This window comes from Glycine soja, chromosome 17 (assembly GCF_004193775.1).
Source record: "Glycine soja cultivar W05 chromosome 17, ASM419377v2, whole genome shotgun sequence".
NCBI lineage: Eukaryota > Viridiplantae > Streptophyta > Magnoliopsida > Fabales > Fabaceae > Glycine > Glycine soja.
This window is the reverse complement of record NC_041018.1, coordinates 1151590-1204167: the sequence shown is the minus strand read 5'-3', so window position 1 is coordinate 1204167 and position 52578 is coordinate 1151590. Positions and strand designations below refer to the sequence as shown.

The following is a 52578-nucleotide window of genomic DNA, read 5'->3' as shown; positions in this document are numbered from 1 at the left end:
AAAAAATGCAATTTTACACAAACCTTGTATGGCTGTTTATGAAATGTTTTAGAGAAGTACAAATTCATCTTATAATCTTCATTTTTTTCTCAAAACCTTATTTAATCTACAAAGGTGAAAAGAAAGTAAAAGAGATAAATCATGCAAAGAATTAGGGTGTGATATGAACTGATCTTGTCCTTTTCAATCTTGCTCGACTTTCAATACTTCAAATCAAAATGTTTCTAATCGTCTTTTTAATATTTTTCTTATTAATATCCAATTCTTAGCCTAGTGACTACCAAAAGAAATCTTAACCTATAGTGTTAAGTGAAAATAAGTCTGAGTTAATATTTAGATTACAAAGTGACTTGACACGTATGTATATATATATGTATAATATTTTATTTAAATTGACTAGTAATATTTAATTTGCGTTTTTATTCTATCATGGAATAGGACAAACTTTAATTTTAAGTTTTTTGTTCACCATTTTTTTAAACAATTTTTTTTTTCATTTATTCCTTTGCTATTTACCTCGTCGTTTGTTCTCCATTTCTTCACTAACATGTTGTAATTTGTAGTTTAACTTGTTTTTGATACCTCTCCCATAAGACACCGGACACATCATGTGAGATGTTTTGTGGTGATAATTTTGTTGTCATGCTTTGAAATTGGGGATGCAAGCCTCTCTTAAAAGTCAGCAATAATTGCATTGAAGTTCTGTTTGTTTCTCATATTATACTCATCTTCCTTAAACGCCTCGTGCTTTGGTATTTTTAATAGCATTATGTGTAGTTCGTATATAAAAAAAGAAGGGAGATATGTGCGTGTGTTTGTGTGTGTGTTTTTTTTTAGAATATCATTGTGTAAGAATAATATATAAAAATTTCATTTGGTCGCCTTAGTGACAATATTTCGGTGTATATATATATATATATATATATATATATATATATAATTATGAGGATGAAAATAAAAAAATAAAACTAATAATTTATAAGCTAACTTTCTTTTAATAAATCTTAAGAACAAACTTTTTTTAATAAATTACTTAAAGTAATTTATAACAAAAATTATAAGCTAAACGCTTACTAAAATAAGCCGTGTCAAACAAAATTAATAGCCTAGAAGCAGGTCAAAGAGTGTACAAGCTCTTTGAGTAAGTTGTGAAACATATAATAATAATAATAAAAAAAAAAATACTTTTAAACTTTAATATAGGTAAAAAAATTAAATTTAGACTCAAATATAAAAAAAAATTAACTACTTTGATCATATTTAATGATACTATTCCAAAAATATTATTAAATTAATTATAATTCTAGTTTTAATGACTGATTTTTATTCTTTACATCAATTTTTAATGAATGATATCTTACAAAAAAAATATTTTTAAATGTGTTTAGTAAAATTAAATGACACTTTCTTTGATCTTAAATATAAAAAAATATCACACTAATTAAAAAAAAATAATTAAACACATTTAATTACATCAACTACAATTTAAAAACAATTTTGTTTACTCTTTATTAAAGTTGATATCAGGCATAATAAATAATTATTGAAATTAGTAGTTCAATTAAATATAAATATTTTAAAAATAATAACATTAAATAAGATAAAATTAGTTAAAATTTTCTTATAGAAAAAAATATTTTTTCTTCTTATAATTGAAATCAACTAACTAATTTTTTTAATTAAAAATAAAGTTAATTATTTTTGTTTATATTTAAGTTGCAGAAAGTATTAAAAATGAATCAATGAAGCTAGTGGGTCTCTCTATTGACGTTGTCCGATTTCATTAATCAATTAATAAATATTACTAATCAGTATTATTACAAAATTAGTTAAGAAAGTAAAAAAAACATCTATCATGAAAATTATAAGAAAGAGTAAAAAAATCATAAATAATATAATTTTTTTCATCATAATAAAAAAAGGTTTTCTTTTTTAGTTTTTTAATCAGAAAGAAAATATTTTTAAAAAAATGTCGCCCGATGTGGATCCCACGTGTCAGCTGTCTAAATTCCAGAATTATTATCATTAGATTAGATACTCATAAATTTCCAAATATTACGAGTGAAATGACTAGATTGCCCTGGTTGCATCCCTCTATAAAAGGCAATCCAGGGTCCAGCTTCATATCCCATTCCTTGAGAAGATTCTGGTGAATGCGTAGAAAAGGAAAATAAAGAAATTAGCGTGAAAAATGTTGGGTGTGTTCAGCAGCTCCATAGTGTCGCCGCCGGAGGAGCTCGTTGCCGCCGGCAGCCGTACACCGTCGCCGAAGATGACGGCGGCGGCGCTGCGGAAGTGGTTCGAGGAGAAGAACCCCTCCGCAGTGTCGGTGGAGGTCGGAGAGCATGTCCAGCTCGCTTATACCCACCAGAACGAGTCGCCGTTTCAGCCCAGGTAAATTATTACACCAAAACGAAGTCCTTATCATCCTCACTCCTCAGGAGTCCGTCTAAATTTTTAGTGCTTGCTAATCACTAATCACTAATCACTCAACTTAAAAAAGTAAATGAATATTAATTAGAATTTTTTAGAATAAAAAAGTAAAAGGAGAAAATGGAATTACCGTGACCGTGTGATGGTTGAGATTCAATCGATCCGATCGGACGGTTGCTGGTTGTCGTTATAGGAATATTCTTAGCGAGGAAGAGGAAGGAGCTTCTTGTGTGGCTAATTTTACAAAAGGGACCATATTATGGCATAAATGATGCTTCAGGTCCTTCATGACCCAAGGCTGTAATGTTGTCCGCTTTTTTTTTTTAGTAATGTAAATTGATTGATAAAACTAAAGTATAACTAAAAATATGTATATATACTATGAAAATACTAATTATCTTTTTTATCAATAAGTATAATTACTTTATTTATTCTCACTAAAAAAACCGAAATAATTTTTTTAAGGAAACAAAATCCAACATACCAATTTTACGAACTTTAAGAAGATTCAGAGAAAATCTATTCAATCCTGGTGGTGATTAGGCTGATTTGAGTAATGTATTTAGCACAGGTTAAGTTCTTTAATATTTTTTGAAAAAATAGTTATAAAGTAGTTTTATAGTAAAGTTTTATAATATTAAATCTATGTTGATTTATATCATAATAATTTTAAGAAATATATAAATCAAGTGATTTGGTTGGCCTGGGTTACAAAACTCAAACTCAAGTGTTTTTTTTTCTCTGTTTTGTTTTTATTCAGAATTAATATTTTTAAAAATAACGTAAATAACAAAATTTGATTTTCACAATTTTTTATAATATCTCTTGATAAAAAATATAACATTAAGATAATATCTTATAATTATAATAAAAGTACACTAAATAAATAAATAAAAACAAAGGCCACTTAAGATTTAATTGAGTTTATTTAGATCAACTCATTTTTAGAGTCAATTTTTAAAAGTACTTTAAAAGTTATTTAAACCATTGCTGATCATGCATTGAGTGAGTTCAGTGACTTATTTGACAATGAATGAAATTTACTAAGCTAACTATTTATTGTGAAAATCAAAGGAGACTTTAAAAGAAGTTATAAATAACACAATTTTGTACTTCGAAATACAAATCTTCCTCTTTTTAACTATATTATACCGATAGTTTTCGATCTAGTGAACCTGGCTCAATAAGCCTCTCTGAAGTTTTTTGTTTTTGTTTTTATCGTCGAGAGAATCCTCTAAAATTGTTCTTCTTTGACCCAATGAAGGTCGGGTCTAATAATTATTGGTCAATGGATCTAATGATTTTATATGATGCGATGTTACATCGAGCAGTTCAGATGAGCCCAATACATGTTATATGGCCTAGTGTCATTTGGGCTCGATGATTCCTCGATGGCCCAACGTAATTTAAACAAGTAGGATATTTTCTTTTGGTGAATGCACAGAAGACAGAACAATGTTTTAGCGCCTGGATATATTAACGTAGTCAGCTTAACGAGTGATTTTGAATTAGACCGAACAATGTTTTGATAGAGTTTTCTAATCAAAATTAGATATTTATCTCAGCAATCTACACATTAATAATCAATTTGTACGAAATATCAAATGAAACTTTGATTTTGATTGAAGATTTTGTCCTTAAACTGTGTCATGCAGTCTCACCAATTTAACATACGGTTTAGTTTTATAAACATTGTAATTAAAGCATGAGAAGATAGTCATTACCATGGTCCATGAGACAGGCTTTATCTGACGTAGCGGTTGTTCTTAGTGGTACTGGTAGAGTAACCATGGATGTCTAACACAGTAGTGAATATCTATGATGTCCTTATAGCTAGAATGCAGTGTGCAATCTTGTTAAATTCATAACCTTGTTGTCTAAATATTGAGTGTATAATGGCAGATCCTTTGCTGTGAAGGATGAGGTATTCTGCTTGTTTGAGGGAGCCCTTGACAATTTGGGCAACTTGAGACAACAATATGGATTGGCCAAGTCAACCAATGAAGTATTGTTGGTCATTGAGGCTTACAAAGCATTGCGTGACAGAGCACCCTACCCTGCTAATCACGTTGTTGGCCATCTCAGTGGGAGCTTTGCTTTCATAGTTTTTGACAAATCTACTTCTACCCTCTTTGTGGCCTCTGTAAGTCATCGTAGTCCAACCTACTAATTGTCATGATCCACCACCATAAGCTTTCATTTCTTGCTCATTTTGCTTTGTATTACTTTTGACAGGATCAATATGGTAAGGTACCTCTATATTGGGGAATTACTGCTGATGGCTACGTAGCATTTGCCGATGATGCAGAATTGCTTAAAGGTGCTTGTGGCAAGTCACTTGCTTCTTTCCCTCAAGGTGGGTTAACTTCTATATCATGTGTTTATTATATTACAATTCCCAATAGTGCTTATAGTGATTCAGACCGGATCATTTAACTTTCCAAGATGGAAATAGTATGACAAGGTTTAGAATACAAGAGGGGGAAATGAACCATATAATATGTGCTGCGGGTTGTATAGGGCAGAATAAGATTTTACAATAACATCGTCTCAGTTTTGTTTCTTTTCTCCTAAATCATTGTTGACATTTTTGCTCTCTAATTGGACAGGATGTTTCTACTCTACAGCTGTTGGAGGATTGATGTGCTATGAGAATCCTAAAAATAAGATTACTGCAGTTCCTGCTAATGAGGAGGAAATCTGGGGAGCGACTTTCAAGGTAACAATGAAATTTAATATATAAAACAGTTACTGATTCAGTGCTCCATGCTTCTATAGGTCATTACAACAAAACAAGATGTAACCTAGGATTCCCATCTTGTGATGTCATGGTTTGTTCTGAAAGCTTAGAACTAGTGAACTACCAGTATTGCAAATTGGGGAAGATTAAGTTAGGAACGAGTGTTGATAAATTCTCAAAGTCTCTTCCAGTAACCTGAGAACTCATTTGAACAAAATTTCACTGATCTAAATGGTAGTTGTCCTATAGAATATCTTTTGAAGGTACTGCTAGATCTTAAAACTAGAGTCAAATAGGATGCCACCAAGATTGTAATTAAATTTCATTTGGGTAATAATCTCAGGGATTCATCCTCGTGCTCAGTTAATGTCCTTTATTTACATATAGGAAGCCCTGCTATTGTCTATTTAATTTAATTAATTTCTGGTTAATTTTAATACCAGTTGGTTTCCAACATTTCTTGCATGCATAATCTAGTGTAGTCAGCTCTCCATTATTGAACTTGATTTCCAATTACTTTTACTGACTATCAAATTGGTGGGATGATATATCAGGTGGAAGGGCCAGCAGTTGTCGTAGCCAGACAATAGATTTTCCTTTCTGCTGGTGAGATGCCATATGATGATTAGTGGAGGAGACTGTAAAAGGCATCCATGAGGGCCAATGTAATTAAATGGCATGGGGAGTGATCACTGGAATTGGGAAATATTAGGGGTGTAACTTTGTTCATTAGATAGAGAATTTGCTGTTTCTATCAATGTACAGTTACGCTTTTCAATCTAATAAAGTCTGGTTTTGGATTCTCTACTCTCACTCTATATTAAAATTTTCAAATCAACAAACAAATAGGCTGATAAAAATCAATTCCATAGCACGCACAAAATAATGAACTTTGTCATGACGAACTCTCAACCAATTCATCAACTTATTCCTCACTTATCTGAGATTCAAACAAAAACTCAGTTTCCATAAATCAATTCCATAGTCTGGTTTTTTTTTTTTTTTTTCAAAATATGCTGCTTATTGAAAAATTTATGCAAACTGAGTTTTTGTTTGAATCTCAGAAGTGAGGAATAATTTTTTTTTTTTTTAAAAATTTTATTCCTCACTTCTGAGATTCAAACAAAAACTCAGTTTGCATAAATTTTTCAATAAGCAGCATATTTTGAAAAAAAAAAAAACATGGTATAACATGAAAATTATGAAGGGATTTTTTATTTTATCTCTTATTTCTTAAGTTTATCAAAATTGGACTTAACTATCCTTCACTTACGCTATCATCTTGCACGTTAAGAGATTCGTCTTGTCTGCTACATAACATGAAAATTAAGTAGGTTTGGTAGGCAGGTGAGAATGGCACAAAGCATGATATTAAAGTTACATTCTATATTTGGTCTAATTTTTACAAATGGAATAAAACAATAAACGAGACTAAGTTATTTATCTATTTTGTCCTGGTAGTAGTCGTCGCACACTTCTCTCTCCCATCTTCTCCTTTGGCAGGCTCACTTGATGGGTTCTTAGAAGGTGCTGTATTTTTTCAGCATTTGAATCCGGCATTGCCTTACTCAGACCCTCTGTGCTCCCCGTAATTTGAAGAAAAGTTCTGAGGAAGGTAATGCCGGATTTTGTAAGAAAACTTAAATTTTAATAAAAGAAAAAGGTGGAAAACAGATTTTGTAAGCAAAAAGTTAACTGAAGCTTTTTTTAAGAAAAAAATTTGTATTTTCCAATTTTACTTTCCCTCTCATCCTGAATAAATGATGCAAGTCAATCAATATGAAACAGTGAAAGGAAATTTTAAGCTTAATTTTTTTTAAGCTAAAACGACTAAATTCTGTTTTATTTTTAAAATCCTAAGTTTTTAAGTTGAACTTTAAAGTACTACTTATTAAGTTAAATAAAGTTGGGCTGACCATAATTTAAATATTCATGTATTTATGAATAATTTGTTTGAAGTGTATGGATGTTCCAAATCAAATCACTGTAAACCACCAAATCGATAAAAAAAAAAACAAACAATCAAATTAAAAATTGAAAATCAGAAACCCAAAAAAAACTGTATATTTGTTTACAATTTGCTTTGGTTTTTGGTTACTATTGTAAAAAGTGAGCCAAACCAAACCGAATGTCATGTTATACTTATATTGATTTTGCTACATGAATGTTTGATATTATATAGTACAATATGATAGACAATATTTTCTGAGATATCAGATATGTATCGAGTGGTTTTTGTTGCTTCGCTGGTAATAAACATTAAACTAACATTTTTCTGCTTGTAATTAAGATGTACAATTTACTTTTACAAAAATAGTGTACCAATATTATAGAAAATCATGCACAATTTACTTTTGTATTATAAAAAAAAAAACACATACCAAATTACCAATATATTGGTATTTAATAACTTGATGCATTATGCACCTTTAACGTAAAATTTTAACTGAAGCTATTTTCGGAAAAATTCTGTTCCGCACACTTATACTTTAATAGAGTTTATCATGGCACAACAAACAGATTTTACATGTTCAGAGTAGACTATGCAGACCAAACGGGGAGAAATGAACACAAGAAAGGAGAAAACTCAATAAAGAAGGAAAACAACAACAAAAAAAAAGATTCTCGTAGGATATGCAGATTTGGTTGCCAACTGTACGTATCTGTAGACCAAAGGCTCACATGGAATTAACATGCAGGAGAAATGTCTTCCAAACTGCAACAAAGAATGCAAAAGCTTAAAAATAAGCTGGTCACAATCATACAAACAATTAATTCCAACATACGCTACCTTCTGCCCAAGCATTCAATGATGTCACCAGTGACTGTGGATCTTTTCTTATTCGAGAAAGCAAGTGATGCCGCCTTCCTCAATATAGCAGACCCAGCTATGCATCCCAAAACTATTGGATTTTTACAACTGAAACAAAAATTTAATTATGTATTTTAAGTACATAACCGGTGTTAAAAAATGGGCCTGCATAATTGAACATGGAACAGAAAAATATTTATCGTTGAATCTGGAAAGTTGTGACAGAACCTGAGATTCGAATTTGAATCAGCAGCCAAAATATGTTGACGTGCCCATGACAAGAAGACAGCTACACTGCACCAATTAAGATAAGCATACTTAAGAACATTTCATGTTGCGCCTTAGTGACTGGTTGGTCATGAGCTCAAATAGAGAAACAATCTCTTTGCATAATTATATGTTGCCCTTAGAGAGGAATCCTCTAAACATATAGCATAAAATATGCTAGCAGGAAATTTCAAATGCACACCTACACACAAAAAAAAAAGACTTGCCTTCCAGAAAGGATATCACCTTGGCCACCACAACGTCTGGGAGAACCATAGACACTCACTGATTTGACTGCATAAGTGATATATGACCACAATCAAACGATTTCCTAACATTTGCAAATCTCTATTATAATATTGTTTATGCTGGTACAATGTACTGGAGCCTATAGCACCATCACTAAATTTTTGGTCATGCTTAGTAGATCGTTTCTGTCTGTTCCAAAACTTAAAGGCCTAACCAATTCAGCCGTAGAAGATACCCAACAATTAAACCAAAATAGATAAATTTAGATGACAGAGTTCTTTATTGCAATTACAATGTAGTGTTCTTCAAGCAAAAGAAGGATGAACAAGAAGCTAAGTTCATCTTAACACCCCCTCCAAAAAAAAAAACAAAAAAAAAAGGAACAAACAAGACTTATATATTTGTGAAAGACCTGCCTGTGTCACCATCGCTTATGAGATCAGAATTTCCTTTGCTTAGGATAGTAACACCACCAATCCTGCCCATGAACAGTCCAAAATTGTCATTAAAATGGATTATAAAAGCAAACTACTTAGCATTATACCATTATCTAATTTCTTTTATTGCTAAAAGATGCTAATTTTCTTTTAGAAAACATCAAAAGGATTATAAATTGTTTTTACATAATCTGATTAAAATCTGCTTTTACACAGCACTTAAGAGTTGAGCAAGTAAATTTCAAAGCACAGAATGAAGACAAACAACAGATACTTGTTTACTTCTCTAGTACATGTATGGAGGTACAGAATTTACATGCTCAAACTGTCTGTCTAGATACATATTTCATAAACCTCAGAATACACAAAAGATCAATTGCCTGAAAGCATTGACAAAAAAACTGGTAACTTAAAATGGGGAACTTACTGTTTGGCAAGAGATAGCAGTTGTTGAGGAGCATCTATGTCATTTACTTCAGAACTTAGTACTTTCTGAACTAGACGCTTATATTCATTGACATTTGGTGTTAGAACAGCTAAGGCATAGCCGCTAACAAGTTCAAGATTATTTGTAACAAGAAAAAGTCCATCCTGAAACAACATCCAAAATCTGATCAGAACAAGAGTGAAAAAAATGAAAGAATATGCATATGTTAATCAGACCTTGTGCCAGATGTCTAAAACTCAATATACATACCCCGTCTATAACTATTGGGATATTTGATCGTCTTGCATGTCTCATGATTTCACTCACACAGTCCTGACAATATTTTGCAAATGTTAGAGATAAAGATGGTGGACATTGGCAGAAAGAAAGTCATAAAAACATATAAAACAATGTCATAGAACTGAAGTGAGAAAAATGAATTGTCTATACAGCACAAGTTAAGGGGAAGAACTTTATTATAAAAACTACAGTACAAATTAGAATTAAGTTTCAAGAATTGTTTTATCACATTTTAAGCCAAATGAACTTTCATATGTATGAAAAAAAATCTTGGGTTCTTCTCCAACAGTTAGTTTCCTTATAATGAGTTTTTTTGTCAGTCTTCTAGTCATCACTATACCATAAGTTTTTTTTTTTATAGAATAATTTATGGTTGAATTTAACATTACATAAATGGAATAGATACATGCTTAACGAAAAAAAAAATGGATGCGGTTTACCAGCATACACATTAACACGTTGCACATATGAGGGAATGGTGTAAACTGTATTTTAATAGCCAAGCCCCAATCTAAGGTCAAATCTTGTATGGTCAGAAGAAATATAACTAAGAGAATAAATGCATTTGAGAAAAGTTAAGGATTTAAGATAAAACTCAAAACCCCTGAGTAAGCACGATATGGTAAAGATAGGCAAAATATATCCATGTGTGTAATAAAAATGGTACACAGTGAAACATTAAGGAGAAAGCATACTAGAAGAAATGGGTCTCTGCCAAGGCCTGGGCCAACAACAAGACAGTCAAATCTCTCCAACCACTTATCAACTTCAGCAAGAACCTTGCTTGCTATGGAACTCTTGTGTTCCTCCCTGAAATTAGTCTTTCACTAAAAAACATGGACTTGGTTTTGAAATGTTCATACCAATAGATGACGATTAACTGGAAGACTGGAAGTCGTACCCGACATTATAAGATTCTTCCAAAACAGGGTGCACAATCAACTCAGGACTGTAGCTTTTGATGACCGGAGCAGCATCTTTTGTACAAAAAACATGGGACAGATCTGCACCCTGCATAGGTGGGAAAATGGTAGGATAATTTTGTTTTTGAAAGTGAACAACAATAATAGTATAATCTGAATTGACAAAAACAGTTTTTTTTTTTCTTGGTTTCATGTGGAGAATTCAGAATGAAGGGGAAAAGGCTAAATATGAAAGGAGTGCAGGTACTAACAATTTTTAAGGCTGAAATTGCAGCAAAATATGGAGCACCTGTGTATTCACGGCAACCTCCAATAACAGCTATATTTCCTGATTTGAAACATAAGTGAAGGAAACATTAGAGGTTTCTTCTTTTCTTAAATAAAAGGATCATAGAGAGTTGCAATTATGTTATACCTGCCTGGCCTTTGTGTCTGGTAGGATCAAGGGCAGGAGTAATTGCTCGAATAACAGTCTGAGAGTCAACCTCAAGAGACCTTAGGGCTTGCATGTCTCTATGTCTATGATCAATGGAGCCTCCCACACACCTTATCAAGAATTGTTGCCTTCTGGGAACAGAAGAAGCCAATATACAACTTTTTGCAGAGTCCAGTAATATACGGTAATTCATGCCATCTCTCATTAACACGAACAAGAACAAACACCAATCCCTATCCACAGCAAGAGTTGAGAGATTAATTTAAAAATGCTCATCTCATAAGCACTGAATTGCGAAGTTAATTCCTTCTTGATGGCACACGCAAACGAGTCGATAGATATTGCCAATTTCTTCCACTAACCAATTCAATTCAATTGCTTACCTGCACTGCAATGTTTCAAAAACACATAGTTTGATTGAAGCGAGATACAAGGTTTTGAAATTTACGCAGACACACAGTGACTAAAAAAATTCAGAGGACACACAGTAACGCACAAACTTGACAATACCATTACCTGCAACTCCAACTGTTGAAGAGTCGAGGCTTCAATCCCACCGTTTTACATTTCAGCTGGCTTGGCTTCGATGGCTATGGTTATGACTCGGCTCATTATTCAGATTATTAATTAATTGGGCCAACGATTTTTTATTGGCGGGGACTATTCACACCATCTGTTTTCTCTTCACACTCCTAAGGGGGGAGTTTGTACCATTGTGCCATTTTTGCATAAGAGGAATTATATTCCTATGTAGACCATATTGCCCCCACACTTATGAGAAGGATAGGTCATGGGAGTAAGATGTTACCCTTACCTTAGCATGAACATGTGAAGAGATGGGTTAAAGCCTCTTATACATGCATAGCGCACAATGACTCTTGTTTGCTTCTTTTGAGCGACCACACAAGGACATTAACTTCTTTGGGCCACCTTCTATTGGGGGAGTAAGATGTTACCCTTACCTTTATAATGTGTCATCTTTCCTACATTTACCTATAATAGGGGGAAGCTGCTATCTTCCCACCGAGTGTTATTGGGGTGGGAGTATGGATGTGGACTGACCCGATAAGCTTGTAGATTGGATGGATAACGAATTTTTTTCTTTTTTAAATTTGTATAAATATATCAAGTTTTTAAGTTCAATTTCTTAAGCTCACATATCTAACAAATTTTATTTATAAACTTATGATTGTTTATTTAATTCACTTAAGTTAAATTTGTAAGGATTGTTAATTTATTATGTTAAGATTTTGATATTTAATTTTATGTAATTATTGTTAATTTGTTATGTTTAAAATATTGATATATTTTAGTGTAATAAGTTTTGGCTTAAAAATTGAAGTTAATTTTTTTTTCTTTTAATTTTATACTTTATTCACTTTTTTAAAAAATATTCTTTTATATTTTTTTTCAAATTAATATTTTGATTTATGGACCGATCTGTTTATCTACTACAAATTTTTATAGACTAAATATGAACCTTACAAAAAAGTCTATTTATTTCATAAACCTGAATTATCTAACCAGTCTAAAACCTGAATTTGTGTTATATTTGGTTGATTGCACGATATTTGTTGACAATAGTTTCTAAAGGTATACATATAATTATTATTTTGTGTAGATTTATTTTTAACAGTATATAGTATTTGCTTTAAAAAAGTATTTGAAAATGTATACTTATTATTAGCTATATTTTACCATTTAGTGTACAATTTTTATAAATAAAAGAGTAAGGCTAGAAAAAAATCAATCTAAATAGTTTTAAATTACTTTAAATTTAAATTTTAAACTAAACTGATTAAATAACAAATGAAAAAATTAAAACAATTTAATTAGACAATTTTTTTTCTTTAAAATTTATCTAATATAATCTGCGAACATCCGATGTGTATAAAGACTAAAATCTAAAATAAACACAACTACAGAGATGAAATCAATAATCAATAATTCTAACCTTAAAAGCTTGTTGATAGCATTTCTTTCAAATTAAATCCTAGGATATTACGGCCGTTAAAACGAAGCCACGTTATACATTTTTTGCGCGCGTGTGTTCACGGTCCAATATGAAGCCAGTTGTTTTTTACCCTCTCTTCAACGTTCAAACGACCGTGGGACCGTGTCTTGTCTACCATTACCCTATTTTCCTTTTAATTTCAAGGATAGTGGTGAGAGATTTTGGAAGCAAAGTCCTCAGTTGCTAGAAGCAGTAGAGCAGACCCTGATTGTGTTAATCAATGAATACGTCACCAAATCTCAGTGTGTGGTGTTGAAAATAAATTGAATGAAATGCTCCTTTGCTTCTTCTACACCCATCCTTTTTCCTCATTGATGGTATTTACCAAACTGACCTACCAAGCAAAGTTAACAAAACATGCTTCCTCTGTTTATTTGTGGTGCGTGGCATGAATGCCATCTTGCTTGCATGCCACCCTTCTTCTGCTATGCGCTTTTAAGTTTCCGTCTCGTTATAAGTGTCCACCACTGCGACCGTTAAAGCCACACTCAGAATCTTAAATTTGAATATTTTAATGTCTTCTCCTAAGAACTCATCACAACATGAAGCTGAAGCCATTCCAGTTTTTGAAGCTATTAGGAGGGCTAAGCGCTTAAGGTTGTTTGAGCCGTCTCTGGGTGTTCTTGGGTTTGTTGTTGTAACTGTCTTTGTGATTTGCTGCTTCTTCTATTCGGATAACGGATACTTTGCTTCAAGAATCGGGTTCTTGGAGCAACCACAGAGGTTTGCTTGGTTGTGGATAAAAGGGTCTACAGAACCACCCAGAGTTGAGTTTCTTGGAGAAAAGGGTGGTGGGTGTGATTTCTTTGATGGGGAATGGGTTTGGGATGAGAGTTACCCTTTGTATCAATCAAAAGATTGCAGCTTTCTGGATGAAGGTTTTCGGTGTTCTGAGAATGGACGACGTGATTTGTTTTACACCAAGTGGAGGTGGCAGCCCAAAGGTTGCAACTTGCCCAGGTACACGTTTGATGTTTGTTTTCCATTGCTTTCGTTTTAATACTTTTCAAGTTGATTACGTTGTTAATGTTCTTTTTTCACTAATCGTTTGGTTTCTGAGAAAATGAGGATGGAGATGGTAAATTCAAATGCTGGTCTAATAATTTCAGCTGAATTTTTAAGGAACAAAACCATCGGGTATCACGCTGCCGGCAAACAATGTTCATGCTTAACTTTTAGTATTTGGAAAATTGGAATGATAAAAGATAAAAAAGAATACTCGTGGTGTGTGACTTTGAATGCCTTTAACCATCTAATCCGTCATCTTGACAGAATGACAGCGACCAAACATTTGGTAGCAATTGGGCTATCCGTTGTCTCATTACCCTCCTTTGTAAATTTCAGCTATTAGGACATGCAGCTCTGTAAAAATGAAAACATTTTTTTTTTGTACGCAATTTCCACTCCGAAACTTTAGTCTTTCATGGATGTCTATATTGATAAGCATGATGAAATGCTCGATTCCTTTTGTACTTATTATTGTCTTTTGTTTTCCTTTTCCACATCATTTTCATTTTTTCTACTTTTTTTTTGGTTTGTCTTTTCCTTCGTTTGGAAGTAAACCACAACCCTCGTTTCCTTTGTTGGCCTTTAGTCGGAGTCTTGAACTATATTCCTTACGTGCCCTTTATACATGCTGTGTTTAATTTTTCTTCAAAGTTTAATCTTTATACATTGTCAATGTAAAAAAAAAACACTGTCAATCCATTCTATTGCTAAGTCAACAATCTTACCATATATAAACTATGAATGGATGACAAAATCAACTATATTACAAAACCTTTTTGTCAATAATCTAACCATATATCATATATGACCATCTATGATTGGATGTCAATGTAAAATGCCTTTAGACTGTCAATCCATCGTCATTAAATTCCTTTGTTTTTTTAATGCTGCCAGTTTGTGTGTGTGTGTAATGTTGGTGAATTTCAACAAGTTCATTTATACTCAGTAGCCTAAATTGCAGTGTTTTGAGACTAACTTTGTCTCAACGAACTATTTTGGGGTTATTGGTACTAAATACTAATCATGGTGTTGCATGGATGAGATTCAGTAGCTATGTATTCATTTATTTTGATTTGCACTATTGTTTTTTCTGATTAAATGCAAAGTAAATGAAGTAAACTAGCTCAGTTGCTCCTTTCGTTTGTCTCTAATAAAAACAGATTCAATGCAACATTGATGTTGGAAAAACTACGAAACAAACGCATAGTGTTTGCTGGGGACTCAATTGGGAGAAACCAATGGGAATCACTCTTATGCATGCTCTCTTCTGGAGTTCCTAACAAGCAATCAATCTACGAAGTGAACGGATGCCCAATTACAAAGCACAAGGGGTTCTTGGTGTTCAAATTCAAGGATTTTAATTGTTCAGTGGAATACTATAGAGCTCCATTTCTTGTATTGCAGAGCCGGCCTCCTACTGGAGCTCCTGAAAATATTAGGACAACTCTGAAAGTGGATACAATGGATTGGAACTCTGAGAAGTGGAGAGATGCAGATATCCTGGTTCTTAACACAGGGCACTGGTGGAATTATGAAAAAACAATAAGAGGGTATTTCAATCCTCCCCATAATTTTATTGCTTAAACATTTCCTGTCACTGGGTTAGCTTGAAAATGTGAAAAAACAAATAGAAAAAAAGTTCAAACAGGATGAAATTTAAAAATTTAGCTGTATCAGGTGTCAGCTTTTCCCAGTGGTAATTCTTATCTATGATCTCTTAGTGGTAATTAGACAGTTGCAGAATGGTGACAAAGGGAATTGAAATTAGGATGATGATTAATTGATTTTGGGAATATGGTAGTTTAAAACTGATGGTTATAGGAGGATTTTTTTTTATTTTTTTTTCTGTTTTGTGTTTGCTCTCCCTTTTTTCCTTTCCGTCCTTTCTTCAAGCTATTATGTTTGTTATTTTCCATTTGTGCTATTGTTTTTCAACAGCTTACCCTTCCCTTTGTGCTGAATTCAAAGTTCTGTTAATTGGATTATGATCCCCAAGAAATCTGATTTTCTGCTGATCTTGTTGTAAGATATTAAGTCTATATTTTATCAGATTTGAGTCAAACCAAACCATGGCATTAAAACTAACCGTGTGCTTTCTTAACTATAGTATTTCAGTGATACAAAACTGTAATATATTGGTTGCATCACTCTTAAACTGTATGTGTCATTTATCTGTAATTTTTGGTCTTGAAAAAGGATTAAACTTTTAGTTTATATTTGTTCAGGGGTTGTTATTTCCAAGAAGGAATGGAAGTTAAGTTGGAAATGCAGGTAGAAGATGCTTACAAACAGTCCATTCAAACAGTGTTGAACTGGATACAAAATACGGTAAATCCTATCAAGACGCGGGTTTTCTTTCGTACTTTAGCCCCAGTACACTTCAGGTTGGTTTGACAGTTCAAATGATGAGTTCCCTGCACTTTAATTATATGACTTGTTCTTTAATCTCACTTTACAATGAAGCACCACTACATTGGTCTTGTCCATAATTATATTTCGCATGTATCTTGTTCAATACTACATGATGTACAAAGCATTCCACAAGCTTACGTATCTTTAGAAACTAAATTGGTGTGATATGTTTCAGAGGTGGGGATTGGAAAAACGGTGGAAACTGTCATTTGGAAACACTACCAGAGCTTGGCTCTTCATTGGTGCCTAATGACAACTGGTCGCAATTCAAAATAGCCAATGTTGTCTTATCTGCTGCACACGCAAATATTTCTGAAACAAAGAAGTTCGTTGTGTTGAATGTAACCCAGATGACTGCTCATAGAAAAGATGGGCACTCGTCTATCTATTATCTCGGTCGTAGTGCGGGCCCTGTGCATCATCGTCGCCAAGATTGCAGCCATTGGTGTCTGCCTGGTGTACCTGATACATGGAATGAGCTGCTTTATGCACTGTTGCTTAAACATGAAACTGCTCACAGAGGGAACTTGTAACATGCATCAGTATGATTTACTGAGAAATTCTTCTAATTGTGTTGTCTGGATTCATCATTCATGGAGCTTTTTGGGCAGGAATACACCAAATCTTTCCTAGAAAAGTGTTACACAGAACAACAGGAGACATTTTACATCAGAGATCTGCTGACAGGGACAAAGGTATCATCATATTTTATTGCTGCCAATCACCAGTGACTGTGAGAACTATGTGTCTTCAGAAGAGACTCAACGTTCTGGGGACAATAACATGGACTTCGTTTTGAAATATAAAGCTGCTTGCAGCAAGAAACCATTAGTTTCTCACTTTTGGTTATCTTGTGACTAGATGAGGGAAGGAACAACTGTAATTATCAAATTCTTTTGTAAGGTAATATGAACACATTTTTTTATACAAAATCAAAGATTAGTTAAGGAAAATGCTAAGTTCAATCTTGTTCCCGTGAATTTTTAAAAATGTAACTTTTATTAAATATATATTCACTTTTTAATTGATACCCTTAATTTCCTCTAATTTTTTTTATACCCTTAATTTTAATAAATCATAGTTTTCGGAGCTCCCAATGCCTATTGACCTTTCCGGCTCACATTGCATATGTTAATGTAGTTGTTTGATATAAAATTATGCACAATAAATCTTTTTTTTTTTGGTGAATACTATTCACACTAACTCTGATTAAATTCCAATTTTAGAAAGAGAACGACGCAATTTTTTTTTACTGCAGAATGAAGCAGTTTGTAAGTTAATCAATTAATTTATTTGATTAAGAGTAAGTTATTAATAATACTTGATTAAGATTTTTTTATAATATATTTTGAAAAAGTTGTTAGCTTAAAAATTCTGATTTGATAGAGCATGACTTATAAATTAAGAGTTACCAAAATTTTCTTCTGATTTTGTTGCTGTTGATTTTAAGGAATTTACAATCTTTTACCTTGAAATATGTACCGAAAATAGAAATGAATTTTACTATTTCATCCAATAACATCCTGTTATTATGATAAAAATTGCTATTATGCTGTTATTAAATTACAAACAGTATTTTTTTATTGATTGATAATGTAAAATGTGAAAAAATAATAATTATATTAATAGTACATAAAAAATTATGTTTTTTAAACCTTTTCGTAATTGATTTTCTTCATTCCAATGAATTATCCATTTTTATTGTCACGAAATATACTTTATATAGTTTTTTTTTACTGCAAAACATATTTGCATATAAAAAAGCAACTTGTTAATACCATCATAAGATGTGATGAAACTTGTAAAAAAAAATAAATATATTTTTACTTCCTGAACTTTTTCAATCTTTCATTTTTAAACAAAAAATTAATCAATTTTAGTTAATGATGATGAAACTTGTAAAAAAAAAAAAACGTAAGTATATTTTTTCTTCCTGAACTTTTTCGATCTTTTACTTTTAGTTTTTTTTTTAAAAAAAAATTGATCAAAACCGTCACCTTTTTTAAGTCCTTTCTGTTAATTGTCACCATTAAATGCTGAAGTGCCATTAATTTATTATGAGTTAATTATATTTGTGGCGGAAGCTCTTCCACATCATTTTTTCTTTCTTCGGCTTCCACACCATTTATAAGCAAGTTGAATTATTTTATATAAACATTCTTGGTACTATTTTACAATTAATCAAATTTGTAGTTTTCAATATTTTATACAAATGCCATTCAATAATGTTATTGGTAGCTTAACCAAAGGAATCTCGAAGGAGTTTCTATCTGATATCTTTCTTGTTCTTCGACTAGAGTAAATGTGCTCCTTGAGAAGGCATGAATTGCTCTTTAGAGCTAGGGCTCTTTTCGTTGGGTTTCGGTTCATTTTTGTATAATTGATGGTAATGTCATGCCTAATTAGAATCACAACAGAAATCAAAATTTGTCTGAAACTTGTTTATGCTCATCCTCTCTCTCCTCGTCTCAGTGGAGGACAAACCACGCCGCCTCCATGGAGTTTCGCAAAGCGTGTAGAGAAACCCATCGGGTCTGTTTTGAATTCTGATGCCTAACCGCACTCAAATCGCCGTTCTCGTCGAGGAGGAGATCTCCGGCTTGAGGTCGCGCTGGAAGACGTCGCGCGAGTGGCAGTACTCGACGACAAAATCAATTGATGGAAGTACCTCCGACTCAGATCCTCCGCGAAGAGTCCCATCGCACAGCCCTCTTTCGAGGAGGAACGCAAAATGGCCCTCGTCTTGGATCACGAACTCGAGTTCCTCGACCATTTGTTGTGTTTCTTCCTCGTTTCTCCGTCGACCACTTGTTGTGTTTTTCAAATCTCGGTTTATGCTGTCTTGTGAATTGGTTCAGATCTGGGCCTTAAATACTATTTTATGGCAATTTCTGGTTGCTTAAAGCCCCAAAATGAGGAATTCATACTACTTTTCTTTATAAAATAAAGGATGAAACAGGTCATTTAGCCGATAAAGAATAAGTAAAACTCTTTCTTTTGTTGCACGTAGCCACTTCCAAGATCTGTTGAATCTGAAAATCTTGCTGTTCGAAAAATATACTTTATACTTTATATAGTAATAAAAAATTTAAATGTGTATATACATTTTATTAAAAATTTCAATTACTGTACATAATTTTTTTCACATTATTTTATATATATTGAATAGTTATTAATTAGTTTTATCACACGCTTCTAAATATATAAATTTCTCAACTTTTTGTTTTCATCTCTCATTTTTCCAATTTTTTTTATGTTTTTTTTTAACTTTTAACTAAATTTTAACAGTGAATACCAACAATTGTAATCAAGAAAATTTTATATTGTACTGTATTTTATTATTGGAATAACAAATGTTAACTTTTAAATCAAACACATATATCTTAATTATTTTAATGAGTTTAAAAGTAATTTGATCGAAATAAATAAAAGTCATGATCTACTACTACGCATCCAATAGAATAAAAGATTAGCTTAAAATTAAAGCTAAAAAAGAAAAAAGGAAAAAGTGTGCAATAGGGAGTAGACAGTAGACAGAAAATCAGAGGCGCGAGTGGCGGTGAAGGCAGCGAGGGAAGGGAAGCATCTTTAGCTCCAATGGCGGATACCTCAGGTCGATCCAGGGACCTCGACAAGCTCCTTCTCCGCCCTGGCAATCTCGTCGGTCCCAGGTTCGAACCAGGCGCTGAGGTATTATTACTCTTTCTTCTTCTTCTATAACTATTACTATTCCTGTTACAGTGCTACTACTCTCTCTCTCTCTCTCTCTCTCTCTCTCTCTCTCTCTATATATATATATATATATATATATATATATATATATATATATATATATATATATATATATATATATATATATATATATATATATATATATATAATACCTTTTCTCTGTCGCAGTTGCGAGATGACCTTCAGGCCTTCGCCAAAGTGTTGGTGGTAGGGGCCGGTGGCTTAGGTTGTGAGTTGTTGAAGGATTTAGCCCTCTCTGGTTTCCGAAACCTTGAGGTCATTGATATGGATCGCATAGAGGTTACTAATCTCAACCGCCAATTCTTGTTCAGGTTAACTTCATACATTTCTTTATTGCGTTTCTACACTTCTCTTTTGTTGCTGTTGTTGTTGATTTGCTTTGCTTGTAGACTTGAAGATGTTGGCAAACCCAAAGCCGAGGTAGCTGCCAAGCGTGTCATGGAGAGAATTACTGGTGTCGAAATTGTGCCCCACTTTTGCAGGATTGAGGACAAGGAAATAGAATTTTACAATGATTTTAGCATTATTGCCCTTGGTCTTGATTCCATTGAGGCCCGGAGCTATATCAATACTGTTGCCTGTAGTTTTCTAGGTCTCTTTTCTTTTCTATCCCTTTTACTTATACTCCTTGTCATTTTTGCCTTTTAACATTTTAAACTGCCTGCGGTCATGGTGTCATTGCATTCCTTAGTGTTATAGGAAATTTTGCTTAAATGTGGTTGATGAGGCCACAATTGCTGTTGCATTGCAATTGCAGACACCACAAAAACCTTGATGTTGTGGCCGTAAACGTGGCCCCAGATTGTTTTTTACAACCTTGGTTTTATAATTATATATCCCCTATGCTTGTTTCATTACTTGAACTGTTATCCTCCATTGGTGTTTTTAGCACTATCTGACCCCTAATATGTAGAATTTCCATCTCTACATTCAGTCCCAAAGATTTGGCGCTAATTTTCAGTTTCTTGTCTTTTTATGGATAAATCTAGAGTATGATTCTGATGATAATCCTCGAGAAGAGACAATCAAACCTATGGTGGATGGTGGGACTGAAGGTTTCAAGGGCCATGCTAGGGTTATCTTGCCAGGGATCACACCGTGCTTTGAATGTACTGTCTGGCTTTTTCCACCTCAAGTTAAGTTTCCTTTGTGTACCCTGGCTGAAACCCCTAGAACTGCTGCCCACTGTATTGAATATGCCCACTTGATTAAGTGGAATGAGGTAAATCTCCGTTCATTCTTTCTGTTAAGTTTGTAATGTCCATTATATCAACCAAAATTTAATGTATAGGTTCATGGCGGAGTGGCTTTTGATCCAGATAACCCTGAGCATATGAAATGGGTTTATGACGAGGTAACCACTATTTCATAGTGAGTTTCTAGACAGTGTAATGTAGATTTTAGCCCATCGATCAGTTACAAGTTTAACTATTTATGTTTTACAGGCTGTCAAGAGGGCTGAGCTTTTTGGCATTCCTGGAGTTACTTATTCTCTTACCCAGGTAGATGATTAGGGATGATAGTTAATCCATAGCAAAATTCTGAGTTTTTTTTTGGGGTGTATAGCTTGTTCTTTGGTTTTCTCTAAATGATGAATTCCTATGAATTGTTTGATGTTTATCTTGTTTATTGTGTATTCCCTTGTGAGGGTCAACTGTATTTTCGTTTTTTCCTTTTTCACTAAGAATTAATTATTTAAATAGGGTGTTGTGAAGAACATCATACCAGCTATAGCTTCAACGAATGCAATTATATCGGCTGCATGTGCACTAGAAACATTAAAGATTGCAACAGAGTGCAGCAAAATTTTGTCGAACTATTTAACGTATGGCCTTTATCTTATTATTATTTGCCTTTTGGCCGTAAATATTATTGATTGGTTAATACCTGTAGGTATAATGGATCAGAAGGCCTCCATACTGAAGTGGCAAGATTTGAAAGGGACAAGGACTGTCTTGTGTGTGGTCCTGGTATACGTATTGAATTGGATACTTCAATCACATTGCAAAAGGTTTTATTTTTCCAATTATTTACTCAATTTTTGTTTTTGCATATAATTATGTACTATATATATATATATATATATATATATATATATATCAGTTGCTGATTATCTATGCAGCAAATGCCAATTCCTTCTGTCTTTTGAGGGTCCAAATATTCCTTGATAATGATTAAAGAATATTGGAATTGTATTTAAGCTCTTTTGGTTGCTAGCTCTTTATAATTTAAAGCCATACAGACCTTGAAAATGGCCATGGATGCCTATTGCATACAACTTTCTTCAGCTCTCACTAGTCTTCATTTGGTTTTATAGTCTACTGCTATTCTATTGCATTTTAAAAACTTATCATTAACTTTGTGCTCTTGTGGAGAATTTAATGGTATTTTGGGGAGATTAAAATTTCTGTCAAATCTAGAAGGTTTCATTGTTAGTTTATTTTCAACCCCTGTTCTCACCCTTCCTTTTCCCCTTTTTCCCTTATTGGTCACTGTGTGAAGAGTCCTTCGGTCCTTCCTTTTACTGCCAGGACCTGGCTTTTTATTTATTTATTTATTTTATCAGCAGGACCTGTTTATTTCATGACACATTCATTATGAAAGGTTCAATAATCTTTTAGTAACCTATTAAATGTTTTGCATCTTGACTCCATATCAGTGGAATTAGTACTGTAAAGAGCTAGTGTGCTTATGATGTATTTTTCAATGAGTGAACTGATCTGTTATTTCTGTTTTTAAGCAAATCATATCTTGATGCATCTTTAGCATATTCCTTTCTGATGCGTTTCAAATTGTGTTTAACAGTTCATGGATCTTCTGGAAGAACATCCTAAGTTGCGATTATCAAAAGCTAGTATTACGCATCAAGGAAAGAATCTGTACATGCAAGCTCCCCCTGTATTGGAAGAAATGACTCGATCAAACCTGAGTCTCTCTCTTTTTAATCTCATGGGTAGATTGCCCAAGGATGTTGTGCATGTGAATGGTACAACAATCAAGAACGACCAAAAGTTCTCCTGTTCGAGAAAATTACGTGTTGTTTTCAAGGGAGTTGACGGGGTTACAGATATGGATACAGCTGGAGGAGCATAACTTACAACATCCAAACATGTTTTGCTGCTTGAATTTTTTTGGCTCTATAAGCATAATTAATGTTAGATATCACAGCTTGTTTCCAATATTGGTCAGGTAAGGTTTTACAGTTTCTACTCTGTCAGTTATTCATAGTCGAGCAAAACTGTAACACTTGATGCTGTGGATTTGTTGCCCCACAGGGTGTAGAATTTTGGCAACTCCATTTTATCATATGCGCTTAGATTGATGGAGCACAGTTAGACTATGGATATCTGATGCAATTAAGTTGCTTAATTGTTTCTAAGTGCCCGTATTTCATCTCTGAAATTCTGAAGCCGGACTTAAAATATCTTGATGGAGATGGACTGTAAATTTATTGTGGTAGAGAAATGTGTACGTGAGTATCATTTGGCAGTGAATGGTTGAGAATTTTGAACATTCTGATTACTAGTTGTTATTATTATTATTAAAGTGAGGTCAAGGCGCCTATTTAGGCTTTGGAATGAATAGGAGATGCATTAGAATTTTAGAATGGCCCAGCTTAAAGAGACTAAAAAAGATGCCCTGAGGCTGTGTTTGTTTTTTTTTGTTTTTTTGGAGGTGTTTGGTTTAGTTGTTTTCTGTTTTCATTTTCACTGAAAATAAAAAATGGTGATGAGAATCTGTTTAGTTGAATTTCTGACAACATTTTCAGTGAAAATGAAAACAAGAAACACCCAAAAAATGAAAATAATAAAATTTTGTTTTCAATTGAAAACAAAAATCTCATTTTAAGTAAAATGAAATTGCTGTAACAATGAATGTAATTTTAAACAAATCTAAAAATATAAAAAAACAAGAAGTCAATATATCATAAACTTTCAGTATTTTTATTTCATGAAACAAAAAATAAAAAGTTAAACCAAATATGTTTTCAGAATTCTAATCTTTTGAAGATGAAAACAATTTTCAGAAAATGAAAATACTAATCAAACATATCCTTATATTTTTAGTTTTCTTTATTTTTTTTTTGTTCTTATATATTACTAAATAGAAACCATAAAACTAGTACCCTTGTATTTTAGGGTGAATATCTCCATGGGAGGCTAAAATTCAGGATATATTCACATATCTCGCTTATTTCGTGTTTGAAAAGATTAATTACTAAGCCATGCGTTACAAGTAGCAGTAAAGGTGGCAACTCGATTGGAGTTACTACCTTTATTGCAGTAAAAATTTCAACTTGTGTTTGAGTCTTTGAGAAGTATTTATAGCACATGGAATGATTTATCTGTCTATTTGGGAAGATCAAATCGTTCATAGTTTGGTTAATTGTTTTCCAATGGCTAATGATTACATGTCAATTGTTTTATTGTCAGATTATTAACTAGAGATTCATTTGCCGGGTTGTGGTAGCAGATTCCATGCAAGAAGATATTGAAGTCAAGAGCCGAATGTATAATAATTAATATGAATTGCGGCAATAATCATTTCGATTGTTTTGAATTTTTAATTATTCATAATTTCTATAAGTGCAACGCAACTTTAGACGTAATTTAAAACTATGGGTACGCGAAAAATAAAAATACAAACACTATAGCTATTATGAAAACAACACTCACATGGTCCAAAGAATAATGCTTCTTCCACATAATCAGGAAGCACATTTCCATTGGTCAGGGGTAGTTGGGCGAAAAATAAGATAGAATAAGTAACTTTCAGATGATAGAAATTATGCAGACGTGAGATGATGCGTGTTTAGTATTTTTCTGGATTAAGACTTTCAAAAGCTAAGTACTATAAACACCAAAAATGATCATCCAACGTCCCTTGATCACTTGATGTATCCAAGTGGGAAGAGAGAGACCGAAGGAAAAATAAAGAAAATAATATTAATTAATGTGACTGAAAAAAAAGGAATATAAGTTATAAAAAATGAAGTTTCTTTTTATAGAACAATTGACTTAGTAAGATTAGTAGGAATGTTAAAATGACTTTAATCTATTAAGTTGAGTCGTTTAACAAGTTGACTGGTTTCATTAATCCATTATAATCTCTCTTGTATAACTCACCCACAAAATGAGTTGAGATGAGTTGAAATGAGTCAATTTGTTAGATTTTTTGTTTTTTAATTTGACCTTCGGAGAATAGGTTAACCTATCTTTAAAATGGGTGGGTAAATAATGAACAAATCCATTGAAACCCTTTTTTGTGTATGACAAATTAAGTAGATTAACTTGCATTGACTACATACGCCATCATTTTTATTTAATTCTAAGCACATTCTCATGTATTTTTTCTTTAAAAAAAATCTAGGTGGATTGAATGATTAACCCATCTCAAAGATAAGTTCAGATTATTTGCTCATTTCTTAAAATAAGTGAACTTGCCTCCACTTTTTTTAAGTTAGATTTGATTTCTTTATTTTTATTAATAATTTTTATTTATAAAAATAAATCTCTAATTTTAAGAGTTAAACCGAGGTTGGATAAAAGGCAACTGTCTGAACAAATTGACTTGCCTTGTCCTCTCTATTATATCGCTGCTTAAGTTGCGACTTCTGACGGTGACCCTTTATAGTAGTATAATCGATTAATCCTACCCCATTATCCTTGTCCAACTATTACTCCCAAAAAAAAGGTACCAAATACACTTTTGATACTATTTGGGTCCAATTGCAAGTTGTTCAAGATGAAGATCCACTGACGGTTGCATGCAGGATCTGTCTCGGTGGTTTAATCTTAACCAAGAGCAACCGCTACAAGGATACGAAAGAGATAAGAACCTTTGGGGGGGCAAAAATTGATTGTTTACTGAGCTATGATCTATTATAAATCTGATGAGCCATAACATAATAATATAACTTCTTTTTAGGATATGAGGGTGGACCATTCACAACCAAGTATAAATCATGAATCTACATATTTTGGATTAGATATCTGGGCAATAGTTGTTTCCTGCTGTTCCTCATCTCCTTTAAGATCAATCGGATAAAATGGCAATAGACTTGCATGATTCTAGTGGGCCTTAGCCAGATTGGCCATGACCCCACCAACCCACATGCCCATCCCATCCTTTACATTTCATGCTTACCCTTTTCTCCTCTATTAAACCCCCTTACTTTTAGGACAACAGAATAAAAGACACATCAAAGTTCAAAGAGGGAGTATCAACTCTTGATACTTCATTTAACTGCTTTCGTGCTTATGGAGGTTGCTGTGGAACTGGAAAATGACCTATTTTTTGCAGACTTGAGCAAGCAAATTTCTCTCCTAATTATGGATGAAGATGAAGACCCCCTTGCTACTTGTCCTCCTGACTCTCTTCAGGTTTTTCACTACTTCCACTTGCATCTCCTCCTACACACCACATGCATCTTCCTTTCAACTTAGCTTCTGTTTCAATAAACTTCTCGATAAATATTTTATAAAAATAATACTAAAAGTCAACTTAACTTTCGAAGAGATTAATATGTATAACTTAATTTTAGCTTAAAAGAGAAACTCAATTCATTTTACCATTGTTGTTTCTTTTTATTTTATAAGAAGTTTATGGAGACATGAACTTAATCTTTTTTTATTACAATTATATAACATTTTTGAACATAGGTTTTACTCATTATGTTCATGGCACTCTTATCTAATTTTCAGACTTTTTCTGGATCAATCTATCATCCTCCACAATCTGCTTTCCTCTATGAGCAGGCTTTGATAAGACAAAGCAAAGGGACGGGGGTGTTTATCCCCCAATCCACACAGCCTAGAAGGAAGCACAGGAAAGGAAGATCAAGCTCAAACGCAAAGTATCGAAAGCAGTCTCAAGATACAAGAACGGTTTCTCAAGTTCCTATAACAAGTTCTTTCAAACCCAAAAATGGTTGAAGATATATATATCTTCCCACAAAACTGCATAAGTTCTATTGATTAATTACTTTGCCAAGTTTAATGACTTACGGGACTAATTCTTTAGTCTTTAGGCAATAATCTATGGTTATATAGTTTGAAGGATTCATGCATGTATAGGTCAATATGCGTTGACTAATGAAGCGACCAAATTAATGTATATAAATTAAGTGGGGGATAACCCCTATCTTGTGAACTAGTTTTGGGGATCGCCAATATATACTTGCTAGTCTTTATAGCAAGGTTTGTAACCCTTCACCGCGTGCACAAGCACAAGCGTGATTAATTATTGTTATCTGCTTTGATGAGATTATCCTTGTTTTCTATATCATTTCTTTCGAATTTTCTTTTTGTTTCGCTGTGTGTGTGACCGAGTCATAACCAATATGTGTTTACTAGCATGACAATAATTCAAAGAAACAAAAAAATAAAATCATACGTTATGCTTATGACTAGATATTTATGTTTTGTTCACTGTTTCCTGTTTCCTTAAAGTTTTTGGACTTGACTACTTTTGTCAAGGTTGTTCTTGACATAATATAGTAAGCTGCGCCAGTTGCCTTAAAGATATTGGCAGTTTGATGACCTTTGCAAAGAACATTTTTTATTGAACTTTTGCTAAAAAAATAGTATAGTTATACTCGAGCGTTAAAAAAATATAGATCAAAGCACTTTCACAAAAGCATCTATTTCTACATATCATGTCATTAAAAAAAAAAACAGAAACTTTTGACGTGAGACTGAAGAATGAAGTAACTTCAAAAGGATTGGATATTTTTTTTGGCAAAAAAGAACCGGGGCGAAAGCCAAACAACACCTAAACCACACAATTATTATGTTGACACCTCAACCTCAACAACACTTAAACCACACATTGAAATTGAAACCATTAAAAGCGTAAATCAAAAGTGAATAATATCTCTTGTTTTTCATAGTTAAAAAATAAATGACTTCTTATGAGATAAAATTAAAATTTTAATCTTGACCATCTATTTAAATTTTATATATACAATATATCTAATAAGAAATTAACGTTAACTTAATATCTATGTATAAATTATTAAAACTATTTAAATTAACTTTAATCTTAATCAATTGAAATTTGTTAGTCTGATATTCTCATCTCTTATACCTTGCACGCTTCCTACATCTACATGTATACTTGATTGATCCATCAGTGTCGCTGGTAAAGCGGTTTAAATGATTGCAATTGCATTCGTAAGTTTTGGGTCATGGCGATTTGCCTTAGTCATGAATGTCAATCAATTATTCTATCCATTCCCCACTCTTGGCGGTATGATTTGCTGTTTAGGAAGACCCTAGATCGAGCTTCATCACGTTATGCTTTTCTCTAATCTATTACACACACACATATTTCAATATCTGCAATTAATTTGGTTTATCTTCGATGTTAGACTAGTTTACTCCACGTGACTTTACAACAACAACAACGCCTTATCCCACTAGGTGACTTGTAAATGGTTATTATTTGTTAATCTTACGTAAACCAAATTAGTTGCAAAAATGTAAATGTTGAAGTATGAAAGAAAGTTTTTAGTCTCGTATAAAAACTAAAACAAATTATTAGACATATATATATATATATCCTCATACCATATACTTGTAGCACCCAAAAGTTTTCTTCACAATCAATTTAATCTGTTTCTAATTAAGCAAAAATGGCAAGCAAGGAGTCTAAGTTTCCACCACAGAGCCAGAAAACTCAGCCAGGAAAAGAACATGTAATGAATCCACTCCCACAAGAAGAAAGCAGTCTTATAGATAGGTGCATTATCTCAACAGAAGATGAAGGACTGGCTCAGTAAACTAATTATTTGAAATTAAATTTTTCTACAACTTATTGACCAAATGCAGGACGCATACCAACAGCCACGTTGGTTATTATCAAGTCGTCTCTTGCATTGCAGGCCTTAGTGAGACAACATGAAAGATTTCACCATTCGAGCTTAAGTCCTCGCCGCATCATGTCCACTCTGAATCAAAAAGGCAACACATGAAAATAGATTGATTAGCCACTTATAAACAAAAAATTCATTAAGATTAAAAAAACAAATCCCCAACTTCTCTTCATTTCATTTCTATGGTAATGGTATCCCTCCCTTTTATTCCCAACTTCTTCCTATCAAACATGCATACTGAATTGTTTTGTTTATTTTTAGTCTCTTTCTTTTACTGCTTATCTTATGTACATGATAATGGACTATCCCAAAAATATGGCATATAAATATAATTAATTAATTTTTAAAGTACAAAACTAAGGATTAAATGTATTAAGTAAACCTGAACACATGAAGGAGGAGTTTCCACTCCAACAGCAACCAAGCTAGAATCAAGTGAGGAAGCATTTGAAGTAACATTGCCAACCAAAACTCCATTCTCTTGGACAGACTTCCCTTTAACAGGGATGAGAGCAGATGAGGACCATTTTGAGGTAAGATCAAGGCGTTCAATCATTCTTGCAACGCAAGCTATGCCTGCATTCATCTCACACTGAACACCTTTACTCAGCTCTTTCACCGAAGCATTACGTGCAATCAACTTCTCCTTAAGACCACGAGTATTTTTTGAAATTGATTCCTTACATCTATTACAATATTTCATAGACATATATATTATAACCAAAGGGATTCTAAACTTCTAGCATGCAAGAATTCATATGCGCAAACACGTTTACCTAGCTGAAGCAGCAGAAAGTTTGGATTTGAAGGACTCAGAGAAGGAGAACATCTCAGAAGTGTTTAGTCTCCTAGCACTCTCAGGTGATGGCTGGCTATAGATGACTCTGAACATGCCAAGGAACATAAATGAGAAATCAACAAGTGAATAGGGTTAGGGACAGCAAAAGCTTCCTTGTAAACAAACGAATGCACTGCTTAATACCTGGGTTTGGAAGGCATGTCACTCTCGGAAGAAGTATTTGTTGTAACCATGCCAACACAGGAAAAGGTGGATGTTGGAGATTGAATGTGAGCAGCAGAAGGTACACCAGAAGTCGGTGAAGTTGTAAGTGTTGGTTGCATCCCTGAAGCATGTATAGAAGAGTTAAAAACAAGAACCTCTGAAGGACCTGCTCCGGGGGATCTCTGCCTTTTGCTTCTGCAGATATAGCGAGCTCTACTTGCAGCAGAAACTAGGTGCTGCATAAGTTGTTCATCAAAATCAGAATCATCTGAACAAGAATCATCCTGCGACAAAATAGTTTGCCTCACATCAAAGAGTGATCATATATTTTCCTTCCTCAAATCAATGAAATGACATTCACATCAGCATAACCTCTACAAATAAATATTAACAAAACAAAACAGAATAACACTTTCAATTCTTAGGTATATCACTCACTTGGTCATTGTTAAGCCGTTGAAGGGGGCTACGAGAATCCATGAATGCATGTGAATATACAGTTCTTGAACTTAAGCGTTTTTCAGCTTCCACTGCATTTAGAAGCTCTTGGCTACAAAAAGATGGGCGGTTGATTAAAAGTTAAAACTACAAGGCAGACTATGAAAAGGTATCAAGAAAAAGAAGAATGGAGATTTCCAACAAAGATAAATACCTGGCAGGGTCTTTCAAGATAAGTAACTGCCAACATATTGGGCATTCTTTGCTTCTCTGCAACCTTAAGGGGAGAATAAAAGATTTATAGATGAAAGCAAACAATTCACATCACTTTCCAAGGCTTCAAAAAAACAGAAGTTAACAGGTCAAACATAAATCATCCATTGAGCGATTTGGCTTACCATTCAAGGATACAGTGCAGATGATATTCATGTTTGCAACTGGTTATCTGGAGTTGAAAAAGAAACGTGTCAATGTTTATCTTCGGATGTTTATACTACTACCTACAGGCTACAGACTGTAAAAGCTTCCTTTTGACATTCTACAGCTCGCAACTCACAACTCATACACACATCAAGCATGGTACCGTTATTAGACTTAGACATGGTATGGATGCTTACGATGTTCAACACATGAAAACCAAAGGCATTCCTAGATTTAAAAAGGTTAAACACTCAGTCAAAGGTTAAACAACAATCTTAATCCTCAAACTCCCAACTAGATCAGGATGTTAAACTAATTGGTGCAAGAATAAGAGAAAATAACAGACTGCAAATATGCACATTGTTTAACGTTTATCATTCCTTATGCTGGGTAAATAAGCACCATGGCATGGCAAAACAGATCCACATATCACATATGTATCTCAAAAGAGTAAAATAAAATAAACACACATTTTATTAAAGAAAAAGGAGCCACTATATAAAATGTTAAATGAAGTATATATATATATATATATATATATATATATATATATATATATATATATATATATGAAATTCCCAACCATATCAATCTTTTAAACCTACAGATTAGTGACCTATCAGACACACAAACCTAGTACCAGAACATGTTTAAACTCCCCCCCCCCCCCCCCCCCCCAAAAAAAAAAAATCGCACGAAGCAAACCTATGATTCAGTTCCATCTGATGAAAAATAAAAATGCAGAACCAATAAGCCCAGGGAACGGGATCATTAATTCAAGTCTGTAACTTTTGGACAAACCCAGATGCAGAAAGTGAAAATAGAACAAGTTGAGGTAATAAAATTGTGACGGTGGATCATACGGTGGCAGGGTCATGGGTGCTGAATGGCTCTAGACATATGCTGCAGGCGTCCTCGGAACTGTCGTCGAAAGCCGCAGAAGATGACGGAGGTGAAATGTGTGACATAGTTAGAGATAGAGGTAAGGGAGAACAAGAGGAGGAGGAGGAAGAGGTGAAATTCGCCATAGGTAGCGGAGAACAGAAGAGAATAAAATAAAGAAAAGAAGCGTAGAAAAGTAGAGAGAGAGAGAGAGCTAGTGAGTGTTTAAAAAGGTCAAAGACAAATAAATGTGAAAAGAAGAGAAAGGCCCGAAGTGAAAACGTAGGAAAGATCCCATTCAGACGGTTTGATTTTCATGGAATCTAATCGATCAACCTTTATAATAATTCTGCATTGTCTTATTTTATCATAAGATATGATTAGATCATAATATAACTAGAATATGATTAGATTATATTTTTTAAGACTCGAGATATAACATAATATAACTAGTCGACCCTGATCCAGGAATTTAGTTCATTGAACTCAACTCAATGAAGATTGAAGAATACAAAATTTATAGGTTTGAGCATGATAACACTAAAAGTTTAAAACATGAATTTTTTAAGGCCAGTAGAGACTAGAGAATACAATAATAATAATAATAAATTAATATATATTTTATAAGAACGGGTATTGAAAAACTTAACATTAAAAGTTAATTTATATTTAATGTCTCTTTAAAAAAAAATTGTGATGTGATAAAATTTACTTTAAAGACAAATTAAACATATTTTATGCCAAATGCTTGAAAGACATTTTTTTTCACTTGAAACTGTGCGGGTGCTGATTGTTGATGAGGTAAAAGTTTTAATCTTTAAAATTTAAATCAGTTAGTCTTTATACATTATTCGGTAAAATGTGAAAGCAAATTTCCAGATTTGTCTTGTTTTACTGCACCACCATCCAGCTATAATTGCTTTGAAAAAGTTATGTAGTTCAGGGCTCTGGCAGGTGAAATATATCAAAGGTAGTTTAAAAGTGTTTTTTTAGAATATTGATTTCATTATTTTTATTTCCACATTTCCATTAGTGAAAGCAGCATTCATACCTTTAGGAAATTACAAATCGTGAAATATGAAAATTACAAGACCTGGAATTATATAAGCCCTGCCAGCTTCTCATTTTCTTTTTGCCCCTAGGCAACTTCATAAATATTTTTTTCTTATTACTTTTATATTATTGTCTGTTTAGGTTGACTGCATTTTCAATTCTTCAAAGCAAGTGAGTTCTCTTTGAAAGATTTTGACTTCATATTCATCTTGCCATAACCGTCAGACAGTCTTTGCCAGTGCATCCATACCACAGCACAACCGATTTATTCATGACTTTGTGCAGCAGAAATGGGCAAAGGTATGCTGAACTGATTATATGTTTGTCTTTGAGGTACCTTAAACTTTCTGTCTTACTTCTTCATTTGTTTTCCAGAGAGATGTGGTCCATATTCATGTCAGTGCAGTGGAGCCCATGCCATCTCGCCTATAGCATAGATTCATAGTAAGCAATATTGATTATTGAAGAAACCTTGTGTATTTCTAATTTATTACCATGTCAAAATTTATATTGCCTGCCACCCTTAGACCCTGGAAAGATATATATAGAATTGTTTAAACTTCAATTACATCTTTTTGTATTAACTAATTTCTAATGCGATTTCAATAATCAGATATCTGATACCAAAAGAAAATTACAAACCCTGTTATCCTTGATACAATCTGATGCGCCTGAGTTTGGCATTATATTTGTTGCTGAGCAGGTATGCAAAGAATTTTCTTCTTCTTCAATTAGATTATGCAATAAGCATTTTGCATCATTGCAATATGCAATCAGTAGGTCATGCCCTGGGAGTGGATGAAATTTACTTAAAACTTTAAAGTTTAAACATTTTACATTAGTACATGACTTACTTTCCTTTATAATTTTTCAGAGCAGTAGTCCCTGGCATGAGAAACAGTTATAAAGTGCATAGTTATCATTAACTGATGATTGATAAAATAATTCCATCTAGTCTAGCATAACTATTATCCAATGCATATTTAAGGTGATGAATCTTTCCTATGTTGTATTGCTATTTTGTGCCAGTACTGTTAGATTAGTTATTTCTTTTTTATCACTTTTCCCTGTATAACCATTTGAAATCTATACTTAAGTAGTTGTAATTGTCATTAGTGCTTGAGCTGTTGAATAGCTTCCTGGATCAAGATCCTCTAAATTACAAGGTGCACTTTAGAGATTAATTGCATTGTTGATGATCATTGATTACAATTTTGCTTAATTTTTTACAAAATACAAGCACATGGATAACAAACTATAGATTTAGTATGACTATGATTTTCTCATGAGAGGTTAATACTTGCATTTTAGAGGATATAGTCATATAAACCCTTATTTTTTATTGATCATTTTCCTGTAACACTGCTTAAAATCCATATTCATAGGACCTGATTGCATGTATGCGAAATGCTATCTATCATCTAATGTTACATATTCTGTTATGCAGTCTGAGAAGTCAAAAAAGGCTGGAAAGGCTCCATCAACATCCCTTCTGATTGACTTTTTGAAGACATCATACCAAGGTGATTTAGATATTCTCCTCCTTGAAGACAAAATGAATTTCAATTCACGAGCAGCTTCACTGTTGGTTAGTGCCATTCAGTGGATTGATATTAGGAGATTTCTTTGGTAACCCACTAATTGTCTGTCCTCCATGCATTATGACCACTGTATTCTGCATCTAAATTCATTTTAACAGTCATCCTTCAATCTATAACTTGTAGCTAGGTTCGAAATAAGTTTTGATTAACAAGTCAAACTCTTTTTCTGTTAACCAAATTGTACTGGTTGGTTCTGGATTAACTGGGAACCAGCAAGTATATTGGTTCAGATAACACAGTCAATATTTTAATAAAACCTTGGCACAAAATACTAGCAACACATTCTCCTTTCCTATTCGATGGAATACATGTGGATCCTACTAATATGTGTCTGAGTGTCTCTCATTCTCCTTTTGGTGGGTCTCATTTCCAAACTAGTGGGACCCACATAAGTTTCAACTAATAGAAAAGAATGTTGAAAACAGTGTTAGGATGTGTGTTGGTAGCACTCTTCAAAATTGACATCACTGCCTTAGGAAATTAATCAGTCAACCAAAATTTAAGGGAGCTCTGATGATTACTGGCTGAGGATGATGACATTGATCACCAGTGGGAAAATGCAGTTCAAGAGTTACCCCAGTCCTTTGCCTAAAATATACTAGATTTTTAATTCTTAATGTGACTGCTATTGTCGTGGAATTAAACCTTCTCATCAAAATTCTTAAGCCAGTACACCACCGTATGCCAGAAGTTTGCTTGCTTGGAGACTGTAGCATTAATTGTGAGTAAATGGCAAGTTTAAATTAAGGGGGAAATGGGTGGTAACAACATTTTGTCTTCTCTTTGATTCAGGAGGTTAGAAAAGGAGGTGGCTATCTTCTTGTAGCAACAGATATAGCTGCTAGGGAAGTTGACCTTCCAGAAATGCCTCACATTTACAACTTTGATCTACCAAGGACTGCAATAGATTATCTTCATCGAGCAGGGCGAACTTGTAGAAAACCCTTTTCTGACATCAATTGTACTGTTACCAGCATTATAGTTCCAGATGAGCGATTTGTTCTGCAGAGATATGAAAATGAGTTATGTTTAACTGTGAAGAGCTTATTCCATAAACCTTGACTAAACTTTCACATATTTTAATCTGATTGACTATTATATAATGTGCCTCAAATTGACTCTATTTTCATAGTTACCTCATCGTTAAAATCGTTTTATATTCTACTTGATCTTCATCACGTGGACACTGATAGAATATTAAAATACCAACCAGCTTCTAAAGAAAAGCAAAAATTCTGGACTATACCATGATGGAATGGGTGCGTGGAATTCCAGCTGCATTCTTAGAAAAGATAATTGTTACAAGTATTTTTAAGATATGTTTGTTAGTGAGAGTTTGGAGAGATGGAGAAAGGAGGATCGTATTTTTATTTTTAAATTGAGTTATATTATTTATATATAAAAAAAAATATACACTGATAGTGTAAAAAGTTTACCGTTATTCAATCACAATTCATCATGTATAATAAGTTTGTTGATTTTTAAAATAATTATCTTAAAATAATTCAACCAACGATTTGTAATTAAATGATAACATAAAATTATTTTACACCGTTAGTGTGTAAACATTAAACTCTAAAAAAACAGGACATTAATAGTGTGTATGGATAACTAGGAGAATCAATTCTGATCCCAAATTCATGGTAAAAAATTGAAAAAGTTGAAGCAACTATTTGTTATTTTGGCTTTTAATGTAGAACTGGAATTGATTCTAGGAAGATTGAACACTTTATAATGTGATTTATGGAAGAAGGATTTTTCTAAGTCCTTAAGGCGAAAAGAATGGGAAAACAAACTCTTCCCTTTAGCAATAGAAGAAACTGTTGAAATGGAACTCACTTATATTTTCTTTACTCTGACGCTGCGATAGCATTCGAACAACTGAACAAGAGACCACTTTATCATTCTCTGCTATGTTCTTATCTCTTCTTTCACTATTACCCCATTTGTTTTGTATAATGTTATTAGTCATTTGGGGGAAACCAGAAAAGTTGTAATTGTGGACGAACTTATCATTTAAAAAAAAAACTTTCTTTTTCCTTTTTTACTCAACCAAATTATAAACGTATAAGGGGATGCTAAGAGAAAAAAAAAGAGTGGAAGTAGAATCTACCTCATAGTATGGCTAATCGAACTGTGAGACATAGGCTGGATAGAGTTCGACTCATTAAGAGTCCTTGAAGTTTAATCCTTTGAAGCTATTCGGACTTCAAATTTAGAAACTCAAAGCTCATTACTTCCTTCCTTTGGGTTCAGACTTCAGATAATTCAAGTATAAATAAAAAGGTGTAGATGTTTTACTGCGTAAAAAATGTACTTGAGTTAATAATTATGATATACAAGTACAAGCTCAGAGAAGTTGTGCTGAATTTGGAATATCCATTTCGGCAACACATTGTCATTTAATGCTTTTCTTTAAAAAAAAAAACATAATTCATAAAGATCAAAACATTCCCATCCTCAAATTCATGGTAAAACGGGGCAAACAAATCACGGGCGAATTTATTATATGATGAATCCATCTTCAATTACTGAGTTTTTCAATACAATGGTAACCCCAGAACGGATGTAAAACCCTTCTGAAGATCTGTCAGCCTCTTGTATGCCCTGTAATGCATTAAAAAAGAAGATTTAGTACTAATTTCATCATATGAAAAATGTTTGTTTCGCTTGTGGTGTCTATATAATTTCTTTTTTGGTTTAATATATTGTTGAATTTTCATGACATCCCAGTAAAAGGAAAATGATTGCCTCACACTTATTGTGGGCGTTAGGGAACATTTAAGTGAGGTGTTTTGTTGTTATACAGTTTTTTGTGATTAATTGAGAAACACATTTAGGAGTATCATAACTCCAAATAAAGCTGGGTATCAATCGGTAGGCGTATCACACATAGTCCTGTTGTAATGCTACAGTGTAGTTTTAAAAGCATACCTCTGAATTTGCTATGACAACATTCTTTCCAATTCTAGCATTTTTGTCAATAATACAGTCCCTGTAGAAATGTGAGAAGTGAGCAAAGTGAGAGAAAGTAATGGTTAGGAGAGTGAGAATTGCAATTCATACTTGATTTTTGTATTTTCTCCTATTCCTATTGGAACTCTTCCTTCAGCTAAGAGTGCTACCACTTCTGCATCGGTTTCATAGTAATCAGCACCAAGCATCACTGTATCCTGCATAGGAAGAGTAATGCACTAGAAGTTATAGAACTAGACGGGGGCACACGTAAGAAACATACCGAATTTATGTTCTATCAAGAATATTATTATATTTCTGCTGAACAAAAAACTTTGAAATGTTTAACCTAACTTGATACATGGTACACAACAAATCAGGTAAATATGGCACTGTTGATAATAATATACATGCTTAGATGGTAGAATTGGTACAGCAAACCTTTAAATGAACATTTGAGTTTATTCTGGATCTGATTCCAACAACGCTATGCTCTATGAAGGAATTATTCAAGAAGCTTCCATGAGATATGATTGAATCAACAATCTGCATAAAGAAGGACAAGTAACAATGTTGTAGTTTGAGATTTGAAAGTAGAAAAGAGGTAAGTTCACACTTCCCAAAGCAATAAGGCTTTGGTACTTCTAGTGTGAAATACTTAAAAAATTTCTCACAGGAGCAAGTTTGAAGAACTGACCTTGCTATTGTCAATCTTTGATGGTGGTAAGTTTCTCCTTGATGTATACATTGGTTTTGCTGCATCGTAAAAGCTAAACCTTGGTGGCTGAAAAAATTAAAGAAGTAAGCTTTTCTGGGAAAATAAGACTTTAGATCTTAAAATGAAAAAGATGAAATGATACATGCTTATAGTTGACTAAGTTTTTGAACTTAATAATTAAATTCATTTCTTATGTTTACCTCTAGCACGACCTTCTACTAATTACTAATGAGGTGATTTGACACTCACATGCTCAGTGAGGGCAAGATTTGCCTCGAAGAAGGATCTGATAGTCCCTATGTCTTCCCAGTAATCATTGAAGAGATAAGCCTGCATACAAATTGTCACACCATAGGTAAATCATAAGCAAAAAAGATTCCTCCTTAATGCTTTTTTCCAGTCATACCTTCATGTAAAATTCTCTAGCCGACGCAGGAATAACCTCTGATCCAAAATCATTTGCCGTTGGAAATCGCCATCTAAATTAAATTAATTTGTAGCACTTAAAAAACAAGCTTTGGAACAAGATCAATTTATTCTCGGTGCATATTTCTGTATTTGTATAGAATATATTAATAGATGAAGTGAACCACAGGAAAAAGCCTAACATTTTGCTAGATAATAATCAGTACCTTAATAGATTAAGAAGTATCTCCTTCTTGAAGACGTACACTCCCATGGAAGCAATGTATGGTTTCTTCTGAGCCTCATCCTTTGAAAGGCCCAACACGGTTGTATCTACTTGCTAAATTATAAAGCAGTATTAGCACTGAATGTAATTCTTGAAACATTTTGTAGTGTTACAGTGTAATAAACATGAGGCTTACCATTGCTTTCAACTCTTCTCCTTTGGGCTTTTCACTAAATGAAAGGATCCTTCCCTTGTTGTCTATCCTCATCAGACCAAAATCTGAGGCACGGCTATCATGGTTGCACAATAGAGTTTTAATCAGTAATATATGATAAACGTTTTTAAGCTTAGATATCCAAATTGTTGAGTCAGCTATTGTTTTAGGTTGATTTTTCCTTGGGGGCTTTAGTACTTGCAGAGCTAAAATAATGTTTCTTATTCAGATTTAGCTTGCATACATTGATCATTTGATTATATTAGCAATCACGAAAGATCTCTCAAGTGCCAAGGGTATGTTTGTATGCTAATGAGTAATGAGACATTGTGATTTCAAGCTATACATGTTGGTTATTATGCATATCGAATTGTATGGGTATTTGCACCATTTTGTATGTTGAAATAATTAAAAAGTTACAATGAGTGGCAAGCAACCTACCTGTCATCCATTGGCAGACAAGAAAGAGTGATATCTGCACCACTCTCCCGATGATTCTGGATATGAAAATGAGTCAAAACATCTGAGAGTCAACAATTTGAATGTATCAACTAAACTGAAAGGGGGAGAGAATTATTTGATTGGATGGCACAGTGCCTTACTTGAACAAAGTCCATATAGTCCATTCGGTAGAGGTGATCTCCAGAAAGAATCAAGACATCCTCAATATCCTTACTTCTTGGATCCTACAACATAGAAGCATATTCTACATTACCACATTTAACATCCAACTAGCATTTAGATTCTTCTTGGCCTTTGCTATGATGAGGAAAGAAATAACAAAAGGAAAATAAAGCATAACAATAGTCTATAAGTTAAACCTTGTTATTAAAAATGGAATTCTCAATATTCAATGTAAATTGGCTAACAAATCAGTGTATTATGAAAACTTCTGGACATACATATTGTCTCGAGAAAATCATTTGGTGTAATTTTGCATGTTTGTATATATCTCAATATTTTTAACCCTTACAGCAGAGTATTGGAAAATCATCATTTGACTATCAAATTAGAAAACTAGCCCTCCGCATTGTAACCTCTTCCCCTAAAAAAATACATCTAATGTTCCTTAATTGATTTGTATATGTCACATGTCAACACCTTAAAATGTGAACCAAAGAAGGTTCCTACGACTCTGGAGTGGGCTGGTGGCAAATCTAAGATTTGACCACGCAAAGTCTGGGAAATTTGAGAAATCAAATGAAATTGAACTTTGGTAATCTGAAATAGAAAACTTAATAATTTGTCATAGGCTCAATATATTACAGGAAAGTATCTTTCCTCAATGCTGATCTATCTCCAATCTCCACTTCCCAGCCCAAACTTGTAAAATAACATAACTTAGATCATAAAAGAGAGATCCTATACATATAGATTTTGTAGTAACTTCAATCACTGTGACTTAATACCTCAAAGAGCCAGTGAAACTGCCTCACTGCATCAGCAGTACCTTGAAACCACTTTTTACCTGCCTCCCCTGGAGTTTGGGTTGCTGCAAGAACCTGAAATAGAGCATGCACTCTTTTATAACCTAGAGGAGTATAGTTCTTCTTTTACTACTTAGTAGCCTATTTTCTGAAGATTATTAAGAACTAAACGCATAATTGTTTATAAGCCATACACACGCATAAGCTGACTAAAAATACAAGCAAGTAAAAGATGGGAGATACCTCTACGTAGCCATCTCCAAAGGTGACTCCATTACCAGAGTTGTAAGCGCGAGCAATGTGCCTGTTGAGAGAGGCTGAGTTAAACTGAGTGAGGATGTACACCTTGTTGATACCACTGTTGATGCAGTTACTCATTGGTACATCAATGAGCCTGTATGCACCTCCAATAGGAACCTACCATAGGAAATCTCATATGGCTAAATTCATATATGAAACAGGATAACGTTATGCAGTTGAAGTGCACTATACATAGCATGGATCATGATATGGTATCCCTCCCACTAGACACATTTTTCATTTCCTTACTGCCCAAGGTATTAAAAAGTAAACAGTAAATTTAAGAGGGAAACCAAGTTATAGGCACCATTATGTTCATAACTAAGAATGGTAAAATAAAAGGAAAAAGAAACTTACAGCAGGTTTGGCTCGTCGCTTAGTGAGAGGGAAGAGACGGGTTCCAGCTCCTCCACCTAGTATAACTGCCAACACTGTCCTTGGGTTCCTTCTTTCCATATCTAGGTCTCTCAACTGCACTACCCCCATATTCCCACTCATCAGGTGGAAAACGTTGCATACACCAACTCTCACAAATTATGCATTAAAATTTAAGTGTTTTTGCACCACCTTTATTCACTTTTTTTGTAAAGTTGACATGAAATCACATTAACACTTGTTACAAAATTTATGCATAGTTTAAATATCGCTACACTTGAAAATTTTTAATCTATGGCAATCAAGTGTTATGCGGGAGTAATACGATTCAAGGAGTTATAAGATTGTGTTAGTAGTTGAAGTAAGAAGGAACGGATTGAATCTTTCTCATAAAAAAAGTAATTTTAAAACAAAGTTTATTGGTTTTACTTTCATACAAATCGAAGGGCAAGAAAATGAGTCCCGTTACGTACGCTAAGGTTGGTGATGCGGTGGACCAAGTAGACCACCATACCATTAAAGTATGGACCACCATGTATTGAACACCTTTCAATTTAACAAATACTTTTGTTTCTGACAAACTAAGGCAGCGGTCATGTTGTATATGAATTATGAACGAATGATCAAAACAAGCCAAAAAAAAAAAAAGCATTGGCAGAGACCTACTATTTATTTAACAACAAATCCTTGGCAAGAAAATTTATTTCGACGTTAAACCTATTGCACTAAAATTCTTCTCTCTCTCCTACCTTACCAAGATTCTAAATTTTATTGACATGTTTCAACTTTCATGTTTTCTATCTTGACTGAGCGTTTGTTTGTGAAATGATGACTAAAAATTAATGACTTTTATTGGATACTCCGAGACTATCATGTACTGGTAGTCTCAATTAGTCAATTTTTTTAATTTATGAAAAAGAATTAATAAAGCTGAATTATGTTTTATATAAACATTAGGTGAAATGATAATAATCTGGAACCATGCAATAAATTGTCCTCAGAGAAGAGAAGAAGCAAAGGTAAACCTTGGATTCAGTAGAAACGTCAGCTGTGAGAGACATGCATATATGTTGTTGTTGTTGGTGGTGCCTAACATCCTTAGTGCTGCCACCATAAGCACTTTTTAACACAAGCTTACGTCCCATGACTTCCCCATTACAGAACTTCACTAGCTTCCAATTCCTACTACAGGCCACTCCATGTAACTGCACGGTTGACGAGAGAGTTATCTGGCCGCCGGCAGAGGCTGCCATTTTTCCAGGGAGAAAATCGGAATTTATGAGTACTTTTAGTAATATAGTGAAGGTTGTCACAAGAAGCAGACCTATGTGTATATTGTGCAGATTTGCTTACATGCATATCCGAGTATTTTGGAGGATTGGGCCACGTTATCCAAATTCAACTGCATCCACCAATTCCGTTTCTGTTATTACAAAATAAGTACACATGTCAAATGACACTTTAGTCCTTGGAATTTGTTTGGCATGGCCAATTAACGAATATTCCATTGGTTTAATTAGCTTTAGCCCCGGGATTCGAATACCTGTAAGCGGTGGAATGATTTCCTTGTGCTCTAGTTCTGTCCACACAAATTTCCAACTTCAAATTTGATTTTCATTGCCAAAAATTGGTTAGTATATGCATGTAGTTCATGCAAAATTAAGGAACTTAAGTGCATTTCTCTGATCATAAAATTATTACCCCAATGATTTGATTTTGTTTTCCCTTTTATGGTTTTTTAAAGTATTCTGGACTGCACATGTTAAAGCAATCAAATTGGAAAGATTGGCTTGTGACCCCTACCCCGTCTCGTTTTCTAACCTTTGTGACTACATTTTAGTGAAGCGCCAACTGTTCGTGTATATCTCATATCTCGGCCATGGGTGCTTCATCATTCGATTCAGTTTACCACTAATCATTTCAAAGCATGACAGGAGTCCCGTTTCATCGAAAACAAATACTAATTTTTTAGGGAACCTACTCAAAATTGATTGCAAAATTAATGAAGTCCCATAGAAAAAGTTTTTCTAGTATTTGTGTGGAAAGTAAATTTGCATTATTTCTTTTTTTTTTAAATGATGTTATATATAATTATCTTCATATGACTTTATTCATTATTCGTACATAAAAAAATCTTTATTCATTATTTTTTTATATACACACATCTTAAAAATACATCACTAGAACATTTTATTGTTCAAAGAACATTTTACATTTTTCAATGTGAGTTGTCAAAGTGGTTAAGGATACAGAGTTAATTTTCATATTTTTATAGATGGATATTCAATTCTTCCGTAATGACATTAAAATTTTGCTCAATCGATAATCATCTATAGGGTGATTTCTTGATGCCTAGGGACTAGTTGAATAACTGATCCTCTTTAGGATCATCCTTTGACGACTAGTTGAGTAGTTTAGACTCAATAAAATTAATTGAGAATTGAGTAATTAAGTTTGTGTAATAATTATTTGGTGGGTGAGTTTTTGTTGAAAACTCCACCATGTCACTAACTCTTTGACTAATAATATTAGGGTGTTTCTTTGTTCCATCACATTTTCCAATATTAAAAAAATTTAAATATATTGTTTGTCTTTATATTTTAGTATTTTTTTTATTTTTGTTTCTGTAAAATTATTTTTTTATTTTAGTCTTTTTAAAATATATTTGTTTTATTTTTCATCCTTCAAGAACTTTAGAAAAATATTTTGAACAACAAAAATTATTTTAAACAATAAAAAAAATATTATCTAAAGTGTTTTAAGGATAAAAAATAAAACAAACATATTTTATAAGTACTAAGATGAAATTGTTTTGCAAGAACAAAAATAAAGAAAATGCTAAATTAAAGGGAAAAATATATTTAAACCTAAAAAATACTTTACTAGCTCAAACCCCTTCAAATGGACAAGTGGACATTACTTACGAGTTATGTATGTTTGAGAAAACATTCCTAAAATTAATTTTGCAAAAAACAAAAATAATTTTAATTAAAATTGATTTTGAAGTAAAATGATTTATATTTGGATGTTTGTATTGTAAAAGCAATGTTAGCAATAAAATTATAGATTAATTTTTCATTTTTGTAACATTTTTCTCATCTATTGAGAAATGCAAAACCAACACACAGACATTAAGATATTTAAAAATCAAACAACCTTATCCTTGCATATGTAAAAAGACTCTTTATTGATTGGTCATTCAAACTCAACTTTACCGTTATACTAGGACTTGTCTTTAGCCATTAAGATGTTTATTTTAAGTTTTTATTTCACCCCACTTTTATTAATTGAAAATAAGTGTTTTTTTCCTCTTCTATCTTCATTTATTTTGGATGACTTGAATTTTCTACGAGACATATAAAAATAATTAAAAGTTTAAGTTTAAATATCTTTATAATCCTTATAATTTATTTTTCATCCTTACAAAATTATTTTTTTATTTTTATTTCTTACAAATTATATTTTATTTTTTTTAATCCTTAAAATATTTTAGATGATGATTTAACAATAAGAAAAGTATGATCTAAAGTGTTATAAGAATGAAAAATAAAATAAACATTTTTGTAAAAACTAAAAATAAAAAATAATTTTACAAGGACAAAAAAACTAAAAGTAATAAATGATAAGAAATAAAAATATATTAAAGACAAAAAAAATATTAAAACAAACATTTTAGGAATGTTAATTGATTCCTAAATAAATAAGAATGGTAATTGTCTTGCTAAAAAAAAAAGAATGGTAATTGTCATAGCGAGGACATCGACCCATACAATGTTTCCCTGGAATATAGAGCCCGAAAAACCCATACCCGTTAGTCCAGGATCAATTGTTTTAACTTTTAAACCAGACCAATTTAATTCTCAATATCAGACATTGTTATTCTCACAACCTTTTTTAACAACACAATCTGATTGATATATATATATATATATATATATATATGCGTGTGTGTTAAATTAATATTATCATAATTTCAGATATATAATTACAAAAAATGAGTCTAGAGTTTTATACTTGTTTGACTCATTCACGGGTAAGAAAAAAGTATCTCGAACAACAAAATAAGAAGAAAGGTTGATATTACGAATTCTCCCATAAAGACAACGATGAAAGTAAAGTTGGATGTGGAAATAAAAGTTAAAGATAGTTCGGACCAAATTGGAGTGCGAAAACAAATTTGATGTTTAATTCTACCATAAGAACAAACAAAATTTCAACCCGTGACCTAGTTATTCACAATTCACAAAGCAGTTAAGCAGCAATTTAACTATTATTCCAATGCCTGAAAAAAACTATGCCAAGGATCACCTTCTTCTGAAATACTTTTGCAAAATTATAAAGTGTTGAAATATATTTTTTCTTCTTTCTAAAAACCAAGTGTAGGTCAACAAATTTCTATATTAGCAATCAGTTTTGTTGCTATAGAAAATTTATATTTACTAAAGGTAGATCAAATTTAGTATAATATATTATATTATTAGGAAAAATTGATATTAAACAAAACTTATATTAACAAAGATTACTACCAAACGTTGTATTAGACTCTCCTTAATAGAAAGAAAGAAAGATTAACGTAAATACATATTAAATAATTTAAAATTAATTATCTTAAAATCACTTTGTACGTAACTTGTATTGTCCGAGTTAGGCAAAACTTATGCTTAATTTAGGCTTTAATGAAATGTTTTTCTAATAAATTTTTTTATATTAAAATCACTGTTATCTCTAGTTGACCAAAAGAATGAAATTCTTAACAATGAACTTTTAAAATAACATTTTTCTCGTGGTTATGGATTCACCGTTCCGTCCAAACTGATGAGTATACCTTTCGCAAATGCAACCAAAAACTCTAGGCTCTAGCACTTTTCAATCCACTCTGTACCAAACCCAAATCACATGCGTGTATCGCCGTCAATGCATGAATACGTTTAATCCTCAAAAACAAAAATCCTCCGTCCGTCCATATATATATATCTATCTCAGGAAACTAAGAGAAATGTAGCATGAAAAACTTGTGCATGCAGTGGCAAGAAAAGACATATGGTAATCAGTATCACCGTGTGCTGCTTAACACGACCAAGTTTGCACGTAATTTAAACGGGAATGGAATTATTATTTTTCACATCATCTTGCCATACGAATTTCTTTTCTCTATCTTGTGGCTTGTCGTTTTAAAAACAGATTTCTCAATACCCATTAAACATGTTGAACATGTGTATTAGTGGTTGTCTATCATGAATGTTTAGGACTATTTATTTTATTTTTAGTTATTATTTTTTATAATTTCTTTTAGTTACAATAATGATTATTGTTTAGGAAGTCAGTTATTGTTTTCATAATTTCGTTCAATTACAAAAATCTTTATTTAAACAGATTATTATTCAATAAAATGTGTGTATTCATTCTTTCTGTGAGTTAAGTTTTTTTTTTTTCAACAAGTAGTTGCAAATTGCAATGGGATTTGCAGCGAGGAATGTGCGGAAGCAACCGGTTGAGAAGAATTATTGCTGTGTTGTTCTAACTTCTAATAATCATACAAATAAAGAACATTTTGGTCGGGTTGAAGATAAGGAGCAAGGCAAAATTAACATATCAGTTGATACTGTTTCTTTGTCGCTGCTAGCTTGCACACAGTTGCACTAATAATCCTAGCTTTTCCGATTTGCAATTAAAAAAAAAAACATAATTAAGCCTGTGGATATCAAAGATATTCTTCAACTACTCTTGGTTACTGATCCATAATCCTTAGGATTAAGGAATAGATATTAGAAAAAAATGGATTTTCTCTCTTCTAATAATTTTTATGCACATAATCAACTATAGAATTCATATCAATATCAATATTCAATATAATTAACAAATAGCTGTTTACTCCCTTGATTCTAAATTGATTGATATTTTAGCATTTTTTTTAAAATTAGATGGACATTTTAAGTTATGAATAAAATATTAAAACTTTTTATTCCAATTTCACCTTTAATAAAATATAACTACTGTCTTGAGATACTTAAATGAATTTACAGAAGTAGGAAGAGTAAAAATCTTTCAGTAAAATTAATAAACTTCTAATAAATACTATTAATATTGCTTTGGAGTAATTGTACTCGTTAATCTGTGAGAGAAAAACCTTACCAACAACATTTGCAACACAATAAGAAAAACCCTTAATATTGCTAGTTGTAACCAAACATGTGTTTCACCTTGTACTTGTAGTTTATTATGTAAACTCGCTCGCTGGCTCCTAGGAAAACCCGCTCCCTCCTTCCCTTTTCTTTCTCTTCCAACTCCAAGCTAACCTCTTTTCCTTCGCCACTGCTTCATCTTCATTTCACTTCCTCGCAATAATCGTTATACTCCTCCACATTGTCTCACTTTAGCCTCCAACAAGCCAGCACGTTAACAACAACACAACACATAATTTCTTTATTATTCCCTTCTCTTCTCACCTACAAATTCACCTCTTCTTGTTTTACACTATAGCATCATGAATATGGTGTCCTTAGTGAAGTACACAGCATTGCCTCTGACCAGCCCTGATTCCTCTAGTCATGTTCCAAGGCCTCAACTCTGCGCGTTACCTTCTGTCCACAATGTTCAACAAAGCACCCAACCCTCTCTCTCTTCCCTCAAACCTCTTTACATTTCATCCACTCAGAACTTTGCATTCAGAAGAAGGAGGGTTCCAGAGTGCCAGGCCTATGAAGCAGATAGGTCTCGGCCTCTAGAGCTTAACATTGAGCTCCCTGATGAAGAAGCAGGGATAGAAGCTACTCAGAGGATTAAAATTGGTTTGTATTTTGCTACCTGGTGGGCTTTGAATGTGGTCTTCAACATATACAACAAGAAGGTTCTCAATGCTTTTCCTTACCCATGGCTTACTTCCACTTTGTCCCTTGCTGCTGGCTCTCTCATGATGCTAATCTCATGGGCCACCAAGGTTGCTGAGCTCCCAAAAGTTGATTTCCAATTCTGGAAGGCCCTCTTTCCAGTGAGCAAAATTTCATTTTTCATTTTATTGCTTTCCACAACTATTCATCAGAAGATTACAAGATTAGAAAGATGCGTCTAGATAAACTTTAATAAGAAGGCTATAAAATTAACTTATAAAAACTAGCGTACCCGGTGTCCAGAGGCTCCTCGCTAATTTATAGAAGCTCTTTCATGGAACTTCTTCAAAAGTTGAGGTGCATAATTTGATTTTAACTTATAAAAATAACTCATTCATTTTATCTTATTCTCTTCTCAGCTTGTGAAAAATAATTTGTCTAAACAAGGCAAATAGTCTTGGATTTGCAGTATTTGCATTACATGATACAAAATAGTGAAGAGATTAGGGGGTAAAAGAAATTATAATAGTCAAACATTAATCTCAATTAATACTTATTGGGAAATTTGAAATTTTGGGAGTGCAGGTTGCGGTGTTACATACAATTGGGCATGTTGCAGCTACCGTGAGTATGTCCAAAGTTGCAGTTTCATTTACCCACATCATCAAGAGTGCAGAGCCTGCATTCAGTGTCCTGGTATCAAGGTTCTTGCTAGGGGAAGCATTCCCTGGGCAAGTTTACCTTTCACTGGTGCCGATTATAGGAGGTTGTGCGCTTGCTGCTGTGACGGAGCTCAATTTCAATATGATTGGTAAACCTATTTAATGATTTAAGTGATTACATGGTTGAAATTCGGATGCTGACAAATTAATAGTGGATAGGATGTTGAATCTCTAATTAGTTTAGTTCATCAATCTTTGTGAGAGTTCAATGCTTTAAGAAAACCTCTTCACATGTTTCAGGGTTTATGGGGGCTATGATTTCCAATTTGGCCTTTGTCCTTCGCAATATATTCTCAAAGAAGGGAATGAAAGGGATGTCTGTTAGTGGAATGAATTACTATGCTTGTCTTTCCATATTGTCTCTATTGATTCTCACGCCTTTTGCCATTGCTGTGGAGGGCCCAAAGATGTGGGCTGCAGGCTGGCAAACAGCCTTGTCTGAAATTGGTCCCAATTTTGTTTGGTAAGTATAGTAGTCTACAAATCTCTGCATGTTAATTTTTTTTCTTCTATTTTCTATCCTTTTTCTCTTCAAATTGGTGGAACTGCAATTTTAGATTTTTGCCCGTATGTATGTATAGTTGGATTGGATTTATATAGAATATAAATATTTAAGAACACGCACTGGGCACATACAGGGCTCAGAACTGGCAATTGGAAACAGTTTTCTAGTAGAATGTGAAACATTCTTTAATAAGGAATAAGCCGTCCATTCTGTAATGTGTGATGAGCAAGGTGATTTACTACAAAAAAAATCAAATAATTGACTATGTCCTAAAGCATGGCTAATGGATCCGTCAAACATTTTATTATATTGATGTTAGCAAATGCTGATTCACAGCCCTTGAATGTCTTTCTTTTCCCTAAAATTTATGATTGCGTTTGTAATTGTTAGGTGTTTGTCAAGTGTACCAAATATCTTTCAATTTATAAGGGGTAATAAAGTTTCGGGAGTCTGAGTGTCGAATTTCCCAAAAAATTTGTGTTGTATTTATCTTGGATACTTTTCAATTTACAAGGGGAAATAAAAGAGAGGGGTAGAACAAACAATAGGAAATAGTAGTAGAAAATTAATAGTAATGGAAAGCAAAAGAATTAAGAACGAAATAATTAAAGAGGAATTTCAATAGAATGTACGTGTTAGGACCTAGCATGCCCTATCTGCTTAGGATGTATGATTTTATGATTTTTCTTTACGTGATTTTATCCTACCTACATCTATTCGTTTACTTGCCCCTGATTTCTCACGATAACAAGCCTATTTTATTTATCTATTTTCCAAATGCCTTTGAAAAGATTCAACAAATAAAATGCATGAAGTCTGAATTCTAGATGTTTGCACAAATGCAAAGGGGAGAAAAAAAGGGAAAAATGATGAAAGAGAGAAGCTAATTTCCTAGAGAAGAGTTTTCAGTTTCCCCTTGGCCTAACTCTCTATTTATAGCTGCTGAAGTGGGTTTTGGGTCTTCGTAAGTTCGCTTAGCGCGACCTCCCTCGTTTAGCGCAGGTAGATCGTGCGCTTAGCGGGTACCTCTCGCTTAGCGCGTTCTCTTTTTTTTGTTCCGCGCGCTTAGCGCGTGTTGCGCATTGAGCGAGAGTACCAACTCTCGTGCTTAATGTCTTGCTTAGTGCTTGTGTCTCCTGTCTCGCTTAGCGTGAAAGCTTTTATATATGCAGCCAAGATTAAACGAAACATCAATTTTTTAACACTTAAGCGCAAATAACTACTAAATAATTATTTTTAAAGAAAATCTTGCTTTATTTTCTATCATCAAAGAGCAATTATTTAGCCGTTATCAGTAATGTTCTATGAACCCAAATTGTTCTTATGTTTTAATTAGATAGTTCTAGAAAAATTCTTTACTGGTCATTTGTGATTGCTGCCAAGTCAAAACCAATCACTTTCTTCATCAAATGTTTAACATTAAATCATTAATTAACTACTGGGTTTTAATTTTTACAGGTGGGTAGCTGCCCAGAGTGTCTTCTACCATCTGTACAATCAAGTCTCTTACATGTCTCTTGATCAGATTTCTCCCTTAACATTCAGCATAGGGAACACAATGAAGAGAATTTCGGTAATTGTCTCTTCTATCCTTATCTTCCACACACCAATTCAGCCCGTCAATGCCCTTGGAGCTGCCATTGCAATTCTTGGTACCTTCCTTTATTCACAGGTACAATTTCGTTTCTTTTATTATCTGTCTGTTTGAGACAAATTAAAAGCAGTGATTAAGAAATTTTCATATCTCTCAACAAGCGAAAATGGAAATCACTATTCTAGTATGCTTTAACCTATTATAAGTGAAAGTTAAAGCATTTAATCTATGCAAGCATAGTCAATAATAGGTTGTGCAGGAGACCCCATTCGGTGATTATATCCCCCTACAGAAGTTCGGCAACATTATATTTGTCCTTCATCCGAAGAAAACTTATATGTTCTAGTTTTGTGTTCTCTATTATGAACTTTCTAAGGCAAATTTGAATTTCATTCACGAGTGAGAGAACATACACTAATACAACTATTGCTGCTTTGCAAGTGGGTATTTCCATTATTTAATGTGTAACATGTGGTTAGATGAATGACCAGAATCACCTGATTATTATTGTTAATGTTTATTTAATTTATACTATGCTCTTCATAAATAAAGTGTCTACTTCTCAATTAGGATAACATTATATATTTATGATACAGCTGATAGGTTTCCGTTAATTATTTGAGCAGGCTAAACAATAAGGTGCAGTTTAGAAGCGGCTAGCTATGTAACACCAAGTAACTCATGACTGGAGCTCCAAGTGTCACTGAAGTGATGAGTGATCACAATTAATTGATGTTACTGAGAAAGTACACACATAATGTGGTCAACAGTCAACAGGACTTGAAGCTGCTTCCTTTGAGGCCGTAGTCACAGCATTTCTAATAATCATTTGATCTAGTTTTCAGTGTAGAATACATGAGCTTTTTGTTTCTTTCCTATAATCCGAGGTTGCGAACAATATATTGTAGTAAATAAGAATGCTGCGACAGAACTGTTAAATGCTGAGGACTTAAAACGATAGTAAAGATAATAAAATTTAGTTGTGGAGTCCTTATCAACCTTGTTGTCCGGTAGGACTAGGACATTAGGAGGAGAGCACCAAACCGGAGAATCATCTCATCTTTCTTGGATAATGCGTTTCATTTTTTTGGGAAAGGTTATAAAAGGAATAAGTTAAAATCCCCATGCCCTTTCATTAATTTTTCTAAGAGTATGTTTGGATGAAACAATTTAAAATTCTAAAGAATTTTAAATTCTGAAAATTTCAAATGTTTCAATTTAAATTTTTTTTATTTTTAAAATTTTGTGTTTGGATTCTTTTATTAAAAGTAAAAGCAAACTTCTCCATCACGCTCTACTTCTATCATCGCATACTCAACGTGATCTTACTCTACCAACAAGGACGAGGATGAAGGCCTCGACGAGTTCCACGACTTTTTCGTCAATCCAAAAATCAGTGACGGAGATTCCAAAATAGTTTAGGTGAAACTAATGCTGGAGTGCACTGTCATCTTAGCTTTACGAGCACATAAGACCTGTGCTTTGACATCGCTGACAGGCTCTCCATCATGGCTTTCTCATCCACCTCGACACAGCTCTTACCTTTGCAAAGAATGACAAGCCAAGGTCAACGTGTGGCTCGTTGCATCATTGATTGACTAGTGATAGGTCAAGACTACAGCGTAAGGGATGCATTGAGGAAAGCCACCAGAGTCTTGAAAGATCACAGAGAAAGAAACCCAGTGACCAGCGTAATGCTCTCATCAAACACGATCAAAAAGAAAAAGTTCAAACTAGAGAATTTGAAATTCTCTCTCTTGAAGATAGAATTTAAAATTCTATTCTTTTAACCAACTAAAATCCTTTTTAAAATTCTAAAATTTTGAA

At 33.2% G+C, this 52578-nt stretch overlaps 8 protein-coding genes and 1 pseudogene across 11 annotated transcripts; 6 read left to right on the top strand and 3 right to left on the bottom strand.

The window, feature by feature from the left end:
- The first annotated feature begins 2112 nt into the window (after positions 1-2112).
- Positions 2113-5980, top strand: LOC114393948 (stem-specific protein TSJT1-like). The gene is made up of 5 exons (XM_028355464.1): positions 2113-2394; positions 4336-4576; positions 4669-4789; positions 5043-5152; positions 5728-5980. The coding sequence occupies exons 1-5, from the start codon at positions 2192-2194 to the stop codon at positions 5761-5763; spliced, it is 711 nt and encodes a 236-aa protein (XP_028211265.1). The 5' UTR covers positions 2113-2191; the 3' UTR covers positions 5764-5980.
- Positions 5981-7558: 1578 nt separating this feature from the next.
- On the bottom strand, positions 7559-11660 carry LOC114394233 (ATP-dependent (S)-NAD(P)H-hydrate dehydratase-like). 3 transcript variants are annotated; one of them, XM_028355902.1, is made up of 13 exons: positions 11541-11660; positions 11408-11412; positions 11004-11257; positions 10840-10916; positions 10567-10676; positions 10361-10475; positions 9636-9698; positions 9366-9529; positions 8918-8979; positions 8480-8546; positions 8214-8279; positions 7965-8093; positions 7559-7889 (listed from the first exon to the last, which is right to left on the bottom strand). In XM_028355902.1, the coding sequence occupies exons 3-13, from the start codon at positions 11227-11229 to the stop codon at positions 7862-7864; spliced, it is 1107 nt and encodes a 368-aa protein (XP_028211703.1). In that variant the 5' UTR covers positions 11230-11257; positions 11408-11412; positions 11541-11660; the 3' UTR covers positions 7559-7861. The 3 variants fall into 3 exon arrangements, with proteins under 3 accessions (XP_028211703.1, XP_028211705.1, XP_028211704.1); XM_028355904.1 differs by lacking the exon at positions 8480-8546 and having other exon boundaries at positions 8914-8979; XM_028355903.1 differs by lacking the exon at positions 11408-11412 and having other exon boundaries at positions 11541-11640.
- Positions 11661-13170: 1510 nt separating this feature from the next.
- LOC114392625 (protein trichome birefringence-like 11) lies at positions 13171-17460 on the top strand. The gene is made up of 4 exons (XM_028353827.1): positions 13171-13998; positions 15207-15596; positions 16272-16430; positions 16634-17460. The coding sequence occupies exons 1-4, from the start codon at positions 13553-13555 to the stop codon at positions 16989-16991; spliced, it is 1353 nt and encodes a 450-aa protein (XP_028209628.1). The 5' UTR covers positions 13171-13552; the 3' UTR covers positions 16992-17460.
- A 1204-nt stretch (positions 17461-18664) lies between these two features.
- Positions 18665-23793, top strand: LOC114393607 (NEDD8-activating enzyme E1 catalytic subunit-like). Of its 2 annotated transcripts, XR_003662569.1 has the most exons (10): positions 18665-20148; positions 20359-20522; positions 20601-20803; positions 21201-21433; positions 21503-21565; positions 21657-21713; positions 21915-22036; positions 22105-22222; positions 23017-23400; positions 23487-23793. XR_003662569.1 is itself a non-coding variant. In XM_028354962.1 (9 exons), the coding sequence occupies exons 1-9, from the start codon at positions 20056-20058 to the stop codon at positions 23302-23304; spliced, it is 1341 nt and encodes a 446-aa protein (XP_028210763.1). In that variant the 5' UTR covers positions 18665-20055; the 3' UTR covers positions 23305-23793. The 2 variants fall into 2 exon arrangements, 1 of the variants encoding a protein (XP_028210763.1); XM_028354962.1 differs by having other exon boundaries at positions 23017-23793.
- A 2165-nt stretch (positions 23794-25958) lies between these two features.
- Positions 25959-27498, top strand: LOC114392836. The gene is made up of 2 exons (XM_028354066.1): positions 25959-26594; positions 26916-27498. The coding sequence occupies exons 1-2, from the start codon at positions 26472-26474 to the stop codon at positions 27144-27146; spliced, it is 354 nt and encodes a 117-aa protein (XP_028209867.1). The 5' UTR covers positions 25959-26471; the 3' UTR covers positions 27147-27498.
- Positions 27499-28762: 1264 nt separating this feature from the next.
- Positions 28763-32107, bottom strand: LOC114393769 (E3 ubiquitin-protein ligase RHF1A-like). Its single transcript, XM_028355206.1, has 8 exons — positions 31811-32107; positions 30926-30972; positions 30742-30804; positions 30528-30639; positions 30069-30373; positions 29863-29970; positions 29469-29772; positions 28763-29161 (listed from the first exon to the last, which is right to left on the bottom strand). The coding sequence occupies exons 1-8, from the start codon at positions 31973-31975 to the stop codon at positions 29135-29137; spliced, it is 1131 nt and encodes a 376-aa protein (XP_028211007.1). The 5' UTR covers positions 31976-32107; the 3' UTR covers positions 28763-29134.
- A 216-nt stretch (positions 32108-32323) lies between these two features.
- Positions 32324-35596, top strand: LOC114393461 (annotated as a pseudogene).
- A 1154-nt stretch (positions 35597-36750) lies between these two features.
- Positions 36751-42449, bottom strand: LOC114393768 (glucose-1-phosphate adenylyltransferase large subunit 3, chloroplastic/amyloplastic-like). Its single transcript, XM_028355205.1, has 15 exons — positions 42129-42449; positions 41086-41199; positions 40672-40845; positions 40411-40503; positions 39604-39687; positions 39443-39498; positions 38984-39077; positions 38789-38901; positions 38563-38635; positions 38406-38486; positions 38136-38222; positions 37880-37984; positions 37550-37656; positions 37418-37478; positions 36751-37090 (listed from the first exon to the last, which is right to left on the bottom strand). Exons 1-15 carry the CDS (start codon positions 42354-42356, stop codon positions 36989-36991), a joined length of 1572 nt encoding a protein of 523 aa, XP_028211006.1. The 5' UTR covers positions 42357-42449; the 3' UTR covers positions 36751-36988.
- A 4862-nt stretch (positions 42450-47311) lies between these two features.
- LOC114394013 (glucose-6-phosphate/phosphate translocator 2, chloroplastic-like) lies at positions 47312-51749 on the top strand. Its single transcript, XM_028355552.1, has 5 exons — positions 47312-48091; positions 48516-48741; positions 48893-49115; positions 50616-50829; positions 51378-51749. Exons 1-5 carry the CDS (start codon positions 47588-47590, stop codon positions 51387-51389), a joined length of 1179 nt encoding a protein of 392 aa, XP_028211353.1. The 5' UTR covers positions 47312-47587; the 3' UTR covers positions 51390-51749.
- Positions 51750-52578: the final 829 nt, after the last annotated feature.

Coding starts and splice junctions, on each gene's coding strand:
- LOC114393948 (XM_028355464.1), top strand. CDS start 2,192: ATGTTGGGTGTGTTCAGCAGCTCCATAGTGTCGCCGCCGGAGGAGCTC. Junction 4,790..5,042: donor ACTTGCTTCTTTCCCTCAAG/GTGGGTTAACTT, acceptor CTAATTGGACAG/GATGTTTCTACTCTACAGCT. Junction 5,153..5,727: donor TCTGGGGAGCGACTTTCAAG/GTAACAATGAAA, acceptor ATGATATATCAG/GTGGAAGGGCCAGCAGTTGT.
- LOC114394233 (XM_028355902.1), bottom strand. CDS start 11,229: ATGAGAGATGGCATGAATTACCGTATATTACTGGACTCTGCAAAAAGT. Junction 10,677..10,839: donor CAATTTCAGCCTTAAAAATT/GTTAGTACCTGC, acceptor CCACCTATGCAG/GGTGCAGATCTGTCCCATGT. Junction 8,094..8,213: donor GATTCAAATTCGAATCTCAG/GTTCTGTCACAA, acceptor TTTTTGTTTCAG/TTGTAAAAATCCAATAGTTT.
- LOC114392625 (XM_028353827.1), top strand. CDS start 13,553: ATGTCTTCTCCTAAGAACTCATCACAACATGAAGCTGAAGCCATTCCA. Junction 13,999..15,206: donor AAAGGTTGCAACTTGCCCAG/GTACACGTTTGA, acceptor TAATAAAAACAG/ATTCAATGCAACATTGATGT. Junction 15,597..16,271: donor TATGAAAAAACAATAAGAGG/GTATTTCAATCC, acceptor ATATTTGTTCAG/GGGTTGTTATTTCCAAGAAG.
- LOC114393769 (XM_028355206.1), bottom strand. CDS start 31,975: ATGGCGAATTTCACCTCTTCCTCCTCCTCCTCTTGTTCTCCCTTACCT. Junction 30,973..31,810: donor GCACCCATGACCCTGCCACC/GTATGATCCACC, acceptor TTTCAACTCCAG/ATAACCAGTTGCAAACATGA. Junction 30,374..30,527: donor AACGGCTTAACAATGACCAA/GTGAGTGATATA, acceptor ATTTTGTCGCAG/GATGATTCTTGTTCAGATGA.
- LOC114393607 (XM_028354962.1), top strand. CDS start 20,056: ATGGCGGATACCTCAGGTCGATCCAGGGACCTCGACAAGCTCCTTCTC. Junction 20,149..20,358: donor GGTTCGAACCAGGCGCTGAG/GTATTATTACTC, acceptor TCTCTGTCGCAG/TTGCGAGATGACCTTCAGGC. Junction 21,714..21,914: donor TTACTTATTCTCTTACCCAG/GTAGATGATTAG, acceptor TTATTTAAATAG/GGTGTTGTGAAGAACATCAT.
- LOC114392836 (XM_028354066.1), top strand. CDS start 26,472: ATGGAGGTTGCTGTGGAACTGGAAAATGACCTATTTTTTGCAGACTTG. Junction 26,595..26,915: donor GTCCTCCTGACTCTCTTCAG/GTTTTTCACTAC, acceptor TCTAATTTTCAG/ACTTTTTCTGGATCAATCTA.
- LOC114394013 (XM_028355552.1), top strand. CDS start 47,588: ATGAATATGGTGTCCTTAGTGAAGTACACAGCATTGCCTCTGACCAGC. Junction 48,092..48,515: donor TCTGGAAGGCCCTCTTTCCA/GTGAGCAAAATT, acceptor TTGGGAGTGCAG/GTTGCGGTGTTACATACAAT. Junction 49,116..50,615: donor ATTGGTCCCAATTTTGTTTG/GTAAGTATAGTA, acceptor TAATTTTTACAG/GTGGGTAGCTGCCCAGAGTG.
- LOC114393768 (XM_028355205.1), bottom strand. CDS start 42,356: ATGGCAGCCTCTGCCGGCGGCCAGATAACTCTCTCGTCAACCGTGCAG. Junction 40,504..40,671: donor TTGGAGATGGCTACGTAGAG/GTATCTCCCATC, acceptor GCTCTATTTCAG/GTTCTTGCAGCAACCCAAAC. Junction 38,223..38,405: donor ATCTTGCCCTCACTGAGCAT/GTGAGTGTCAAA, acceptor TAATTTTTTCAG/CCACCAAGGTTTAGCTTTTA.